The sequence below is a fragment of the Notothenia rossii genome, assembly GCF_949606895.1.
Source record: "Notothenia rossii genome assembly, chromosome: 8".
NCBI lineage: Eukaryota > Metazoa > Chordata > Actinopteri > Perciformes > Nototheniidae > Notothenia > Notothenia rossii.
This window is the reverse complement of record NC_136906.1, coordinates 55,146,646-55,218,734: the sequence shown is the minus strand read 5'-3', so window position 1 is coordinate 55,218,734 and position 72,089 is coordinate 55,146,646. Positions and strand designations below refer to the sequence as shown.

Genomic DNA, 72,089 nt, shown 5'->3' with positions numbered 1-72,089 from the left:
ACGACCTGCTATTTGCTGGCTCGCTCCAGGGAGGAAGTCGCTTTACAGACGGTACATCTCGTATCGCATCTGTCAAAGCCTGGGTTTCATAATAAATTGGAAGAAGAGCTGTCCTCTTCCCTCTCAGACAATCGTTTATCTGGGAGTGGAGTTAAACTCAGCCAGCATGAGAGCGCGACTCTCGCGGCAGCGAGGGGAAGAACTGACAGCTCTCCTCCGGCGTGTCACAACCCACACAGCCCTCTCCGTGACGCAGCTGCTCGGCGTTGGCGTCAGCTGGTCACGTGATGATCCCCCTGAGTCTCTTCCAACAGGGGGACACTCCAGAGATGGTTCATTCGCTGCAGAAGCTTGCTGTTTTAACCTATTGGTTTATAAACTGCAGAACTCGCGGCATTCCTCTGTCCCATATATGCCTCCTACACACGGTCATAATGACCACGAGCACTATAACGCCTCGTGTGGACAGCATGCACACACCTCTCATCCCCTGGGCGTGTACGCGCCTCATGAGGAGAGACAGCGTGTGGAAACTCCCTCGCAGCCCTTTTGCCTCACGGGCAGCGGCGGCGATGGCGTGGCTCGTCACCATGAAGAGAATTACGGCACTTCACAGAGAAGCCTCTCCCCCCAGCAGTTCCATGGGATACAAGAAACACTCCTGTCATCCCAGGAACAGTGTCTTGCGTGGTTTTTACCCCCGCTATTTTTCTAAATCTCCTCTGTCCGGTGCGCGCGCTGTCCTGCTATGTGGCGCGCACGGCAGCCTGGCGCCGTTCTCAGCGCCTGTTCGTGCTCTATAGAGAGAGCTCGATCGGGCAACCTCTGTCTGCACAACGGCTGTCACACTGGCTGTGTGAGGCTGTGTCACAGGCGTATGTCTCCTCTGGGGTGGAGCCCCCGGAGAACATCAAGGCGTACTCCACCAGAGGAATTTCCTCCTCCACGGCTTTGCACGGAGGAATGTCAGTGGAAGATATTTGCACGGCTGCATCTTGGTCTTCCCCCTGTTCATTTATTCATTTTTATTTGAGGGATGTCTCCCATTCCTCTCTGACACACCCTGTACTGGGTGTCCTGTCGGGGTGAGTGACGTCAGGGAGCCAGCTGTGCGCCTCTCTCCTGCCTTTTGGCACGCGGAGAGCGGCCCATTTCCCCTCTTATAGGAGGGATGTTCCTTTTTCCACTAACACACTTTGTACGGAGAGCCTGGTCAGAGTGAGTGACGTCAGGGATCCAGCTGTGCGCTCTCCTGCCTGTCTGCACGCAGAGAGCTGCTGTTCCCCCACTACGATCGCAGGACGAGGTGGGACTTTCGTCTCTACTTTCTCACAGCGGCCGGTATGTATTGTTCCCAGCCTTCACCCCGTCGGGAAGATAGGCATGTTTTGCTATGTTCCAGGTACGGTGATGAGCCATTACGCATGGCACATCAGGCAGGGGGGTGTTATTGAGCAGGTATGTCTGTGCTTCTAGTGCCGGGCGGAACCAGTGGGGCGCAGACTACATCATGCTTCGCCCTTAACCCAATAGCGATAGCCTTAGAGGGCGAAGCCATATACGAAATAGAACTGAGGTTACCTACTGTAACCCCAGCTTCTATGAGTAAATGGCGCAGCCCTCTAAGTGCGGGGCTCCACTGGCTCTACGAATAGCTGAAGAAAAGTCATGTTGTATGGGAGCAGATTGCCGGGCCACCTTCCTATTTATACCGGAAGGAGGCCCGAGGGTGGGGCCCACCTTGCGGGTGGGCGTGGACTACAAGTGTTTCAGTGCTGCGGGGGGGCGCAGGGGGATTACCCAATAGCGATAGCCTTAGAGGGCGAAGCCTACCAGGGCTATTCAACTACACATTCAGTTGGGCCAGATTTTATAACTACAAAATTGAGCTGGGCCAGACATTCAGCGGCCTGTAAAAAGCGGGTAGTGACACATTTTAAACAAACAGATATTACTGCGATGAAAAACATGCAATTTTTATTCATTGTTCATCTAACAAAAGGTAGCTCAAAAAGTGCATAAAAACAAACAAATTAGCATTAATTTAACAGAATCTGAAAAAAAAGTGCACAGTTGTAGCATTACATTTGTTTGCTTTAGAAGTCAAGTATTCAGGTTATTTTTGTTTAACCAGGCACATCACAAAGTGCATTTACTGAATACAATAATAGCAGTCTTAATAAATGTCCTCACATCCAAAAAAAACAGCTAAAGAGCTCCAATGCAACACAAAGAGGTAGTACTGTAGCAATACTATTTTTTCACTTTTCAAGTAATAACAAAAAAATCATACGTTTTGGTCACATTTGACCCATTACAAAGTGCATTTAAATGAATACAGAAAGAACTGTCAAACCCTTCAGTGCACAAACCCATAACAAGGGATACGGGTAACTATATGAATGAATACTACACTACACGTCTACTATAGTAAACTAGGTGCTTACTATCACCTCATTTGTGATTTGTCATCGCTGACTTTCTCAATGGGAGAAGGCAGGGAATTTTTTTGTTTTGAACAAAAGCAGTGATTTTTGGCTCATAGGATGTCAATGCAATCCTAAGAAATGGGTGAAGGGTGCTGTCAGTCAGGGAGCAGCGAGTGCTACTTTTGATTGAGTTCATGTGTGAAAAGCTTGATTCACATTTGTATGTTGATCCAAACATACTGAGCACACAGATCGCTACTTTTTGAACGTTAGGGAACTGCTGTTTTTTGACATCACTCCAAAACTTCGCTGGCCCGTTAGTGCACTGCATGTCAATAAGTTCCAGTGTATATTTCCCCTTGTCGATGCAGTGGACCACTTCCTTTGCTCTGGTTGATACGTCCCCCTCTATTGCAACAGTGAAGGGGTCTCTGGCTAAGCCCATCACCTCTGTGGGCAGAGCAAGTCCATCCAATCGACCGGAAAAGTTCTCTTTCAACCTCGCAATGAAATCTGTCATCACATCCGTGATTTGTGCCGGAGATGTGATGTGTTTAGGGAGCGTCGGAAAATGCAGTATCCGACCCGTGCTCAAGTCGGTCGCGAAAAGGTCCAGCTTTACTTGGATCTGCTCCACAAGATCAATGACCGTTTTGTCTCTGTTTACGCTTCAGAGTTGAGAGAGACATGTTTTAGAGTTGCTATCATAGGACCACCGTTACTAGCACCACTAGATGCACTTTCAAAAAACGTGCTGCGTTGTGGTTTGGTGGTTTCTATGCAACGCGGAGTGTTGCGTTCATGGTCTGTACTAGTGTAGGAATTTGGCTATGGGAGGCTGGGCCACTCGGGAGTTGGTTCTGGGCCGCATCTGGCCCGCGGGCCGCCAGTTGAATAGGCCTGCCATATACGAAATAGAACTGAGGTTACCTACTGTAACCCCAGCTTCTATGAGTAAATGGCGCAGCCCTCTAAGTGCGGGGCTCCACTGGCTCTACGAATAGCTGAAGAAAAGTCATGTTGTATGGGAGCAGATTGCCGGGCCACCTTCCTATTTATACCGGAAGGAGGCCCGAGGGTGGGGCCCACCTTGCGGGTGGGCGTGGACTACAAGTGTTTCAGTGCTGCGGGGGGGCGCAGGGGGATTACCCAATAGCGATAGCCTTAGAGGGCTGCGCCATTTACTCATAGAAGCTGGGGTTACAGTAGGTAACCTCAGTTATTGCGTTCGCCCCCCACCCTTTTTTTTACAACGTCTCGTGAGTAAGGTGCAGTACCGGAGTCCAACAGAGAGGCAGCAGCTGCGGGTCAGTAGACTGCTTACTGCGAAACCTTCCCTGCCTTGAAGAAGAAGTGATCCTTCGTTGTGAAGAGTCTGGTTAATGCGCTCGGCAACACAGCAGCAGCCCCGCTGCGACAGAGTCCAACAGAGAGGCTGGAGCTGCGGGACAGTAGCCTAGAAGCAGGGTTGGGTTGTAACGGAATATATGTAACGGCATTACGTAATCAGAATACAAAAATCAAGTAGGCTAACTGTATTCAGCTGGCGTTACATTTGAAAAACGAGTAACCTGATAACAGTTACTTTCGTAAACCTGAAGTGAATACATTTTGGAATACTTATTGGAATTATTGGTGGAAAAGTTTCCTCACAAAATGTAATTTTCATTACCGGCAGAACTGTGTGCACACTGCACAGCGCTGCAGCATGTCTGTGAGCGAGAGAGATGGTGTCTGTGAGGCCCCGCCCCCGCACGCAAATGAGAGAGAGATCTCTTTTAAAATATATTGAAAGTTAGAAACGGAGATGGTTAAATAAAATGTGCAAGATAACGTTTATGTAGCATATATTTATTGTCGAAATTATGACATTTCATAATGGGATAAAATCAAAGTGAATGGCCTGCGGCTGCTGAATGCATGGAGCAAGTGACTGGAAACAGTTTTAAAAGTTATTACATCGTTTCAGATAATAAATAATGATGATTCATTCTATTTAGGGGCGCCTTTCAAAGCACCCAAGAACACCTTACAATTCATAACATATTCCAAGGAAAGGTTTTAAGACAGTACAAAGAATGCAGTCCGGGTGATGTTTTTTATGTTGGGTGCAGATGAGAGAGCTGTCCAGAATGACACCAAGATGTTGTGTTTGAGTTCTTGATAAGCCATTAAAACAGTAAAATAAGTGTCTCCTGTTCACCAAAACATACCCATCTGTTATGGGAAAATAAAGCATTCCAAAAGTATTCTAAAAGTAATCTGAATACGTTTTTAAGACACGTAACTGTAACTGTATTCTGATTACTTTCAAAAATTGCTGGCCCACGAAAGTGTCTATTGGATACATTTTGGCCCTTGGACAAATGTAGTTGGTGATCCCTGATCTACAGTATGCCAAACACTTATTTGTTTTCACAGAAACTTCCACCCATAGATGAGCTGCTGCTGTTTCTCATGCACCTGTCAGTGGGCATACATCTGAGGGATCGAGCAGAACGGTTTGGCATTCACCGCACCACAGTCAGCAGAATTACTTCCACCTGGACACACTTCCTTTACCAACTGCTTGGAAGCAAACGTCTGTGGATCCCACACAAAGTTGTCAGAGCTCACCTTCCACCAGAGTTTTCAGCTTTCCCTGACACACAAGTGGTGCTTGACTGCACTGAAGTATTCCGCCAGACTCCATCATCTCTCCTGCTGCAGAGTGAGGTATTTTTAACGTACAATTCACATGCTACATTCAAGGCCATGATCGGCATGGCACCACAAGGTACCATTACATTTGTGTCTGGCCTGTATGCAGGATCTATGAGTGACCGGGAGATCTTCAAGCTGTCTGGCATCGTGAGCCTGCTCACACCAGACATGGCAATAATGGTCGACAAAGGGTTCCTTGTGGAAAATCTGGTTCAGTGCAAAGTTTACCGGCCTGCCTCTCTGTAAAAAAACCCCCAAATGAGCAGGGAGGATGTCAGGCAGACTCAATCCATTGCACGTCTGAGGGTCCATGTGGAGAGGTGCATCAGAAGGGTAAAAGAGAAGAAACTCTTTGACAAAGCCATACCACTGTCTGTGTGTGGAAGCATTGAGGAGCTTTTCAATGTGGTCACTTCCTGGTCAACTACCAGAACGGACCACTGGTAAAAGCATGGGCAAGCCTGGGCAACAACGATTAAAACATTTATTGCTCCCAAACCAATTGTGTATTTCATTGTGGTCATTACAAAATGCAGTTATACCATACTATGTTTAGGTACTAATGAATTATATCCTCAAAACAAACGCACACATAAATAACATAGGAAAAATACATAATTTAATAAATCCACAATATGATAACATTTTACAGATTACTTAATAAACTTTTACAAAACATAGGTTGATGTTATATCTGGGGGAACAAATACATATTTAAACATTTCAATTAGTCTCTGCATATTTAAGTAATGCTAGTCTGTTATATAACAGATGAACAGATGTACAATATCCAGAAAGTAGATGCAAAAAATATATATATACTGTGTGCATTTCCAACATTTCCTCTGAAAGTGTGTAATATCAATGCAAGATAAGTTAGTTAGCATCCACAACTTTTGTTAATGGATAACTATTGAGTAAGTTGAGTACTGAGCGATGTCTGCTGAGCAGTCCTTGTATGCCTCGCTGACTTTGAGGACATCTGGGTCTAGCAGCTCCCCCTGCACGGCCTTGTAACGTGTACTCCTTTGAGCATGTTTATATGATAATTAGGACTTTAAGAACAATTTTACACTCAGACAACAATCACAAAGTTATAGCTGGCTACATACAATTACTTAGGACAATAGATATTACCTTACACCGTCAGCAACTGTAAACTGCTTTGGCTTAGTGGAAATTAACACCATGTCACTCACTCTGCCTGGTTTCACACTATTAATTTCACAAAAGAATTGTCAAATTAATTGAAATGGTTGTGGATGCAATATACTAGATCAGCTCTTGGCACAAAGGAAATTAAACCGTGGATTGGTTGTGAACACATACTGTACTTAACATGGTTCTTGGCTTGTGCCATCGTTGTTCTGTTTCAGTGCAGCTGAGGACAGGGGGTACGGCAGCCGGGTTGAGTATGGAGTAGTGTGCGGTCTGGAACAACAGTGCAACATTGTTGTAGAGTGCTGTTCCAGCTACACAGGAACACTTTGCCACTGCAATCTCCACAGGTGAGCAGTTCTCGAAGACAATCTACACATTAAAACAAAATGTCAGTCATTTTACATTTAGGACACTGCTTCAATACAACACAGAAAAATGAGAAAGCTGAGAGCAGGCTGATCAGGCAAGTAGTACAGATGTAGCACTGAATTTCAGACTCCAGCTTACAGCTTCCTGCCTACGACCTGCCTAAAACCAGTAGAGAGGAATGTTAAGGCCTCCCACTATTTTCCAAGAGGGCGTTGCCAGTTTTTCAATTTCAGGTTTTAACCAGGAGATGGCGCTTCATTCACAAATACAGAAAGACAAGTTTCATGGACTTTCAGTTGTGTTTTGAAGAGCATTTGAACACATCAATATTTTCGATCAACTAAAGTATATCTAATCTTGTAATTCAATAATATATAGTCTTTATATATTAAATAATCATAATTATAATGTAAATGTTTACATTACACTTCTTTATTTGTTATGCTCATACTTTTACCTTTACATTTGTTTGCTTTAATATGCAGTATATTTGTTGCTTCCTCCTGCTCCCTTTCGGACACATACTGTATGATTTATTATTATTATTAATATGAAGATATTATTAAGATAAGATAAGATGTTACTTTATTGATTGAACATTTTAGTTTAGAATGTGCTGTCCCACGGTAATTCAGAAGGCTCACAGGTCACATTCCGACCATTATTTAAAAGAATAGGTGCTTTCACACCGTGTACAGTTTGATTTGTATAGAGGGAGCTCTGTGGCTGAATGGCCAGCGATTAGGTGTGGCGCATTTATCATAGGTGATCAGAGCTAACTGCCTGCCGTCAGATTTCATTTAAAAAACAGATCTGATTTTAAGACTACTTCAGCGCTCATAAAGAATGATAAGAATAAGAATAATGCGTATTGAACTGGTTTCATTAATTAGTGAGTTTATTTAACACTAGAACCGCCAATCGGGTCAATTTGTGTGATGTGTGTTGTGTGTGTGCAATGTAACTTTTTTTCAATAAAATATTAAAGTCTCCCAGTCCGTGACTTTTCCTGAAAGTGTGTTACCCTATGTTGTTAAAAATTGCATTCTAATAGCGGGATTTGACAGGTTTAGGTAGGCCTATACAAAAACCTCTGGCGGTTCTAGTGTTAAGGTAATTAGGTACAGTAGAAGCCCTTTTTTATCAGTAACGAATTTAGCAGTTGAACATAAAAGTCAACTGACTGAGGGTCACTTGCAATGACAGTGTTGTGTCTAACTGTAAGCTTGTCACTCAGAGTAACCTACCGTTAATTTAGCTGCTGGAGAAGAAAGATCAGGGGGGGAAGGGGGGGAGAGAGCTGTGGTTGATGGGCCATTAGTTGTGTAAATACACAGCTGAGAGCTGCCGTTTCATTCAGACTGTTTAAAAAACGGTAACAACGGACTATTTTTCGTAGCGGATGCATGTCAATTTAAATCAATACATACAACTATTTTTTAAATCAATACAACTATTTTTTAAATCAATAAAACATTTTCTAAATCCATAAAAGCATTTAAATTAATATTGGGAGTCATGTCGTTACTTTGTTGAGAATGTGGCCGTGTAATAAGCGGGATAATTTGCAGCGACTTGTTCCTTATGGGGAAAATAGCACCCGTCATGTGTGTGTAGAGGTGTGTGTGGTTAAAACACTTTCATGAAGTGAAGGAAGTTTTCCTTCTATAAAACAGCTGTGGGCAGTAGTGAGTGTCAGGGACATGAATTCATAGATCAAGGCAGACTGGTGCACACACTCTCCTGTCCTGCCAGGCGACACGCCCATTCTAAGCCGTGTCCCTCACTCCTCACATCCCAAGCTGCATCCCCACAAAGTGTATTATGTTGTTACATCGTTTCAGATGTTATGTTTCAGTTGTGCTCTGTCTATGTTCAGTGATGCAAACTTGTCACCTTTCGGCGAAATTCGCCGTTTTGAATCCAAAATAGGTCGTTTGTGTGATTCATGTAGATCTGCAATCAAAATATTTTTGGGGTATGGGGGGGTCTGGGACCCGGAGTAATCTGCGGCCGTGAGCTGTTATGTGCCATCATGACACGCATGGTGTTCTTTTTGTATATATTATAATGAAGTGCGAGCTGTGTGCTCGAGTCTTCCTGCCTGTCGGCTCTGCTCATGGATGTATAATAAGGTGTTAACTGTGTTCGTTATTCTCCCGTCCAGGAGAGAAGCTTTAAAAGGAGACTAAATGGAGTCTCTGTGAAAGTTCAATTGGGTACTTTAATTTAAAAAGGCGCGGGTTGGACACAAGCATGATATTGTTCAGTCAGACAAACAGCTGTGATCTCGCTCTCGATAGGGAAGAGAAGAGACTCGATCTCTCCTCCGGTGCTGTTATATATCCTCTGCTGGCTCCTCCCCGCCAGCCGGCTCACCTCGTCTCCAATGTCCGTTATTGCATTTAAACAGAGGATTGGTTCTTTTCACATTCAATATATGCTTAACACGCCGTTTCTCCTCATATTCTCTTTCATCACTTTTCATTTAAGACATTCTAAACGCTGTAATCAATACTCTAAACAATACTTCTCGGCTCGTTTGGTTTCCGGTCATTCCGGATGTTGTCACATGTTACTCTCGTCTGTAAACAATAATGTATTCAAATAAACTGTACCTTCATTTAATATTCAGCATGGTAGTATCTCGACATCTATAGTTGTAGTGTTAAGTCAGTAGGCTTCGGTTTGCACCACTCTCTCATTTCGCTACTAAATTCACCTCTTCAGGAAATCGTATATTAGCCACATGCTAAATGCTAACCGTAGATGAAGGATTTTCAGAATAAAAGCTTAACTGCTTGTGCACAAGAATTTCTGGTTTTTCAGTATAAAAGAGCATTAAAACTGACGGCATGTTTAAACTACATTTCCCCATTAAAACATTGATTTTAATTTCTAACAGTCCCTCCTTACACACCTAAAAGGTGTGTATAATACTGAAATCAATGAGTTCTTCATCTGAACTTTGCATATTACATATCTCATATTAACAAACATACAATCAAATGGAATGGTTTTACAGCCGGCTTTACAAAAATACAAAATAAATTCTTGTCTGTGTTCAAACATAAAAGTTTTCCCTTGTGCATAACTTCTAGTGTTTACATTCAATATCATTCTTCAAAATAGCAGCAATGGCTTGGTATCAGAACATTTCTTCCTCCCTCCTTTCACAGAAACCGTTCTCATACCACGCTCAGTGTTAAGGCACTTGTTTTTACAAAGTGAAAAGAAATAAACCATTTTAGAATAGCAATAAAATAGTAAAGTCAAATAAAATAGACCATCTTGGTATAGTATAAAATAAATTGAAAATAAAAATAGACTATCTTGGAATAGTATAAAATAAATTGAAATGGATTCACTCCATTTTAGCATTTTATTTTGCTCACTTCTTCACATGATTTCATAATGTAAAGAATCACATCAGCTGGACATTCATTGATCAATCTCATCTCCGAACATCCATATCATTTAAACTAACTCATCATTGTCATCAACATCTGTATACGGGGGTTGGTCGTCTTGTTCTGCTAGCATTTGTAATTATCTCCTCATGAGAAATGTACCCTCCCTCCTTTCATACCATTTAAGGTATGAAAGTAATATGTTCTCTAGAAGGGGCCGTCGTGATCAATCGGTACGTTCTACTCTGGGGTACGGCATTCTAGACAGTCATTTCTGGGAGAAGATTTTGGTCAGTTACAACAGTTGTAGAGTTTCATCACTTAAAAGTTCCTTCTCATTACCTTTGGGTGGTCTGTTCTAATGCAGTGATAAAGTCCCTGAAATGGTGTGAGAACCAGTGGAATATCAATAACTCATTATACTAATTTATTTTCAATTCTTGTCTACTTAAATAGCTATGCTAACCCCTTTAACAGAACCTTGGGTGCTAGAGCATGTGATAATTACTCCCTCCTTTAACAAGAACTTTAAAACAGAAGTCATTTCATTAATGGTTTGCAGTTCAATTCAGGAATTTACACCTATGGCAGATATGTTTCTCCTTTAAATAACATCTCTAAAAGTCAGGTCATCACTGATTGAATGGATGACCTTTAGGAGCTGGTGGCGCTTGTCTTTTAAAACTCATACTCCATCTGAAGCTGCAAGTAAGATTTAAAACATCTGCAGGGTGGATCGAGCGACCCCTTCTCCCTGAACGATATTTGTTGTAAAATATGCACCATCACAATGAGTGATCCAAGGCCCCCCATGTATTACTCCCAATTATATTAGTTTTTTTTAATTAAAATGTGCAATCTCTCTTTTGTCTTTTTAAAACTCTACATCTTGGACAAAAAACAAATGTTATTTCCACCTTAATCTTCCCTCCTGAGGTAATAACCATGCTACAATGGAGAAATCAATACTCTAGATTGGAATACTATCTTTGGCTTGGTACTAGCTCTACCTTTAACATTTTCCGTACAAATAAAGTAACAAATTAAATCTTACCCAAATTCACACATGAATAAAAAAAACTCTTAAAGAATAATTTGTTCATATGATGAAAAGATTGAATAATATGTTCTACCCTCAGTGTGTTTTTAGGGTTATTTAATAGTTTCCTCTTTCTTTCTTTATAAATTCACCAATTGATTAATTCATGGCTAATAAACCTTTTTCTTTACGTATTTCTCGTTGGTGAATAAGTGTGTTTATGTGTAAACTCACTCACTCCCGTTTTCCTTCTCTCCCCCTCTGGTTGTCAAGCCACGACCCCCTCACGTTCTGCCGGACCATGCCAACTCCTCCGTCCTGTCCTCTTCTCCGTCCACCTTCTCCTCAGTCCATCTGCGCTTGGATCCTTCCGCTGTAACTCTCTTCAGTGGCCCAACTGCTTTGCTTTTCATCTCCTCCTTTACAGTCTCTACTTTGTTGCATGGAGGGCGTATTCTGCTCTCATGTCCCACACTCTGCTCTTGTGTCCAAATCTTGTGGCTCAGCTTGGAACTTCATGTCCTGTGGGGGACCGATGAGAGTGTGCCTTTTTATGTCACCTGTAGTTCTGGATTCCTCAGGTGGAGATGGTTCTGGATAAAGTCTTGTCATTGTTGGTTCAGCTCTGCTTCTCTGTCTGTTCGATGGAGGAGGAGGAGTCTTCCGTGGTGAGGTCTTTTGTCTGCTTGGAAGTTGGGGTCGTAGCGTTCTGACAGGCGGAGAGATAGAGAGAGAGAGATCTCGGGACGCATTATCTATAGTTAATTCTAACACACTGAGGTAAAATAAATCCAATCTTTCCCACTCTATTTTCCTAACCATACTATCTTTCTTTGATGTTAAATGTCATCTAAGCCCAGTTAATGTTTTCTAATAATTGTAGCATATCCCTAAACATTGTTTTCACCCACTGTAACATGTTTACTCCAATTAACTCTTTCAGGAAACCACTTTCTTCCATAAATTTAAATACCTAGTTGCTTCAAGCACCACATATTTCACACACTATAAAGGAACGTCTCCATATTTTCTCCATCACTTTAAATCTCACTGTTATTTAGAACATAAGTAACTTTGGTGACTGGACATATCTGCAATGTCGCCACTGTCTGCTAGGAAATTTTGTTCATAGAGTTTGTACGTACAAAGCTATACTTTTGGGTTAGTAGCCTGTTTCAACTGTAATCATTTTCAATAATTCTACTCAGGTCACCGGTCGGTTGTTCATAAACTTAACAGGGGGTGTTTCTGGTACAGACTAAAACATGGATCCAGTGTATTTAGTGATTCCCCTAATCTGTAAATCCCCATCACTTACATATCCCGATCACTTAAACCCATCTCATCATTTGATACAAGAACTGCATATAGGGGGGTGAATCATCTTGATTATAACCGCCTCTTGTTTGGGAACGAGTATTTCTAACTCCTCCTCTTGTTGCTCAGCTGATCTTTTGGCTCTGAGGATAAGTGAAAGTCTGTGAAACTCAGCTGGAGTCTTGTTAGTGATGTGGGCATTCCCTATGAGTGAACTAATGGTTCCATGTTTTACTTGATATTGTACTCCCCATCCAACCAACAAGGTGCCAAGTGTAATGAGCACAATCAACAATGCTATTCTGACTCTTATCCCTAGGGGACCCCACAATTGGTTTGGCTTTGTTCTCGTCATCATCTCTATTTTAAACCTGGTTGTGTCCGTTACAGAATTTAAATAATGAGTCCAAAAATAACATACAAAAAATTGGACTCTTTTTCAGATGTAAAACAAAAAAAATTGGTTTTCACATTAATGTACAATCTATAAAAATCTATAGACAATTTGTCTTTTGAGCTGTTTCTATCTTTATCTTATTTCTATTTATTGTTTTGTTCCAGCTCTGCCAAATCAGTCCTAACTCCCAATAATGTTCTGGAAGTTGCCAGTGAAGGGTGACAATGTGTGAGGTGGTGTCAATTTGCTCCTTTTTCTTTACCTTTAAACCGGAGCGCGTGTGAAGTTTGTTACAACCTTTCACGCTTCCGTCCACCGGGGATGAGCCCACTGTCTTTTGTGAACCTTCACCCTCACCCAATCACCTGGCCGAACAGGAGTCTCTTCTGGTGTCTCGTCTGGTATCTCTGTAGCTTTCCTAGCCTGTGTAGACAAAACTTGCATAATATTACTCAGAGTTCTAACATATTCATCCACTTCTATTTGTCTAATATCTAAAACTGGACCACTCCCTCCTTGGAGAAGGCCCAAGCTTTGGCATACCTCTTGTTGTTTTATGACCTATTGTTGACTACATGTTATTATTTATTAACTACGTCACTGAAATCAACATATCTGTATAATCATGACACTCCCTCCTTTGAGCATAAAGTGCTCAATTAATATTGCAATGATTACCCTATTCTGAACAGGACATGTAAAACCCATAACGTTGCATTAAATAAATATAACTTCTCCGTGTACCCACAAGGCGTACAAAAATATCATATGATGTATGGCTTTCTGATGGCATAAATGCATATTCACAAAACATTTCCCATTAGCACTTCTAATAGTTTACTTGTTTCAATAATGGCTTTGTTTCAATAATGGCTTTTGTCATGGTATTATGCATCATCGTTGCTGCGAAAAACAATACCCCTGGTGTCGCTAATGCGTCTCGATAACTCTAGGATTAGAGGATTGGTTGACACTGCTGAACTAACATATGATAAAATAATCTGTCTCCAAACTGGAGGGAAAATATGAACTATTCTCACAGAGAGTGACCTGCATGAAGGGCTGGTGCCCCTCACTCAAATGAGATATTGCCTTACGCACTACACTATAAATCAGTAAAGTTACTCAAGAATAAATAAATAAAGACTGATTCTTGAAACTGTTATAAAAACCCTACAACTTCTTCATCAGTGTTATGTTATTTAATTTGCGGCTCATGCCTTAAAACAGACACTTCAGACCGATTATAAAATTGTGTTTATGAGAAAAATGTAATCTGACTCCATAAATCACATAATTGTTTGATTAAAAACTGCACTTCTGGCTAAGAATAAATGAAGTTCCCCTTTAAACACAGCCCCGGTCTTCTGACGGGGTCTATCTATGTACTGGCTGGAAAATGTTGGGCCAGTCTCTGTCGCTCCGTCACATCTTGACCTCACTAGTTGTGTGGACACAATAGTTTTCTGTGTGGGGGAACAACATCACTTGTAATCTGTATCCTTCTCATAATTACAAAAATAGTCTGCTAAATGTTCTACTCTGCTACTTCTAATTGGTGGATGCTCTGTGTAAATGCAAATTCAAAGCAAAAGGAGCAAATTGAATTTGCATTTCACGAAATGGCGATTGCCCTGTCTTTGTTTTTCCACATGTGGGGTGTAAACAAGATGGCACCCGATTATTTCGCACTCTGACCTGTAGACAAAGAGATTTGTCCATGCGGCTCTCAGGTGGGAGTTTAAACAATGGCGAGGTGATCTTTAAAGGAACCGTAACAAAGTAAACCACTGGTGTGGTATTATAAACCCTGAAATCCAAGCCAAAAAAACACTTAGTTTAAAATAACAACATTTCTAACTAGCTTACTATGAAAAAAATGGGCTTTATCTTATTGATATCATCACTTAAAGTTAGGAACCCTTACGCACTAGCTATAAACCTGTTCACGTAATATTTGACTTTATAGTCGACTATGGGCTTTATCTTATTAATATCATCACTTAAAGTTAGGAACCCTTACGCACTAGCTATAAACCTGTTCACGTAATATTTGACTTTATAGTCGACTATGGTTAACTGTTGCTATTTGGACACGCCAAACTGGGACTAATATGGAGACCTATCAGCCACTGATAATAGACCGTCGTCTTATTACTGCACTGCTGCTGTAATTCCGATTACCGTAACCCACCCGCAATATCTTTTTTTAAACAGAACAGTTTTAACCACTGATAAAGGCTTAGACCTTAACCAAGCCTTTTCTTGAAAAGGACTTTCTTTAAAGCACTGACTTCGGTCTTAACCCTTAGTTGATTCACTATGCCCCGCTGGTTTTCACTTACTCGGCCCTTAACCGATTCGCTATGTCTCCAGATCTTAACAAAAAATCGTCAAATGGGCTATATACCCTTACGTCATAGGCTAACTAACTATTAACGTAACAAGAGACACCCATGTGAAAGCAGCAAGGCACCTATCCGAAGTACAATGTCCACACACTATATATTTAAAATTCAACATCCACACGTGGTTAATAGCATGCAGGGTTAATGGAACAAAAGAAAGTGTGAACTCACCCTGCTTGTGACAAAACAACGCCTCGTGGTTTTAGAGTGATTATTTTATCAATTTGGGTTGTTTTAACATTAAAATGCACAGCTATTTTCAGGATCAGCCGGCTGCTGTCAAACACACAAATCTAACTTTGCCTAGTTTAACTAGTGAAGAATCTTTGTCATAACAGGCATCTTCTTACCGATTGATTTGAGCTCTTGTGTGTCGAATGGCTGCAAGCGTCTCCAGGAAACAGCCGGTTGGTTTTCTCTCCTCGGTCAGTGGGATCACGTCGGGGTCACCAGATTGTTAACTGTGTTCGTTATTCTCCCGTCCAGGAGAGAAGCTTTAAAATAGGAGACTAAATGGAGTCTCTGTGAAAGTTCAATTGGGTACTTTAATTTAAAAAGGCGCGGGTTGGACACAAGCATGATATTGTTCAGTCAGACAAACAGCTGTGATCTGGCTCTCCTCGATAGGGAAGAGAAGAGACTCGATCTCTCCTCCGGTGCTGTTTATATATCCTCTGCTGGCTCCTCCCCGCCAGCCGGCTCACCTCGTCTCCAATGTCCGTTATTGCATTTAAACAGAGGATAGGTTCTTTTCACATTCAATATATGCTTAACACGCCGTTTCTCCTCATATTCTCTTTCATCACTTTTCATTTAACACATTCTAAACGCTGTAATCAATACTCTAAACAATACTTCTCGGCTCGTTTGGTTTCCGGTCATTCCGGATGTTGTCACATGCTACTCTCGTCTGTAAACAATAATGTATTCAAATAAACTGTACCTTCATTTAATATTCAGCATGGTAGTATCTCGACATCTATAGTTGTAGTGTTAAGTCAGTAGGCTTCGGTTTGCACCACTCTCTCATTTCGCTACTAAATTCACCTCTTCAGGAAATCGTATATTAGCCACATGCTAAATGCTAACCGTAGATGAAGGATTTTCAGAATAAAAGCTTAACTGCTTGTGCACAAGAATTTCTGGTTTTTCAGTATAAAAGAGCATTAAAACTGACGGTATGTTTAAACTACATTTCCCCATTAAAACATTGATTTTAATTTCTAACAAAGGCTCTGCTGCTTCGAGATGATGGTCTAGCTTCAGCAGCTACATTACCTACGGGTGCGTTCGTTAATATTAACTGTGCGTCCGGAGTCACTGTGGCATAGACTGGACCGCTGGTGAACAGCTGTTAGAACGGGCCGTTCAGGTGTTCAGAGCAGAGCTCCCTGTTGGAGCGGCAGAGCGTGATGTGAACTGAAAAGTTTTTCTGTGGCAATATTATTTAAGGAATCGTTGAGCTAGCTAGCTAGCATACATTGTCACTATCTGCTAACGTTAGCTTTAGCCTTCAATTTCTAATAGTTTTTTTCATAGGCTATAAACAGAGGAGGTATAAGTATATATATATATATATATATATATATATATATTGTACTTGAGTAAAAGTAGAAGTACTCAGATCTTGTACTTGAGTAAAAGTAGAAGCACATAGATCTTGTACTTGAGTAAAAGTAGAAGCACTCAGGTCTTGTACTTGAGTAAAAGTAGAAGCACACAGATCTTGTACTTGAGTAAAAGTAGAAGTACTCGGATCTTGTACTAGAGTAAAAGTAGAAGTACTCAGATCTTGTACTTGAGTAAAAGTAATAGTCCCAGAGTGTAGGAATATTCTGTTACAGTAAAAGTCCTGCATTCAAAATGTTCCTCAAGTAAAAGTAGAAAAGTATTCTCATCAAAATATAGTGAAAGTAGCGACAGTAAAAGTAATCATTGTGCAGATTTGTCCATTTCAGAATAACATATATGATATGTTTTATAATGATTGATCATGAAAGTGTTCTCAAAGCTGCTAAAGGTGCAGCTAGTTTGAATGACTTTGTATACTGCAGGGTAGCTTGTGGATTTACTCCAGGTGGAACGAAAGTCTGATTTAACACTTGATTATATTTCACTTAATTAATCCAGATCTGTGAAGTAACTAAAGGTATTAAATACATGTAGTGGAGTAGAAGTACACCATGTACCTCTGAACTGTAGTGGGGTAGAAGAACAAAGTAGCAAAACATTGAAATACTTAAATAAAGTACAAGTATCTCAAAACTGTGCCCAAATATAGTACTTGTTGAGTTTATGAACTTAGTTACTTTACACCATGTGGCTATAAAGATAGAAAGACTAAGCCTTGCACAGAGGCATGAAAATACATTTTCAAAATGCTCAACAGTGCTGCCAAAATTATAACCTGACTGCTACACAATTTAAAATAAATGCTTTTATATATTTCTATTAGATGTGAATCTTTGGCGTTTCTGTTATAATTAACACTGCTGCTTTAGTTGTTCTGCTAATATCCTCTGTTATTCCTAATTTTAAAGCCGATATTCTGTGGGGTGGGGGAGCCGGGGGCTCGGATCCTTGTCACCTTTTTCATACCTGATGAGTTTGCATCCCTGTATGTTAAAAAGCCTCAGTCACCTTAATTCATGTAATAAAAACATCTCAGGTCAGTAACACTCAAAGCTAAATGTGCAATACCATGTTCAGCTATGTTACTATTTATAATGTTATTGTTGTTACATCAGAAGATGTACATATTGGAATGATTTCTTAACTTACAGTAGGCTATTTTTTACAATGTGTGTTGGAAGGATTTATTAAATTACTATGAATATTGTCTTTGTTGAAGGCTTTTAGAGAAGGGTGAACTATAAGCCTGAATTACATAACATTTTATACCTAAAAACATAAAAGCCACAATAAATAAATCACAATTATTCTAGTTATTTTTACCTCCCGTATTGCTTTTAACCCACCAGCTTTTATGGTGTTGTTACGTCACTAACCGTAAGCTTGTCACATACAGTCTATGGTCCCTCAGAGTAACCTACAGTTAATTTAGCTGCTGGAGAAGAAAGATCAGGGGGGGAGGGGGGGAGAGAGCTGTGGTTGATGGGCCATTAGTTGTGTAAATACACAGCTGAGAGCTGCCGTTTCATTCAGACTGTTTAAAAAACGGTAACAACGGACTATTTTTGCAGATGCATGTCAATTTAAATCAATACATACAACTATTTTTTAAATCAATAAAAACATTTTCTAAATCCATAAAAGCATTTCAGTTAATACTGGGAGTCATTTCGTTACTTTGTTGAGAATCTGGCCGTATAATAAGCGGGATAATTTGCAGCGACTTGTTCCTTATGGGGAAAATAGCACCCGTCATGCAGATCAGGATCCCTCCGCCACGCTTTAGGACCCTGATCTGCCGACGAGGCTCCATTAAAATATACATATTTTTGGTGAATTACTGAGTTTAGGCACGTTAATAATGTTTTAATGAAGTTGAATACAGTATATTCATATGTGTCAGTGATTTCATGTCAATTCGGCGAACATAAACATAAATGATCGTGGTGAAGATGATGATTAAATTAGGATTAAAAATCGAGAGCCGGGCTGCATTTCCTCCCGTTCGTTTTTTTCGACTAAACAACATTATTTTGTTAAATAACAACATGATGATGTTTTGTAAATGATTACATGTCTCTTATTTAGCAGAGTATGATATCCGTGACATATGGATCTTAACAAAGTTCCGCTGTACATCCAGCGTACTGTATCTGACTTTATTTCACATGAGCTCCAGTGTTGAACCCCACTGCACCCCCTGGTGGATCAATGATCCATTGCAGCTGGCTTCATTATAATTACATTTATCTATCACGGGGGCGGACTCAAGTCAAGCTGGAGGTTTTCCCTTGAGCGAGGGCAGATCACGTACCAATCACGGCCCTCGCGTTTCAAACTGTCTGAAATGAATCGCTACATCTGTAGGTGTGGTAAAAGGCTAAACCATGTCAGGTTACACAGTCACATCACATACACAGAAGTTCTGCTGTTTGGAATACTGTAATGTAAGGACATTCAAACAGATGAGCTTGTATAGCCTGTCTCAGCTCTCTCAATTTATTATCTTATGATATTATAACTACATAAAATAGTGTAAGTAGAACGTTGAACAGCTTAACATAGATGTAGGGTACAAAACCAGCACTTACCTAACACTGGCCAATACAAATAATTGGACCCTACATGGATTATACTAACCATACAGTAAAGAACAGCAGTCGTCAGATCCAGTTTCTGGGGTTTCTATGAAAGCAGAGATGGTTCTCAACCCCTCATTACGAATCTTTGATTAAAGCTAAGTTTGGGTTTAGCTAATGCATTTATAATTTTACACGAGAGGGTTACAAAACGAAAATAAATCTGTAGCCCCTTCATGCTACACACACATAGCTAGCTACCAGTTGATGTGAGCAAATGTATTGTTACTATGTAATCTGTTGCAAAAAGTCAGCTAGCTGGGATTATTTGAATCCTAAATCACAGGTTACCTACTCTAGCCTCATCAAAACCCCAGAACATGAACCTGATTGAGGCTTTGAACCGATGAACACTTTTTATTTTCCTCCCTACTGTCACACTCCTATGTTTATGTCACGGCTTTAGTGTTGTCTGTCTGGTTAGGGTTTTTTTAAGTCTGTTCATTCGGTGTTTTGTCTTCCTCCTTGTGTTTTGTCTGGTCCTCCTCCCTGTCGTTAGTTTCCCTGGTGTGTCTGATTGTCTCATTGTGTTCACCTGTTGCCCTTGTGTTTCTCCCACCCCTGCTCAGCTGTGTCTTGTCCTGTGATTACCCTTCTATTTAGTCTAGTCCTCCCCTGTGTTCCATGTCGGTTCATTGTTTCCCCTCCATGTTATTCCACGGTCTGTGTTCCTTGTGCTTCTCGTTTGTTTTGGGATATTTTGGATACTGCCTTTTTTGCCACAGCTTTTATTATTTAATAAAGCTCGCTTTTCGTTAAAATCTGCATTTGAGTCCTAACATGCTTCACCCAATCGTAACACCTACTCTCAGATCGTGAGGCTTTTCAGGCTCTCTCATGGACCTGTAACAGCTAGCCCTGATGCTAACTCTCCCTGAAGGTAGATCTTTGTTTGAAACTGTGGGGAATTGATCATTCATGTTATCCAAAACAACGTAATAGTACATCATTAAAATGCTTTACACTGTATCAAGACTGTCAATTTGTCAAAGTTAGCCAGTAACTACAGCTTTGTTTGTCACTTACCTTCATAATTGTCGATGTAACTGGATATGTACATCTTTAACCCCTTTTCTCTTTTGCTCCTCGGGACTGAGCCTGCTGCTTGTACCAGACAATGTACATCACTGATGTTAAATTTTGGTAGGTCTTAGAGACATCGAGTGTATGAACCGGAAATGGAAATACATCATCCCGTGCAACTAGCCTATAAACAGAGCAGTACCAAGTCGCAGCCTGGCAAGATGACGAATTTGAGGCAAGTGCAAAAAGTAGTTTTATCATGACTAAAAGTGGTATATTTACATGTCAAAAAACAAGGAAGATTCAAAAGTTTCGATTTGGACTGACAAGCCATGGAAATCCCAGTTAAAGCGTAAGCCTGCTACCTGCCAGTAGTCCACCGTTGTTTAATTTCACCTTGACCCAATCGTCAATCTCCAATGACATAGATTAATTGTTTACATTATTATATTATATAAAAACGCACATTTACTTTTTTTTTCATTAGACCTCAGGATTTGTATTTCACCCACTCAAATGACAACAGGACCTCCATTCACCTTTTTAAATATCTATGCTCCCAATATAGATGAACCAATGTTCAGGTCTGACATGGTGCTGCTCTTCAATGAAAATTGTAAAGGATTTGGACTGATGGGTGGAGATTTTTAACTGCACTCTTAACCCTACATTAGATAAATCTAACCAGTCCAAGAGCCACAATCTTAAATCCTCAAAGGTCCTTCAGGGGATTTGTGCAGAATGTGGCCTTATTGATGTATGGCGTCAACTAAATCAAGATGTCAAAGATTACACTTTCTTTTCAAATGTCCACAACTCTTATTCTAGATTAGAATAGATTATTTTTGTATTCCCTCAAAATATATGCCTAGGGTAAAAGAATGTACAATTGATTCCATTAATATTTCAGATCATGCAAGAGTTCATTTAACTACTCACTTGGAGAGTGGAGAATTTGTATCCAGGCGCTGGAAATCTGATAACTCCTTACTTAGAGACGAAAAATTCAAATTAAAAATGCAAATGTGGATAAGGTACTATATAATAGAAAACAATGACTCCTCTATAGATCCGAATATTATTTGGGAAGCTGCAAAAGCTACTTTAAGAAGACTTATTATCTCATACACATCTTTTAAAAAAACGTGAAAAAATTAAGCTCAGACAAGAACTTGAAAGAGAAGTAAACGGATGTGAAGTACTTCATAAATCTGCATCAACACATAAACTGGAAACAATTAAACACAGCCAGAGCTAAATTAAATATTGACTTAACAAATGAAATCATAACACAAATTAATCTTATCAGACAAAAGAATTATGAATTTGGCAATAGACCAAGTAAACTACTTGCCTATCAATTAAAGAAGGAGCAAGCAGAAAGGGCTATAAAGGCAATTTGTCTGAAAGACAACAAGATAACCTACCACCCAAAACAGGTTAACCAGACTTTTTATGAATTTTATAACAAATTAATACAAATCTCAATCTGATTGCTCACAAGATGAACTGGACAATTATCTCCATAATATTAATTTACCTACATTATCTGATTTAGATCAAGAGTATCTAAACTCATCAATTACAGAAGTAGAAGTTTTGGCTGCAATTAAATCTATGCCTATAAATAAAAGCCCAGGGCCAGATTGCTTCTCGGCAGAATTTTATAAAGAGTTTTGAACTGAACTTCAACCTATATTTATGTCAATGGTTAACAACTTCTCTCAGAACAGAACACTTCCTCAATCAATGAATCTTGCATATATTACTGTACTACATAAAGATGGGAAAGACCCCTTGAATTGTTCTTCATTTAGGCCTATAAGCCTCTTGGATAATGATTATAAGATTATTAGCAAAACGACTGGAAATTATTTTACCTAAACTAATTAGTCCTGATCAAACAGGTTTTGTCAAGGGCAGATATTCTTCTGATAATATAAGGAGACTTTTGAATATTAAAAACCATTTGGACACCTGTCAGAAGCCATCTCTGCTTCTTTCTTTAGATGCCGAGAAGGATTTTGACAGGGTTGAGTGGAATTTTCTTTTTGCTATCTTGAACAGATTAAATATGGGCTCTCTTGGTTCATAGAGTGGGTCAAATCAATTTATAAAAATCCTAAAGCAGCGGTTATCACTAACTGCAGTTCCTCAGATTTTTTTCCACTGGCAAGGGGGACAAGACAGGGATGTCCACTGTCACCTTTGCTTTTTGCAATTGTAATTGAACCACTGACGTCATGTGTGCGAGACAACATAAGTATTAAAGGAGTGAAGATTAACGATGAACACAAAATGTCTCTGTATGCTGAAGATATCATTCTTTACTTAACAGACCCAGAAAATTCAGTACCACATCTGCATGACATGATAGAGCAATTTGGAAGATACTCAGGATTAGGGATGCACCGAATATTCGGCCACCGAAAATTATCGGCCGAAAATGGTTAAAAAGGCCCCTTTCGGCCGAAAGGGTTTTAGCACCGAAAACATATCACCGAATGTCAGAGTACAGGGTTACGTTGATCATACTCCGCACATTTGTCCGGGTGTTTTGATTTCAAGTGGTAGAGTAATCCCGAAGTGATGAAAGTCTTTGCAGTTACACCCCCTCGAGAAATGTCAGCTGAACACGTTTTACAAATCGCAATCCGCGCCTCTTTCTCTGATATTTTGAAATATCTCCAAGCGGCAGACATGTTGGCTGTGAGCCAGCCGCGAGCATGGTCGCGCGCCGTGCTTGTCGCCGCGTTTTGATTACGTCATCACAACAACACGTTAGGTTACCAAACTTAAAGGTGCATTTGTTGTTGTTGAAGGCCTGGCTGTTACAGTCTTTATTTACACTATTTGGTTGTAGGCCTACTGGCCTAGATGTTTATGCAGTTTTAAAGCACCTTGGCTTTGTTCTAAATGCACTTTGTTGTACAGTAATTATCCTACAGAGAAAAGAAAATGCACTTGACTTGGAATTAATGTACTGTATGCATTCAAAAGTGCTGAATAAATGTTTTATGGACCCATAATAGTGATTATTATTTAAGTTACGTTTTGCCATAATCATGTCTTTTTCCATAATCAGGTAGCTGAACAACATTGGTAAAAAATGTATACATTATATACATATATATTTCTATTAATCATTTTCGGCATTCGGTTTTCGGCCAACTGTTTCCTATTTTCGGTATCGGTTTCGGCCAAGAATTTCCCATTCGGTGCACCCCTACTCAGGATATAAAATTTATTTTAAGAAATCTAATGCTTGTTTCTTATATATGACGCCAACAGCAAATTTGGAAAAGCCTTGTTCTTTTAATTTGTCACAAGGTGGCTTTAAATACTTGGGAATAAATATAACACCACACCTGGATAATCTGTTTAACCTGTTAAACCCCGAGCCTGTTTTTCAGGTTTCAGGCTCGAAAATGACATTCCCAGAACAAATGACCATATCTTCCCTTCTAAAAGGGTTAAATTAATAAGCTTTTTTCTCAAAGTAATGATAAACCTGTCAGTTGGATGTAGAAAAGTCAGATTCAATATAGATGTTTTTTATTTTAAAGAAAATTCAGATTGAACATTGTTAAAAAACTGTAAATTATAGTGTCCGTCCAAAAGATATTTTGTACTTATAGTGAAAACTAACCTTGGATGATGAGTTAGTATACTAAAAGCTTTAGGAATCCAAAGTACAACATATAATAAATACCCTGTATCAAGATTGATGCAAAACAAGTGATATTTGACATTTTTAGACAGATTTAGCAAAACAAAAACTCTTCTGGGGCCATTTGGGTGGATTTTTCATATCTCTGGCTCCCCCTGCTGGATTTTGACATGTGACCTCTCTTTCTAACCGTCAGAGCCAATGGAATCGAGGGGAACTCCCACATAGTCCTTATTTGGGCATGTGTGTGTATTATACTGCCGCATAGCCAAGACCGGAAGCAGCAGCCACTCTGGTGGCTACCTTTGGCAGCTAACTTTTGCTCTGCGATTTTTACATAAAAATTGAATTATGGATTATAAATAATTCCAATTATTGCCCAGAAACTTTATCAACCTATGGATTAACCGATTCAGCCGCGTTTTTTCTCGTTTTAATGCCATTGAACACGTCTTTTGATCAGATTAACAGCCACGATGAGACGATCTCCCTAGAAGCTACGTAAAGGTACGTGTTGTTATGTCTGTCTTTGCTTCCCCTGTCGCAAGTTCGGATCACTCAGTGATGATACTATATACCTAAATAATCTGTGGAACCTCAGCTTTAATCGGATATCTTGTATGTGCAGCTACGATAAGTAATAAGGGTACTTTTATCTTGAGTTCTGTGCCAATGTCCGTCAGCATTTTTCGCTAAGGGGTCATTTAGATGCTTCTTATGAGACTTGTGTTTTGTTTTGGTAAAAATTGTTTATATTGTCAGTTAGCTGAGATTATTTCCGTTAATCTGGTATAACACATTAATAGGTTCTTAAATATTAATATCCCCTGAGACAGTGTCCTGAAAAAAAAACCCAGGGTCCCCGCCGGCGGGGACCTTGGGGCTTAACTTAAAGAGAATTACAATCTGCTCACTGACAAAATCAAACGGGATTTATCTAAATGGTCCACATTACCAATATCACTGCTAGGAAGAATCAATGTCATAAAAATGAATATTCTACCGAGAGGTATTTTTTCTTTTTCAAATGTTACCATTGTGGTGATTGACATTATTCACCCACGGATCTATGGATTGGGGTATTGTTCCGCACGGACATTAGTGAGTTGACCGGACTTCCTGTTTCCCCCGGTCTTATCTTCCCGGGCTGAAAGCTGTTTACATGTTGTTCTGATGTTAAATAAAAGTCTAGCTTGTACCTTCGATACCCCGCCTCCGACTCCCGTCTCTCGGCACTACATTGGTGACCCCGACATAAGTCTCGTAGAAGGATCCGAGACTGAACCGAGCATGGCAAATAACGCAGTTTTTTTCAAACTGCCGGAGTTTTGGGATACATCTGCGGCTGCATGGTTCGCACAGGCGGAGGCTCAGTTCGCCCTCCGCGGAGTAACTGATGACGCATCACGCTATTTCCACGTCGTTTCGGCACTGGGAAGCTCCACTGCGACCCGGACGGTGGGCTTTATTACATCTCCCCCTGCCCAGGATAAATATGCAGCGTTCAAGGCTTTCCTGCTAAAGACTTTCGAGCTGTCTCGGTCGGAACGGGCCCGACGCCTGCTCGCTATTCATAGCCTGGGAGACAGCAAGCCTTCTGACCACATGGAAATGATGCTCAACCTGCTAGGTACGGAAGAACCCAATTTTTTGTTCATAGAACTGTTTCTTCGGCACATGCCGCCGCATGTTCAGACAGCGCTCGCTAACACGGCTATTACTGAGCCACGCGCTTTAGCCGAAGAAGCTGACCGGTTCTTCCTGGCCACCCAGCGTTTTACCCCTGAGGTGCTGGCCCCGACACGCAGCGGCTCCTTCCCTGGTAGAGGCATGCCACCTAGCAGAAGCTCCAGGGCCGACGTCAGCGACTCCAGCCCTGGCCTGTGTCAGTACCATGCACGCTATGGGGCGAAAGCGAGGATGTGCCGTCCCCCCTGCACCTACAAGGAAACGGGAAACGCCAAGGCCTGCGCTCGGTAGTGGCCGCGAGCGTGGGCACATCCAACCGGCTCCTGTTCATCAGGGACACCCTCTCTGGTCGCAGACTCCTTTGTGACACAGGAGCCCAGCGGAGCGTCCTGCCGGCTACGGTGGAGGACGCCGCCGGTGGGGGCCACGGCCCACCTTTGACGTCCGCTAACGACACCCCTATCCGCACCTATGGCACAAAGACAGTGGACCTGTGTTTCGAGGGTCAGCGGTTTAAGTGGGATTTCATCACGGCTGACATCTCCTTCCCCCTCCTTGGCGCAGACTTCCTGTGCGCTCACGGACTGCTGGTGGACGTCAAGAACAGCCGCCTGGTGGACGCATTGACGTTTGCCTCGTTCGCATGTACCCGCGGCGAGGCGTCATTCAGCGGGCTCTCCAGCTCACTCTCACAGGGTGACAAGTTCCAGCACCTTCTCAGTGAGTTTCCCGACTTGACGCAGCCCACCTTTTCCGCTGCCACTACCAAACACAGGGTAGAGCACCACATTGACACTGAAGGCCCCCTAGTCTATGCTAGGGCCCGGCGGCTCAACCCTGACATGCTGTCGGTCGCCAAGTCGGAGTTCGACAGCATGGAGCGTCTGGGCATCATCCGCCGCTCGGACAGCCCTTGGGCTTCGCCACTCCACATGGTCCCTAAATCAGCCGGTGGCTGGCGACCGTGTGGTGACTACCGCCGCCTTAACGACGCCACTACGCCAGACCGCTACCCGGTCCCTCACATCCAGGACTTCTCTTCACACCTGGCGGGCAAGCTGGTTTTCTCCAAGGTGGATCTGGTGCGGGGCTACCATCAGGTTCCGGTGCACCCCTCAGACGTCCCCAAAACTGCGGTGATTACGCCGTTCGGGCTTTTCGAGTTCCTGCGTATGCCGTTTGGACTTAAGAACGCAGCTCAGTCCTTTCAGCGGCTGATGGATTCGGCGCTCAGAGACATGCCATTCATTTTCGTCTATTTAGACGACATCCTTGTCGCCAGCTCCTCCTCTGAAGAGCACCAGGCACATCTCCGTGTCCTTTTTGCGAGGCTCAGCCAACACGGCCTGATTATCAACCCGGCAAAGTGTCAGTTCGGGTTGTCCTCCATCCACTTCCTCGGGCATCTCATCAGCAAAGATGGAGCCGCCCCCCTCCCATCGAAAGTGGAGGCCGTGTCCGCCTTTCCACGACCGTCTACAGCTCGGGCGCTCCGAGAGTTCCTCGGGATGGTGACGTTTTATCACCGGTTCATCACACCATGCGCCCGCTGTACGAGGCCCTCAAGGACAAGTCCCCCGGCCAAGCCATAGACTGGACGGCTGAAAGGGAAGCCGCTTTCGATGCCACCAAAGCCGCCCTGAGCGAAGCCGCCATGTTGGCTCACCCGTCACACAGGGCCCCCATCGCTATCACCACCGACGCGTCTGACTACGCTGTGGGCGCGGTGCATGAACAATGGGTCGACGGCGCCTGGCAACCGCTTGCCTTTTTCAGCCGCCAGTTGACTCCCAGGGAGCGCAAGTACAGCGCTTTCGACAGGGAACTCCTTGGTCTCTATTTGGCTGTTCGCCACTTCCGTTTCCTGCTGGAAGGCCGGGAGTTTGCGGCGTTCGTGGATCACAAGCCACTTACTTTCTGCATGTCCAAGGTGGCCGAGCCGTGGTCCGCCCGACAGCAACGCCAGCTTTCGTACATCTCCGAGTACACCACGGACATACGACACATCGCTGGCAAGGCTAACGTGGTCGCGGACTGCCTCTCCAGAGCGGTCATCGGAGCTGTGCAGCTGGGCCTCGATTACCTCCGCATGGGCGCTGACCAGGCCTCTGACCACGGGGTCCAGACCCTCAAGGCCTCGGTCACGGGATTGCGACTGGAGGAGGTCACGGTCGGTGACTCGGGCGCGAAGCTGTGGTGTGACATCTCCACGGGCCAGCCTCGACCGCTAGTCCCTACGGACTGGCGCCGACCCGTTTTTGAGGCGGTTCACAATCTTTCCCACCCCGGTAGGAAACCGTCCGTGAAGTTGGTGTTGCAGAAGTTCGTGTGGCAGGGGCTTAAGAAGGACGTGAAGTCCTGGGTCGACGCATGCGTGGCTTGTCAACGGGCTAAAGTCCACCGCCATACTAGGGCCCCTTTTGAACTGTTTGCGGTTCCTGAGAGGAGGTTTGACCATGTCAATGTCGACCTCGTAGGTCCGCTTCCCCCCTCTCACGGTTTCACCTACCTGTTTACGATGGTGGACAGGACGACCCGCTGGCCCGAGGCCGTTCCCCTCACCTCGACGTCAGCTTCCGACGTCGCCCGCGCTTTCATCGGCACTCAGCCCCTGTGGTCCGTACGCGCCGGGGTCGGGCGGTACTTCCTCCCAGGCGCGAGGGTTTTGACTATGGGTGAATTCTGGGGGGGCTTGTGTGGTGATTGACATTATTCACCCACGGAACTATGGGTTGGAGTATTGTTCCGCACGGACATTAGTGAGTTGACCGGACTTCCTGTTTCCCCCGGTCTTATCTTCCCGGGCTGAAAGCTGTTTACATGTTGTTCTGATGTTAAATAAAAGTCTAGCTTGTACCTTCGATACCCCGCCTCCGACTCCCGTCTCTCGGCACTACACCATGCTATTTATCCGCTGACTATTTTAAATCTCTCAATAGACACATCTCAAAATGTATCTGGTGTAATAAAATACCAAGAATCAAGTTAATTACTCTTATAAAACCAGAAACTATGGGGGGTCTTGGTCTTCCCAACTTTCAACACTACTTCTGGTCAGCTCAATTAAGAAATGTACTATCTTGGTTTCTGGGAAGAAAGGATTCACTATGGGTTCAGATTGAAACCAATATCTTTGACCCGTTGCCAGTGGAAACTCTTATATTTGTTAAAGATTTTCAATAAGGTGAAAAATATGGCCAAATGTTTTTCAGTGGTCAATATACTTTTAGCCTGGAGGGACTGTACAAAAAAAGTTCATGTTAACTCAGGTATTTAAAAATGTTCTATTTTGAACAATCCTGATCTTAGCAAATATTTGCTGTCAATCAATATAAACAAATGGGTAGAATCAGGTATAAAGCAATTGAAACATTTGTTTCACAAAGATATAACATTGAAATCATTTAATGATTTAAGAGCAGAATATGACATTTCAAATAAAGATTTTTTCAGATACCTGCAAATTAGGAACGTGATCCAATCAATTATTAAAAGCAATAAATTGAGATCGGGATTATTGGAAGAGGAGGAGATATTGATGTCATCGAGCACAATCAAAGGCAAAATTAGAGAATTTAATGCCGTTTTTTCAAAAAGAGCCCAGTCGTCCTTTCCAACTTTAAAAAAGATCTGGGAAAAGGACTTAGGGATACAGATCGATGAAACTAAAATAAAATCAAAGAAGCAAACTTTACATTTCTCAACAAATTTTACCTCACACCCATAAAGATGCATAACATTTCCAAAGAAAACTCTCCAAAATGCCCGAGATGTAAAGTAAAAGAAGGAACATTTATGCATCTGTTTTGGGACTGTGAGCTCTTGAAACATTTCTGGGATTCGATTCATGCGCTCACAAAAGCCGTTTTAGGCATCGAAATGAGCCAAAATCCATGCTTTTTCCTGTTAAATGACATGCCAAACTTTAAACTGAACCCCAAACATTACAGAATACTAATCACAATAACATATTTTGCCAAGAAATGTATACTTTTACTCTGGAAGAATGAACGTCCTCCAAAATGTAAACTTTTCATTGATCAGATAACACATTTTTTACCTCTGGAGAAAATGACATTGGAAAAATATAATCGCGGACATATCTTTCAAGCTCTGTGGTTGCCATTGTTTTCTTATTTGGAAAATATATCTGAGATATGACCAGTGATGGAATGGTGCATTCTGTGGCTATTTTTCCTGACGGCCGGAAATACTAGTTGTTTTGTCATTGTCTATATCAGGGGTCAGCAACCCGCGGCCCACGGGCCGCATGCGGCCCTTTAAGCCCCCCCCCCCTCTGGCTCCCTTGAGCTTAGACAAAAATAAGAAGGAAATAAAATAAAAGTATTTGTAGGACTATTTATATTTTGTTGCATGGTTGAAAATGTTTCTTATCTTGTATTTTGAGGTGATACTGTGACACATAAATAAAAAACAAAACGGTTTTAATTAGGTCAACTAAAATATGCGTCACATCCTGCTACGGTCCCGAGCGAGCGCCTTTTCCTGCGGATGAATAACCTGACCCCCGGCTCGATGAGCGAACTATGGATAAATCAAAGAAAAGTACAGGAGGAACACAGGAATTAAATTCTGTGTGGACAGAGTTATATGCTTTCACAGCAAACGATGCTGGTTTACCGGTATGTTTGATGTGTAGAGAGAAGTTGTCAACGGTGCTCCAGCCTTTACGTATCGAGGAACAACAAGGGAGAGGAAGACAGCTGACAATCTTCAGTCATAATTCAATGGGGTATGTAATTTATTTCAGAAAACACTTTTTGTTATAATCCATGGAATGCTCTTAACGTCCCGATAGCAATGAATATATTAAATGCTTTGACAATAAATACATACAAAAATGAATCTCTGGAAACCGTAGCGCTGTAAAAAGCACAGCATTTTAGCCGGCCCGGCTAAAATGATTGGATGGCCTACCTGCCTGTCAGCCTTCAATCTGTGCACAAACTTATCTCGTGGCCTCATTGATGATGCGCGTTCGTGTGTGTTGGAGGAGGGACTCTGTAAGAAAGTCTGAAGGAAGAGGCATGTTTTTTCCGGTTGTGTATTTTCAAATTCTAGCGCACTCGAGCTGGTTTGGCCATTCTTACCTACCCTACCTTTAACTCTTTTTAGGGTGCAGCTATATGTTTTATTTATTTCAAAGTGGGCCCATTTTAATAATATTTTTTTCCCTTCAAATGTGCAGAGGACTCCCCAAGTGCTGTTTAATTTATTTTAAAGTAGGCCTGTGTATTATTTTTAATTCTCCTTATAGGAGTTATTTGTTTCTTATTAGTTTTATATAATGTAATAAATAGCCTAATACTTGCAAAAAAAAACGTAGTTTTTGTCTGATATAGGCCTAACAATAAATACAACTTTATTAGCTATCAAGCTAAGAAATATGTTTTGCGGCTCCAGACAAAAAAATGTTTGGGAAAAAGGAGCAAAATGGCTCCTTTGGTCAAAAAGGTTGCAGACCCCTGGTCTATATTGTCGCTGTATTGTGTATTTAATTGTATAATTATTTGTTTGTTTTACTTTGATGTGGGTTTATTTATTTATTTATTTTATTTTTCATTTTCATGGCTCTGTTGTTTAAGTTATATTGATAAGCATTATTTATTTATTTTGGTTTCGCCCATGTGGGCATGTGCGGGTGGAGGGAGGGGGGAGTATAGTAAGTGTACTCTGATATTACAATATAAATGAAATGGCATTGATTACTGTACACTATAATGAAATAAAAAGACTTGTAAAAAAAAAGAAAATGAGAACGGGCATTTTCATTTAAAAAAGGGGCGTGGACATGACATAGATGGGAAGTGCTAGCATGGGTAGCTCTTGTGTATAAGAGAAGAGGGGATGAGTTAGGGTCAACCAATAAGAAATGAAAGATGGTGGTGGGCCAAACAAATGAGAGGAGAGGGCGGAGTTAAACAACAACAGCACAATTTATCAATTTGTTTACAAGTTGTTGAGGGAAGCGGAGGGAAAGGAAGAAACAGAGGAGGGATGGAGGTCAGAACAGTACAGAGTCTTTTGTGTTTTTGTGACTTATTTCAGAAATGGATTTTTCTTTTTTATTAGAAATAAATTGCAGCCTGATAGGTCCCCTATTATACTATTTTTCATCAATATATTAAAGGTCTCAGATATATACAAACATGTCTCTGAAGTGTTTGGCTCGAAATACCAAACAGATCCTGCATTGTAGCATCCCATAATCCCCTCTGTTTCAGCCCCCCGAAAAAGGAAAAAAGTGGCCCGGGGATTAATTGACAGACAGGCCCACTTAATGCGCGGCATGTATCGGCCGGCCGGCGACGAAAGTATGTTTCTTAACAAAAAACCCTATGCATTTAATGTTATTTTGGACCATTATTCATATAGTAATCACATTACCTGAGCCCTTGAGTTGCCTAGAGCAAAATAGTTACAGCATATATTTATTGATTTTAATGTTAACAGATAATTGATGCAATAACATTTGGACTCAATTTGCCTGACTTTACGCATGGAATAAAACATGGGCGTAGGAAGCATCCTCAATGTGGGTGAGACAATTTAACAGGGTGTGGGCAGGTGGTGGACATCACCTCCTCTAGGGGGGTCCGGGGGCATGCTCCCCTGGGAAACATTTTTTTTTAAATGTTGAAGTTAAATGCATCAATCTGGTGCACTTTGACAGCAAAATTAGGGACTAAATCTGATACATCTCTCAACACCCATAGGAAACAGAACTGTAAACAGATTTACTTTTTCTTTCAACATTTACCCAGGGCTCGCTACAATACTGTATACGGTATACACAAACTATAGAAAAACGCCTTTACGCTTTGGAACTTGTTTATCCATCTTTAAGCAACTGCCAGCTAGTTCTCTCAGTCACTCACTCCTGATCGTTCAATGCGCAGTGACAGCTGCAGTGACGGGCCTGATCTGTGAAAGTGAAACTATCTGATAGATAGAACATAAGTAGCCTATCAAAACGGCCCAGCCCCACACCCCTCAAGGGAGTGGCCGGAACACTTACAAATGTGGGCCGGAAGGATTTAGGCAACATTTTTTTTTTTTTTTTTTGGCCCTCCGGCCCACGCACAGCACCGGCCCACCGGGAAAACTTCCGGCCAGTCCGCCCCTGGAGGGGACACATCTTTATGTATAAAAGACATTAAAAAGTTGATTTTGCATAATAGGTGACCTTTAAATGTTGACCTTCACATTTAAATCAATGTCAAATCTCATGGTGTGGTATAAGTAGTACATTAACAAATGTTTTATTCATAGGGGATTCAAAATTAATTTCAAAGAATATAAGTATATACTTGAGGGTTCCAAACACTTAAAACTAACACGTTTTACCATGTTTAAAGGCAAACATAAACAGAAGTGTGTCAATTTGTCTTTGTCTGTAGGGAGTGTTCTTAATGTAGCTACTTAACAGATATGAGAGCGAAAGCTATAGATGAGAATATTGATTGACTCCTTGGAAATTTTAAAGCAGTAAATGTTTTAATTTTTAATGCTTCAAGGTCGGATAAAGAATAAGAGCCACACACTCACCCACCAATCCCCCCCCCCCCCCCCCCCCACACACACACACACACACACGACTTGGCAGCATAACATGGATTGATGCCATAATCTGTGGTTGCCACATTTCTCTTGGCTCTGTGACATTGCAGTAGTTTTGGCTCTAGAAGTTTCACACCCTGCTTTCACTTTCTGCTAGCTGTTCCCACACTGATACACTGGTAAGAGTAGGGTTTGAGGTGAGAGACCCATATGCTGCATTCTTACATCCATCTGATTCAGAACACAGGACAAGCTCCCTCCGATGTTGAAGTATTCATTTGTTAACATTGTATTTATGTAATATTTCAGTCTGTTTGAGAGGTGAAAATACAGCCATTGGGGGAACCAAGTGTTGTTAAGAAGGTGTGATGGCAGCATGTTCAGGTAAGTGGAACCCAGCAAAAAGACCGCGTTAAATCTACCATCTATCTTAACTTTTAAATCAGAGTTTCAAGTTGAGTGGAAGAAATCAAACACATCTCAGCCAGTTCAGTTATTTGACCATATATTTAGGGAATAATGTTTTGACTTTTCGTTTTTTATTGCAATGGATGGTCCGTTGGTTTGTTCCTCTGTTTTTCTTTTAATTTATCCCAGTACGATCTATGCACACAACGGCTTTAAAACAGGGTTGGTTGCAGATTAATTAAACATTTTTCAACATCACTATTTGCTTTTTAAAGAATTTCAGAAATATGTTGCTACGTAAGTACTTTAGACGGTTTTCTGTTAGTTCTACTTGCATGAATTTAAATCATTTATGGAGACATAACTTACCTTTGTCACAGAGAAAAGCTTTTAAATACTGCTCTGCATGAGATATTTTTTCATTAATATTTTGCACAGCCGTTTGACACATATCTTTTGGAGTTAAAGTTTGAATATGGCATAATAATATTAACAATAATAATAATGTGCACATTTTTTTCCCCAACCTGGATATGTATCATCTATGAAAGAAAAAACGCAAATCAAAGCCTTTTTTTCTGTTATAGAAAATAATTTTAAAAAACTGTTAAAAAAAAAAAAAGATAATTATTGCCAATAAAACTTTTGAGATTCATAAATTCTTGAATTGGTTTGAGAATAAAAGGCACTACAATTAAGTAGGTTTATTCGTAAAAAATACAACGAATTAATAATAATTAAAAATAACTCATATTTAATCTAATTATTTATGAAATTGTAGTCTCATATACTACACTGAAATAAGGTTGAACAATTTGGGGATTTTTGTACAGTAGATGTTGGCAGTAATCACTCTTGTACAACATTTAACAAACATCCTGTACTATTCCAGCAAGAATTATATAGAGATACCGGGTAAATACAGAACACATTTTGAAAAAAAAAGACATTTGTAAAATATAAAACACCATCAATTTCCTCACCCAACCAGGGTTTCTGCTAGGATTTTTTCTCGCCGGTCAAATGTCCGGACAGAATTTATTTTACCGGACAAATTTGAAACTTACCGGTCATGTTTCAATAATAATAATAAGAATTGTGTAGGAGAGTTCGTGTTAGCAGGTAATTACCGGAATATGGCCGGATATGCTGATGTTTAAAACTCAGTTAATGGGAGTCATTTTTATATTGCTTCAGTTTATAATCGTAACAGATCGAAAAATTCAGATTAATTTTTCAATAAATGATTCCACAAACAACAAACAACATAATTATTACATTCAAAGAAACTACTTGCAGTAGATGAAGTACATTATTCAAAAGTTTAAATTAACTTTGAATAATAACACGGGAGAAACGGATCCTCTTTTTTCCTCTCTCCATCCCTCTCTCTCCTGACAGCCCGTCAGTTTCTCATGCAGCTCGCTAAACAGTGGGCGGGGCTTCAGGTGATTAAGTAGCAGCTGATCTGATCTCTCTCTCGCGTCCGGTTACACTTCACTCGCGTTTATGTCCATATCGATCAGATCCAGCTCTCCTGATCGGCCTTTATAGAGAGCACAGATCAAACTATTAAGAGTGAATATCGGCCAAAAATGATCGGCTAACGGAAACCCTGAACCTAACCTAAAGACGAATAATAGGGTTGGGAGTTTCCCTAACAGCCCTGGGGCCTCATTTATAACGCTGTGCGTAGGATTCACGTGGGAAGGTTGCTTATACGTAGTAGAAATCCAAAAAATAGGAAGAGACATTTTCCGACATTTTCCGATTCACAAAACATTGCGTACCGGCAAGGGAAGTGCGTATGGCACTTCCTACGCCGGTTTCCCTTCATAAATCACAATCGACTCGAAATGCGGTGCAGCTTTTGCGGCCTTCACGTAACGCCCATATTTGCCTATAAATAGTCAAAGAAACGCCCATTCATTCATTTTGACTGGCTGCATGAAGAAGATCGCAGGAAATGACGACGGAACAGCTAAAAAAGACATCTCACACCGTGTCAGATTTTGGTTATTTTGGGGAGGTCGAGATAAATCATATTGTTTGGTGGATGCAGTTTGAACCAGAGTAGCAGCATGGAGGTCGGATCGTCACCAAAATAAAAAAGGTTAATGACAAAAAAGGTTAATGACAAAATAAATACACATAGCCTTCCTCAGGCAGTGTGTTTGTACCGGGGACAGGAGACACCCACTTGATGAGAAACTAAGAAATGATGGGGGAATCCCTCCGGAGTGGAGTCATGACGACTGGATCTGAATTATTTGTTTGTATTTGGTGGTTTGTGTTCCAGCTTTCGATTAGCAACTATATATCCATAATCCACGAGTTAAAGGAAATAAAACTAATGTGTTGTTTTATATTAGCTGTACAATTTACCAGAGTTGGGTGTCACGCGTTACAAAGTAACGTTACTGTAATAATATTACTTTTGTCGGTAACGGAGTAGTGTAACGCGCTACTTTTATAATTCAGTAATCACACTACAGTTACTAACATTGCCCCGACACGCGTTACTTCGTTACTTACTAAAAATCAGTCATAATCACACTGACAGACAAGAGGGGTTTCCGCCGCAGGATTATATATACGTAAGCTGCGCGTCCACATCTCCACGTGCAGTGCTGCATGGCTGAGTCAGCGATTACTTTCGAGGGGTGGAGGCAGTGGTGTAGTGGGAGTTGGACGCGGGGGTACGCTGTATTTGGAGCATAATCTTTTTTTAAATAGTCTAATAAATATAAAATTATTGTCAGTCTTATCAGTTGCAAGTGTGTATTTGTTGTAATAATGACAAAAACATCATACATTTCACAGTAATTGCCTATAATAACAAGGTATGCCCATTATTTTTGAGTTCATCCGAAGAATAGACAGGAATGTGACGGTGAGGTGCAAACTGTGTCCAGGCCAGAAGCTGTTATCCACTGCTGTAAACACCACGTCAAACCTCAACAAACACCTGCAAAGAACACATGCTAAGGTGAAGCTAACGCACACGCTATTTGTTGTTTGTTTATATCACGTAGTCTGTTCTTCTTCTCTGTGTTCCGGTTGTTGCCTGTTTTGAATGACGAATACACACTACCACCGCCTGCTGGTAAGGAGAGTTATTGCCACTCACGCATGCGCAGTTCGTACGTGCTCGGCGAGTAAAGTAACGAGTTACTTTATGTAGAGAGTAACGAAGTAGTGTAATATATTACTTTTTTTAGTAACGACCCCATCTCTGCAATTTACCACATATGGTGTTCTTAGTTTCTCCTGTGTTTTACGAGCGACTTATCAAGTCTTGGCAAACGGCATAAAACACGATTAAACATGATAGTATATAAAACCATGCTCGTATCTACAACCTATAGAAAGGCAAAACGGCGTCAGTTTAGACGTAATTATGTCCTCCTGCTTACCGCATCATTTATGAGAAAACATTTCATAACGTTAAATATGCGAATACAACTGTCAACTATGAAGATCCGATCACTCATGGGCAGTGTTAGGCAAGTTACTTGAAAAAAGTAACTAGTAATATTTATAGTTACTGCTCTCAAAAAAGTAACTAGTTACTTTATTAGTTACTAAATTATAAAAGTAACAAGTTACTTTACTTTACTTTAAAAATAATAACAATACAAATACAAGTTTTTGTGTTGTTCTGTTCTGTGGCACAAGAGAAAAGACAACTCCCCATCATTGTAGAAATTATCGTTATGAAATAGTGGAACAATAAAACACAAAAGTGTGATTTAAAAAGATAGCTTTTTGGCTGTTTAGATGGTGTAGCTCCATCTGGGTAACTGCCGGTGGTTGAGACGGTGGGGTCTTTGGCGACTAGTTTTAAAGCCCCATGTACATTACTTAGGTGCTTCAGGAGATTGGCATTGCTGTTTTTCGATGAGGACAATGCTTTCTGTCCTGCACACAGTTGACATTTTACCGTAATATTTTTTGCGTCCTGTATCCCCACAAATTGAAAATAGTGGTTATATTTCCAAGTTGCAAATGCGCTGCTGCTCTCGCTGATACGCGTGTGTGTGTGTGTGTGTGTGTGTGTGTGTGTGTGTGTGTGTGTGTGTGTGTGTGTGTGTGTGTGTGTGTGTGTGTGTGTGTGTGTGTGTGTGTGTGTGTGTGTGTGTGTGTGTGTGTGTGTGTGTGTGTGTGTGTGTGTGTGTGTGTGTATTTTCCCCATAAGGCAAGACCCGCCCAACTCTATCTCTGATTGGTTTACCCTGAAATGTTACCCCGCGTTAACCAATCATCACTCCTCTCTGGTTACTTTCACTTTTCCATGGTGCTGGGAGAGGACATCGCTGTATTCGCCTGTGAGTTACATCCGCAGGGAGATTCGATTCAGTTCCATCACATAATGTAATGCAGTAACGCACCCATTTAAATCACAGTAACTATAACGGCGTTACTGAATGGGAATAGAAAAAGTAGTTGCGTTACAGTAACGCGTTACTTTGTAACGCGTTAGTCCCAACACTGCTCATGGGACTCATCAGTACAAACAAACAAACAAGGTCCACCTTGTGTTTGGGTATGGGGAATACATCCTGGCTGCTACCCTCCAATTTCCACAGTGGTACAACCCAAGGAAGAAAACAGCCAAATCATCATGCAGGCAACACAGCAACGAGGCTGTGATAATAGCCATCTGTCTGCTTCTATCGGGGGATATTCATCAATGTCCTGGCCCCACATCAAACGAAGCAAGCTTCGCTGACAGTGCCACTTGTAACTCTACTTCCCTCCACTTATGCTCCATAAACTATCTGCAAACTCACCTCGTTCAACCTGCACCGTCCCTGAGCACCACGGAGGATCCAGCAGTCCTCCAGCTGCAACATCCAGACACCGGCCTGGGGTGGCCCAACGAGGGTGATCCAGCCGGGCGCCTACTCCCCCCGAGCAACACGGACGAGCCAGAGGTTATCCAGCGACGTCTCTTCACCATCCAGTGGCAGCAATCCAAGGAGGTCGACAGATATCCAGAGTCGAACATACATTGGCAAAAACGGGAGCATTCTACTAGTGGAATCCCTGCCCGCGGGTACGCCCGAACTGTCGCCGGGGAATTCACCGCCAGCAGTGATTTCTTCGCCAAGAAGTCTTGCAGCGAAAATGACAACACCTCCGACGGTTCCAGCAAGTAATAACAGCGTATGTACAGGTGTGGTTCCACACAACATTTCACACAGTGACAATGACTGCAGGATAACACCGCTCAAATATGTGTACTCTAACAGCAACAATATCAAGCGTGGTAGGGTAGTAAACAGAGCATCCAAATGAACTGGAAGTGGAAAGTCGTCCGAACTGTAAACAATGCAAGAATTATTTGGGATCCGAAGGTAAAACCAAAGGTTTTATTAGGTGGACACCTAAATATACGAAGCTTAAAATCTTGTCTAAAAATTGACCAGATAAAGAATATGTTATTAGAGTCTAATTTACATTACCTCGGTTTAACAGAAACTTGGCTTACGGACAACTCTCCATCTGCTGCCGTACAACTTCCGGGTTACAATAGCTACAGGAGGGACCGAATGCACACTAAAGGGGGCGGTGTTCTAATTTTCGTGAGAGACACCATCCGTTGCAATGAGATTTTATGGCAACACCCAATCGAGCTAGAATGTGTAGGCCTCAATATGATCCTGTTGCCTCAGATGTCCTTTACTTTAATAGTAATTTATCGAACACCTTCCTCAAATGTTAGCTTCTATGATCAATTCAAGAAGGTTTTATGTCAATGTGATTTTAAGAAAGAGGTGATTGTAATGGGTGACGTAAATTTGAATTGGGAAGATAAGTCATCAAGGAAGAAGCTTAAGCAAATTACTGAGTTTTAATTTGACTCAAATCGTTAAAGGCCCAACGCGAATAACAAACAGCACCAGTACCCAGCTTGACCTAATTTTAACAAATAGACCTGAAAGGATTAAAAAATCATACAATATGGTAACAGGGCTGTCAGACCACGATATGGTGCTGGTATCTAAAAAAACGGCAAACGGTTCACCGCGTATGCAGGTAATAAAGAATCCTTTGGCATCCCAAAAAACAAGCAAGAAGACTTCAGATCTACTATACAAAACTTAGATTGGGAAGATCTAGTACTTGAAAATGATTTAGAAGTCACCAGTCAAAACTCTACGGGAAAACTACAGGCCACAATCAATGAATTTTCAATCATGATAAAACATAAAAATAAGAAACAGACTCTCCCCTGGATGAACGGAGATGTCAGAAATGTAATGAAGCAGCGGGACAGTGCCTTAAAAACTGCCATAAAATCAAAGATGTCCCATGATAGACATATATTTGCAGGGCTAAGAAACAAGGGAACTGAGAAAAGCAAAAGCGGACTTCTTTATCACAATTATTGAAAATGCTCAGGGCAACTCAAAAGCTATATGGAGCCAAATAAAAAAAGTAACTGGTGAAAACACTACGACAGCCAAGCCAATTGAATTGAGGGTTGAGGGCACAACTCTGCAATAACCAGCTGATGTGGCAACTACACTCAATTATTATTTTGTTGAGTCAGTGGCTACCATAGCCAGTAGCTTCAGGAAGCCAGTAGCTTCAGGAAGTTAATGCACTCCAGAGTGTCAACACTAGCGAACCAGCAGCTGTTCTAAAGTCAGTGTCTGAGGCAAAGGTTGCAGAATTAGTTGCCAATCTGAAATCCTCAAGGGCTAAGGATATCTACGGTATGGACACATTCATGCTGAAAGACATTAACTCCTCAATTGTTAAGCCACTAACGCATATCATTAATATCGCTATCAATCAAGGGAGTTTTCCCAATCAATGGAAGCCTGCTGTTGTGGTCCCGTTATTCAAAGGTGGGGACCCTCTCATGACATCCAACTATAGGCCCATCAGTATCTTACCCATAGTATCCAAGGTATTTGAGAAATTGATTGCCAAACAAATCATCAATCATCTCAACAACAGCTCCTTTCCACTGCATCCAATGCAATTTGGATTCAGGACTAATCACTCAACAGAAACAGCGACATGCTTCTTCGTGGAGAAAGTTAAGGCATCAATGGACAGTGGTGGGGTTGTGGGGGCCGTGTTCCTTGACTTACGGAAAGCTTTTGACACTGTTAATAACAACATCTTATTGCAAACAATACTCAACTTAAATTTTTCTATAGAATTCACCAACCTCTTTAATTCGTATCTTTCATCCCGCTCCCAATGTGTTCAAATTGAGAACCATAAGTCTAGTGCACTAAGTTTGTCAACTGGAGTACCGCAGGGCTCTGTATTGGGCCCAATCCTGTTTAGTATGTACATAAATGATCTGCCTTCTGTGTGTGGAGAACGTGATGTATTAATGTATGCTGATGATACAGTTGTTTTTACTCATGGCAAAACCGCAGAAGAGGCTGCTACCAAGGTCACTGATGTGTTAGAGAATATTACATCCTGGCTTAACAATAATTGTTTGCAACCAAATATCTCAAAGACAGTGTGTATGTTCTTCTCCAAGGGCAAAAGCATTATAACAAAGCAAGACGTTTTCTTTTCTGGAAGGAGACTTCAGGTTGTCTCGGCGTACAAGTACTTAGGAGTACATGACACAAACCTCAATCTCAAAACCCATATCAAAAAGGTCTGCAATAAAGTAAAATTCAATCCATCAAATTACAGATACATTAGAAACGTCCTATCATCTGCAGCAGCTAAGCTATACCTTCACTCAATGGTCTTCTCCCACATCAACTACTGTCTGATAAGCTGGTCTAATGCACACTCTACAGCTCTAAAACCACTGGAATCACTGTATAAAGCACTCAAAACACTAGACAAAAAGCCATTCCGGTATCATCATTGTCACATTGTTAAAAAGTATAATCTGTTCAGCTGGGAAAATCTCATAGTTTACAAAAACATCTGCTTAGTTTATAAGATCACTCGTGGGTTGGCTCCACCTCCTCTGGCTGGCTTCATCAGCCTAAAGTCCACCTCAACCAGGGTTACTAGAGGTGCGGCTAGGGGAGACTGCACGATCCCATTTAGGAAAAGCGCATTCAGCCAGGCTGTCTTTTCATTCCACGCATCCCATCAATGGAATTCAATACCACAACAAATAAAAGAATCCTCATCCTACTACACATTCAAGCACAGTATTAAAAAGTGGCTCATTGAAAACCAACAGTTTCAGCACTGATGTGTGGGTGTAGGTGTGTGTATGAGTGTGTATTGTAAATGTTTTATTTATTTATTTATTATCATGACTTGCTCTTATCTGTATTCAGTGATGTCATCCATTGTAAATATGTACAATGGTATAACAATGTTGAGGTATTTTTATTATTGCTTTTAGGATGTCTATCACCATCTGGCAAAGGGACTATCGATGAAAACTAGCGTTTTGGCTAATTCGAGTACTTTTACATGCTTTTAATATGTTGATTAATGTACACTGTCCCTTGTTTTAAATAAATCAATTAAATTCAAAATTAACACAACATATTCGAGGTGGTTTTAAATAACATATCCGTATTTATTTATTTCTCCAAGTTATGTTTTTGTGTGCACTGAGGAGTCTCAAACAGGCGTTTGTTTAATCATTTTAAGATTAGCGTTAATCAATGTTTGAAAATGAATTCTTCATATATGATAAATGAGAGGTAACATTTTATTTATGGTATTATTTCTACATATTTCTCTCCATTCTTCCTTCTGCCAATGGTGTCGCAGGTTCTCGTCTCTCCCGTTTTTGTGCTTAATGTGTACGCATGGGTTAGAGTTTGCGTGGAGGACCGCACATTTTGCCGTCAAGTTAGTATTTTATAAATCACAAACATTGCATAGAAACTGGCGTACGCCATTTTTTGAGCGTATATCCCTTTATAAATGAGGCCCCTGATCTCCTGCAAAGGAGCACGCTATTTACTTCCTGTATTTTACTAGAGTCTCTTAACAAGTGAGCAATTGCATCACTCTGTCCACATCTCTCAACATCTACAGCAGGACTGCTGCAGAGGATCCTCTTATTTATAGGGCTCTGTTTCCTCTGAACGTTTATATGTTTGCTCTTAAGCCCCACGGACCCGTATCCGGGCCCGAAATCGCGTCATTTGCAGGAAACAACGTCTAAGGAACCTTCATATTTAATAAACTATGAATTTTTTATATCCATATAACAGAAAAAAAGTAATTTAACTGATTTCTTTCATTTTCTTTTAACTCAAAATGCTAACAGTGACCATCTGAATTAGCCCTGAGCGAAAAATGCTAACCTATTACTGCACCGAAAATCACTCCTAGCACCCTTATTACTAATCCTAGCTGCACATCCAACACATCGTTTATGATCGTAAGGAGACACAGAATCTATTGGTACCCACCTCAACACTCAAAGATTACGAATTTGTGGAGAAAATAACAACAACCTACATCAAAACATGTGGCGCTAGGTAGCCCAAAACGCTAACATGGCTTACCTTGGTCTTTGTCTGGTCAAAACTGGTCTTCAATGGCATTAAAACGATAAAAACGATGGTGTAGTTAATCCATAGGTTAATCCAATGTGTCTGTGTCCCCTTTGAAATGTTCTGGTAATCCATAAGCAATAAAAACTGCTTTTCCTTTTCAAGATATCAGAGCAGGGATATTCCTACGCTCTGCAACAAGATTGCATGCGCAGAGACGCCAGCTTTTTTTTTTAAACATGAGACTCTATGGGACGATTTCCCTTCGATTCTATTGGCTCTAACGGTCAGGAAGAGATGTCACATGTCAAAATTGAGGAAGGGGGGCCAGATATATGGAAAATCCACCCAAAAAGGTTTTTTTTGCTAAATCTGTCTAAAAAGTTCAAATATCACTTGTTTTGCATCAATCTTGATACAGGGTACTTATTATCTGTTGTACTTTAGATTCCTAAAGCTTTTAGTCTACTAACCCATCATCCAAGGTTAGTTTTCACCAGGGGCGGACTGGCCATCGGGACGTTCTGCACGAATCCCGATGAGCCGGTACTGAAGTTGGCCGGTCGGACGATGTGGGCCAGCCGGTAACCGGCAGGGCTCGGCATTATAAATGAAGCACTATTTAGACACCCCGGGCAAGCATAACGTACTTTCCACTTTGCCTTCACTACAGACTATCGCGCCACCTAACCATTCACCAAAATGTTTTTAATACCAGCGGTAGCCGGGCAAGCGCCGGGCAAGCGCCGGGCAAAAAACAATCTTCAAATAAAAGAAAGTCACTGGAGGAGTTAAAGGAGAGTGACAGGGAGCATGAGAAGAAGAAGGAGAGAACGTTTCAGCCAGCTTGATCTAAGCTAAAACCGTTTTATAATCTATCGATTAGATTTATGATTTGAAAATGATAAAAGTAGGGTAGACATGTGGAGATTATCCGGCTGAACAAAGCGTGCATTTATCAAACAGGTTTGTTTTCCACAGACCTTATTTCCAGCTATTTTCCATAACCCTGTGGAGAAATCACATTGCTGTTTGTCGAGGGAACCAGCGGCTTACTTCCTGGTTTTAGGACACGTCACTGGCTGCACCTCTCAATATGATGCCGATATAAACAAGGTCTTCTGTCGGCTCTGTACATCAATGCCGACCTATATGCTGACAAGTAAGTGAAGAGTAGACAAAGGTATTGGCGAAATGTCCCAGCAGTTTAGGATAATGAAGGTTCTAATCAAATCAATTGCATAGCCATTACATGTCTAACTCCTAATAACAGGAAGGCAGAAAGTGCATTATACAAATAATAATACTCATAATAATAGCAGACATTTTTTAACAATGACCACAATATCATCATTTTAATAAACCAAATATGAAAAATTGAAGAAAATGAGGAACAACTGATGATTAAAATGTTGTAGTACAAGTAGTAATGTAGTTTGTGCATACATTACTATTGCAACAAATGTGTTCATTTTCTTCATTATTAGTCGATTTTTCTTTGGACGAATGCTCCGGGCCAGTGGTTACAATGGTGGGGCCAGTGATAATATAATTCCAGTGGCATTTTACCCTTAATGTCTACCTCTGCGGTAAGTCACTAGCACCGCGGTGGGCCGGCGGTAACGAAGTGGGCCGGTCGAGAGTCCCGGGCTGATTTGTAGTCCTAGTCCGCCCCTGGTTTTCACTATAAGTACAAAATATGTTTTGGACGGACACTATAATTTACAGTTTTTTTACCATGTTCAATCTGAATTTTCTTTAAAATAAAAAATATCTATATTGATTCTGACTTTTCTACATCCAACTCACAGGTTTATCATTAGTTTGAGAAAAAAGATTATTAATTTAACCCTTTTTAGAAGGGAAGATATAGTCATTTGTTCCGGGAATGTCATTTTCGAGCCTGAAACCTGAAAAACAGGCTTGGGGCCTAACAGGTTAAAACCTGGTCATTGAAATATCAAACTAACTGCTTTCTCAATGTCAATGCAATCACAAGTGTTTCACTTTCTCTGGACCTCTCTCTAAATAATATACCTCCAACCTGCAGGGTACACCAGGATGCACTTGGCATGGTTAATGCTGATCCTATGGATGATGCAGGCTGCTGACTGCTGTCCTGATGTCTGCAAATGCTCCAGGAAGTCGGGTCCAGAAAAGTCAGAGGTCAACTGTCACAAGAGGGGGCTTCAAGCTTTTCCCTCCCAACTGCCCCCTGATGCCTGGATCCTCAAACTAGGTGAATACCATTTGGTTATTTAAATCATACCCCAATTATTTTAATTGTCAAGCACTTAGTACCTGAATTCGTCCACGCCCACCCAAGATGGCAGCATGTCTCGTTCTGTGTCCGTATGTCTGTATGACTTGTATGATTGAGTGATTACATCTAAGTTGTTTGGCGGACACTTTCAATTTTTCAACAACAACATCTCAAATCCTAATCGTAAATGTAGTACTGTGACTTAACGGTGTAAATACCCAACCCACTCTCTTCAGTCTGCGTACAAATGACATGACTTTACACATTGGAAATGCGTGCAATAGATACGCAGAAGTCCGATTTTGCGTGCATATGATACACTAACCATTCCCATTGAGTTCTGAGGCCGAGTTCTGCATGCATATGAAATGCCACGTTTCATGCCTGCACCACTTATTTTTTTCCGGTCGGGTCTTGGTAGAGCCGAAGCTATGTGGTTCATAAAAACATGTTCTTACTCAATACCCAGCCATGATAATTGTTTTTATTTTAATCGTATAATGTCAGACTTTTTTTGGCGTCTGTGAGGAAAAGAAATGGGGCTCAGAGCCTCAGAATACTGAAATCTGTATTTTTTTAAATCTTTTTTTCCTTCTAATTTGTTATTCTTTTCTAAATAACACACTTTTATTTACTCAACAATAACACACAATGATCCTTGTTTTTATTTATTCGTTTGATTCCATAATCTTGGGCTTTTTAGCTCTAAATAAAGTCATCGGAAACAGACGTAGGCCTATAAGGGACATTTCGAGCATCATTGCGATACACACCATTACATTACATTACATTGCATTTAGCTGACGCTTTTATCCAAATCGACTTACAATAAGTGCATTCGACCAGGAAGATACAACCTTGAAGAAAACAGAATCATATAAGTACATCAGATTTCATAGAGCCAAACATTTCAGGTGCTACTCAACTGGCTTTAGATAAGCCAGCCCTTTATTAGTATATAAGTGCTTTGTTAGTAATTCAATCGCTCGAAGTGGAGTCTAAAGAGATGAGTTTTCAGTCTGCGCCGGAAGATGTGTAAGCTTTCTGCTGTCCTGATTTCAATGGGGAGCTCATTCCACCATTTTGGAGCCAGGATAGCAAACCCACGAGTTGAGTAAGCGGTGAGTAAAGGTGAGTCAGAAAAAGAAGAGCGAATATCATCAACTTTTTTTTCAAAGTGGTTAACAAAGTCGCTTGACAGAAGGGAGGAGTGGGGAGGGGCTTTGGGGGGGTCCAAGAGGGTGGAGAAGATAGAAAATAGTTTTTTGGGATTGGAATAGAAAGATTGGATCTTATCTTGAAAGAAAGTGCTTTTTGCCTGAGAGATGGAAGCAGAGAAAGAGTAGAAGAGAGCCTGATAGGTTAGGAGGTCGTCATGGTTTTTAGATTTCCACCATTTCCGCTCTGCTGCCCGAAGGATGGTTCTATTAGCACGCAGTGCGTCATTTAGCCAGAGAGCAGGAGGGGACTGACGAGCCGGCCGAGATGTGAGAGGACAGAGAGAGTCCAGAGAGGATGAGAGAGTAGAGAGGAGAGTTTCTGCAGCAGAGTTTGGAGGCAGGAGTTGGAACGAATCAGAGGAAGGGAGGGCTGAGAGCACCGATGAGGCAAAGGTAGAGGGGGAGAGGGAACTAGAAGAGATTAGTTTGTTATGTTTGGAAAGGGGTAGAGAGAATGAAATGAAGAAGTGATCGGATGTGTGAAGCGGGTTTACAGAGAGGTTAGAAGTAGTGCAGTTCCTTGAGAATATGAAATCAAGGACATTGCCAGCGTTATGAGTTGGTGGGGATGGAGACAGTGAGAAAGCAAAGGTGGTTAACAGAGATGTTAGTTTGTCTATCTTCCCTGTCTGGAGGTTGAAGTCTCCGAGAAGTACAGCGGGAGGGCCAGTTTCAGGGATGTGTGAGAGGAGATTATCTAATTCCTCCAAGAAGTCCCCCAAGGCGCCTGGTGGACGGTAGAGAACAACAATGGTTAATTGTATAGGATGGGTTACTGTGACAGCATGGAATTCAAAGGTGGAAGGAGTGAAGTTAGGTAGCTTGAAGAGGGAAAAGCTCCAGTTGGGAGAGAGCAGGAGACCAGTGCCACCTCCTCTGCCAGAGGGTCTGGGTGTATGGGAGAAGGAATATGCTGTGGAGAGAGCTGCTGGGGTGGATGTGTTGGATGGAGTAATCCAGGTCTCCGTGAGAGCAAGGAAATCCAGAGACTGCAGGGAAGCGTAGCCAGAGATAAAGTCAGCCTTAGGAACAGCTGACTGGCAGTTCCACAGGCCCCCTGAAACGAGATGTTGGATCTCAGTGGAGCATGTGGGATAGACAAGAGCAGGCCGGTTAAATCGATTAGGAGATACACGGGGCCAGTGATAATTGCGAGAGGACACATGAACAAGAATGGAGAAAATACACATGATTATAGCATGAGGGGCTAGAGAACCAAAGAGAATTGAATAAAACAAAAGAAAACACCAGCGATACTTAGCTCAATCAAAGTAGGATTTGCCTCCCTTGTGACTTCGTCTGGCTGACGCTCCAGGAAAGAGCAACCTAAGATGGACACCTGATTGCTGAGTTCTCACAGCTGTGGGGGCACGCCCCTCTAATTAGTTAACTCCCTTCAGCTGGAGGGCGACAGCAGAGTGTTCCTGCCTATTGTAATGCAGGGTTAAGGCGCGTGACCCACTGAGACCTGTCTTACAGGTTGAGTTGAGCAGATCTGAGATTTAAAATCTCTCAGAAATCGCCGTTTTAGCTACAATAACTACAGAACAATTATACAGAGTAAAATAAATGAAACAGAGAAGTCTAATTAAACAAGAATATAACTTACAGTGATTGCTGAGTCAGTATAGATAGTGTCCTCACCGGGTCTGGATGCACACTGAGTTATTCTGATTTTAAATGCGCTATTTAAATGATTTTTAGCTGAGGGTTTACTAACTCACGCTGTTTTGGACTTCGCGCAATCAGCAGAGTGTTCCTGCCTATTGTAATGCAGGGTTGAGACGCGTGACCCACTGAGACCTGTCTTACAGGTTGAGTTGAGCAGATCTGAGATTTAAAATCTCTCAGAAATCGCCGTTTTAGCTACAATAACTACAGAACAATTATACAGAGTAGAATAAATGAAACAGAGAAGTCTATTTAAACAAGAATATAACTTACAGTGATTGCTGAGTCAGTATAGATAGTGTCCTCACCGGGTTTGGATGCACCACACACTCAGCTTGAAGATGTGTAGTTTTATTCATGTTTTCACATAATTTTACAGGATATTGCTATACTATTTCACATGTTTACAATCTACACATTAATATCTGATTTGTAAAACATCATGGTATAAAGGTATATCCGTCAGTTAAGGGTAAGCTATTGACATTCTGAATCCATAGATGTGTCTCCCATCACCCAAATCCCCGGACTATTCTTTCAACTCAGTACTTACATTCTTATATTCAAAGAAAATCAGTAATATCTTTAAAAACTACAAGTCCTTTTCTATAAGCTGTGTACCGTTATGCTGTAAATATAACCTATCTACCAGGGCAGGAATTTCACGAGGGCCACGAGGGCCATGGCCTTGTGCCCTTAAAAATGATATCTGCCATAAGGCCACAGTGGCCTTGATGCCCTCTCTGACTAAGTTTTGTGGTTTAGCAGTCTGCTTCTTTTCTGACACGGCTTCAACACCAGCATATTTTGAAGGAGGAAAAAAAAATCAGCGGTGCGCTTGATTTGAGCCTGGAATGCACCGCTCGAACGGTCTATGATGACAGTTGACATCAGTCTATGACCTATCTCCGCCCACCCCCTCACGCGTCCGTGTGCGTAGGACGGTCTAGGACCAAGCTAGCTGATTCTCCGCTCAAGAAAAGGCTGAGGTGAGGTAAGGTTTTGTGATGATCCTGTTTGCCGTTAAGTTTTTCATTTGTCCAGCTTTAAGTGTAATTTTATGGATAACATTACTATTTCTTGCTCGTATGGTAATGCATAATTATAATATTTTGAAGTGTTTTTGTTACTACTTGGATAAGTTATCAGGGCTCGTACGGGTGCTTGAAATCCTTGAAAATGCTTGAATTTTTACGAGGTGTTTTCATGACTTGAAAAGTGCTTGAATTTTGGGAATGGTGCTTGGATTTGAGATAAAGTGCTTGAAATTGTAAACGCTTTACTTTTACAATTAATTGCTGTCTGACTGAATAGTTCGCTTTTTAGATTAAAAGAAAATAAAGAAGTCGGAGCGCGCTTAGTTGCTTCGCTTCTACATAAAACAGCTCCGCTCCGGCCTTCCCGCGCTATGCGCGCGACCTGCAAGTGTTTTATTTGTGTGACCTGGGCATTCTAATGAGAGAATGACAGTATGCCAGGAGGTTGCTGTTTTAACGAGCGTTGGCTATCCGAAAAGAAATACAAGCTGTGGCTAAAACGAGGATCAACCCAACGATTCGCCTTCTGCACAGTTTGCCACAAAGAATTTCAATTATTCGCGATGGGAGAGTCTGCGCTGACGAGCAATATGAAAGGTAAGCCGTAGTAGAGCATTTTGGATTAGGCTAACGTTGCATGTTACGTTTGTTTAAGCTAGTAACGTTAGCGAACTCGATGTGGATTATTGCTTATGCAGGTGACAATAATAAAAAGGAGCGTACCTATGTCAGTATGTGCGACAGTCGTCATCCTGTGGTTTTCAGAGGATGAGGCACATAAAAGCAATGTATTTCTACTGGTAGTATTTTTCGTGCCTAAACTTGCTCCATCGAAATCAGTCACATTGACCCGAAGACACATTTTGAGTTATACACTGTTGGAAAGAGGATATTCCTAGCTTTCTAACGGAGGAAACATATTTTAGTTTGTATTAATGGTCTGGGGGAAGCTCGCGAGTGTGTGTTTGTGTGTTTGTGTATTTTTGCGTTTGTGTGTATTGTGTTAGTTTCCCGGGGAAAACACTCACGAGAAACACCGGCTGTTGTTATGCCTGCTTTGACGTAAAGTTACTCCGTTCTCCGCTTGTAATTATGCCGTTACAAGCTTCAAAGTTGTATTTATCATCTGAATTTGCCGAAACAAGTTTAATATTCTGAAAGCCAAGACTTTGTTTATTTGAAATCAGATGAAAACAAACTGTAACGGACCCTGCCGTGTTATCTATGATTACAATACGCCAGGGGTCGGCAACCCCTGGCACGCGTGCCAGCATTGGTATACCAGTGGCACACTAGGAATAAGTGGAATAAGTGTGCAAAATATTTAAATTAATTTTCGGATCCTGAACGCGAGACCGCCACCAGAGCTCGTCTCCCCGTTACCTGCAGAAGGAAGCCATGCACGCAACGCAGCCCCGCTCTCTTTATCTCCAGTTGACTTTCTGCCGCTTTCCTCTGTGGTGCAGTGCTGATCGTTTTACCACGGAGGAAAGCACTTCACTAATTGCAGTACCCATAAGGAGCTGTACAAATGCCGCAGTTTTTGCGTGGCTGTGTATTTAGTTGAAAGCCCAGTGGCGATCTGCTCATCTCTCATCGAAATAATATGCTACAAAAGGGCGGACTGGCTATCTGTGTGTTGAACTTTCCTGTTGGCTCCCAGACCGTAGTCGAGGAGGGCAGAAGCAACAAGCTTCAGGTTCAATAACCCACTTTAGCTTAAATGACTGGAGAGAGGCGAGCTCTTCTTGGGAGGACGTTGCATTTATTTAGCTGTTCTTCTGTTTCACAAAATACATCACAGACCTCTGTTTTTCTGCTTTCGCGTTTCACTTCCAGAAACATATACACGTTCCCTCACTGTCGCTCTACCATTCACAAACACACATGCACAAGCCGCACCCCTCTCTCTCTCTCTTAAAGGGACAGCGATCTCATCTCACTCTGCATGACCCTAATATCATAACATTTGTTCTCTGGAGAATCACAGAACGGACGATCGTCCTTATTATTATGCCGTTTAAACCAACTATTTAAATGTGTTTGTTAAATTCGGCATCATGTAAGTTGCACTGACAGGTCCACACACTGCTTCCCCGCAGCGAGGCTCCCCCGCCCTCCAGCTGATAGTTGACGAGCGTCCAGCTCCTCAACCCCCCCCCGTTGATAATTATCTATCGTTGGCACGCTGATAACATTTTTAAAATGGCACTTCATATAAAAAAGGTTGCCGACCCCTGCTATACGCCATACATTCATAATGTCAGCGGGAGGGAGGGGGGAGCATCGCTACGTAAAAGCATTAGTGCGAGGGAGAGCTGTCATCTTCCCTTTACAAGCTTCAAACATGTATTTATCGGGAGATTTTGGCAATAAAAGTTTCATATTCTGCAAAAAATTCTCTGGAAACCTCCAAAACCCTTACACAGAAAGAAGATCTCTGCTCACGCTTTTTTATATCAGCTTTGTGTTTCAATGGTTTTGTCCTAACCTTGGAGAGCCGTATGTTTACTGCCACCCTAAAAGGACCTCAAAAATGTTAAAAATGTTAATAAAGAATTTATTGAAAAGTTAGTTGGCTGATTGTTTTATATTGGCTCAGCCAGGTTATATGGGATGCCCAGTCTACTATATATGATATGGGTCACTCATTTTACAATATTAAACTTTGTTTTCTTATCTTTAATTTTTCATCCTTATGTAGAATGCTATTACGAAACACACATTTGGTTGTTTATAGCATAAAGAACATCTGATTTAATGTGAGTTAGGGAAATAATCATTTGAGTATAAATATGTGCATATAAATATGTAATTTACAACAGCTGTACGCTGCTTGAAAAGCTTGAAAATGCACCTTGAAAATGCTTGAAAAGTGCTTGAATTTGACTTTGGAAAAGGTGTAAGAACCCTGAGTTATGTTGCAGTTGTGTTCTTTTTTTATTATTATCTAGTGCTAGGCAGTTAGCGCTGTGTTGTTAGCTGTCAAAGACCTCTGTGCAGACTTATTTGACTACCGGCGATCGCAGACAGAAGTTCAAAGTTTGCTGCTCGTTTATATCGCCCAATTTTCAAAGCGCGATCAAAATACCCATTCACATGTCTTGTGGCATGCCTGAACTGTCTACATACGACATTGTGCGTCACCATAGTAGGGAAACTTTCCTCCCATTATGGTCCAGATTCTTGTTGGCGAAGGGAAGAATGTACCCCAATCTGCTGCACCTAATAAAAATAGTCCTAGTTTTTCCTGTCTCTACCTCTCAAGTTGAACGGCAGTTCTCAGTAATGAAGAGAATGCAGGGCGATTGGCGTTTAAGCCTGCACACTTCAACAATTGAAGATCTACTCCTCATCAAATCCCAGGGTTGTGCTCCTGCTGAATATCAAAGTGATGAAGCTGTGGCAAGATGGTGGGGCAGCTGGCATCAACAAAAGGAGACCCAATATTCATCCCTATGGTCAAAGGAACCCCAAAAGTCCAAATCTCCCTGACTCGTCATCATCTCCATCTTCAAGTGACTCAGAATAAGGACGCACCTTGACGTAGGCCCACTACCACAGTCTCACAGTGAGCCAAACATGTCTGTGCTATAAGAATCCTTGGTAGTTTTAATAAAGAATTTGTTTAATTGCAATTTGGTGTCCATTGAATGCTTAATAAATATATATAAAAGTATTGTAAATGCATATACAATCGTAGTCACTTCATATCGTATGTTAAATCATTGTTTTAATTTATGGCCTTGGTGCCCTGGCTTTTGGCCTTTGTGCCCTTAAAAAATTGACAACTCAAAAGGCCAAGTGGCCTTGCCCCTAAAATGACGAAATTCCAGGCCTGCTATCTACCAATTGGATCAAATATAAAAGTCAGCCAAATTAATGTTGATACTGCAAGGAGACGTATTGTGTGAAGAGAAATTGAAGATGTTGTTTAGTTGCTGATATATTTATGATCCTCTTCATGTATTCAGTTTCGGTGGCAGTTCTTCCAGTTTGTCTAGAAGTCTTCTAATCAAGGCTCTATAAATAAATAACTACGGCAGATATGTAATATTTAATGCAGCCAAACTGTGTATTACAATGCTGTTATGTGATGACTTTCAAAGAGAAAAGAAAGCACACTTGGAATAAAGTATTATTTTAAAATGTTTTTCGGATTTCATATCGCATTAACACCATATCCCATCGTGAGGATCTTGGGTAATCAGTTCAGTGGGTGTGTGGTGTGTATCGCAATGATGCTCGAAATGTCCCTTATAGGCCTACGTCTGTTTCCGGTGACTTTATTTTGAAATTCAGTTCCTGAGTTCCTGAGTTCCCGTGTTACGATCCCTACTGATCCAGTTTTTAAAAAACGTTTAGACCAGCGATGCATCGGGTCGGGCTTCCTGTTTACATGTGACATCACGACACGCATCGTCCCCAGCTGATCGGGTGGTTGAAAACTCCCGGAACGGATTTATATGGGATTGACCCTGATTTCGTTCTGCACTAACTTGTCTTGTGGCGTGGAGCTCAAGAGTCTGCTGTTTTGGTTGGGTTCTCCACGTTTTGCGGGATTTTAATTATGTCACTGCTTTTGGCTGTTATATCTCTTTTAATTTGGAGCAGCACTGGGGGTGCAGATGTTGAAACTGCCTGGACATTCTTTTATGATGGTTTTATTAAAATAGTTGATAGGCATGCCCCCTTAAGAAACTACAGAGTAAAAGGCAGAGACAATGCATGGTTCAGATCTTTCTGATTTACTACACAAACGCAATGTGGCATGGTCAAAAGCCAGGCGTATAGGTCTTGGGTCACATTGGCTGCTCTTCAGGCAGCTGCGAAATGCATTTACCGTTAAAATCCGAAAAGCCAAAGCGGATCATCTCCTAACTGAAACTTCAGACAACCTAAATAATCCCCTTAAATTCTGGAAACTATTAAATCATTAGCTGGAAACTAAAATGTTATAGAGCTTCCACATTGCATTGTGAAGGAGGACTCTGATAAGGCAGAAATGCTTGGTTGTTTTAATGAACAATTTATTTCTTCTGGTTTGCTGTTTACCTCGCAGAACATATCTCAAGGAGCCACTGATCGCTCTGACGGTGGTATCTGGGAGGGTGAACCGTTTAATTGTATTCCAGTAACAGTCTCAGAGGTGCATAAAGCCCTGAAAAGTTTGGAACCAAGACAATCAGCAGGTCCTGACAACCTGGAGCTGTACTTTTTAAAGTTAACAGCTGATTTTATAGCTTTGCCCTTGGCTTATCTTTTTAATCTGTTCTTGGAGACAAACGAAATTCCCCTTATTTGGAGATCTGCTTTTGTTCTCCCACTGTTAAAAGGGGGTGACCCCACTCTCCTAAACAACTACAGACCCATCTCCAAATTATGTGTTTTAAATAAAGTGCTGGAATCACTGGTCAATTTCCAACTGAAGGAGTTTTTATCAACAAATAATATTTTATCTGACCTTCAATCTGGTTTTAGGAAAAATACACAGCACTACAACAGCTGCCTTAAAAGTAGTAAATTATCTTATTTACTTCTTAGACAATAGAGAGCATTGCGCAGCAGTTTTTATTGACTTATCAAAGGCTTTTGATACAGTTGATCATGCCTTACTGTCACAAAGACTCGTTAGTAGGGGTGTAACGGGTTATTCGGTACGGGTCCTTCGGTTCAGTACACGTGTGTACCGAAGTGTACAGAACGAATATAACGTTAAACGTAAAAAATTGAGAACGTGAACAACTTTTTGGAAGTAATCTCAGGTGCTGTGAGACTCAAATTTCCCCTCCTCGACTCCTCGGTCCTCCGATAGGGACCCGGAAATCTCATTTCTCTAAATGCACACCGAGGACCGAGTATCGAGCGTCGAGGAGACTCTCTGGAGGAGCTATAACCGAGGATACACTGATGGTTCCTCCACGGCTCCTACGCAGATGCATATCCGGGAACAGTGGAGGCGTGACGCACGGTCGGACTTATCTCATCTTATCTGCATGCATTCCCCGGATATTATTTTAGAAACTGCTTTCATCGCGTCGCAATGTTTCCAGAGTACAGCTGTGATGTCCGTGCAGAAAGCAGAGCAGTGTGTATAATGTATATCAGAATATCACTCAGTATAACAGGCCTACTCTCTTTATTTGCTTTAGTTTAGTAGATAACTACAAACAAAGAGTCGATATTTTTCTAAGACCATTTAGTGCTTCACATAATAAAATACACAACGGCTGTAGCCTGATTATGCTTTAGGAGCTGTAGGTGTGTGTGGTACAGTGTGTAGGTGTGTGTGTTGTACAGTGCGTAGATGCGGCGGACAGACGGATCTCAGTTGGTTTGGTGTCCTCTACTTACCGTACTTTTAATACTTGTAAATACAACTTTTGGCCCGTAATTTCAATTCCCCATTTCAGCGACCAGAGAGAGTGGGGGATATATCCAGTCTCTGATTGTGTTACGTTATTATGAGAGTGCTCTCATACTTTAAATTGTATATATTTATATAAATATATTTGTGTGTATATGTCCGTATCTGTAGCCTGTTATTGTCTCATTATACCGCACTCTCAATTAATTCAACGTAAATATATAAGTCGTCATGAACACATCTGTCCATCAGACAGAGGGCTGCTGTGCCTCCTGTCATCATTAATGGACGTCTTTTTAAAATGACCGCTCAGAGGAGAGGAGTTCTCATTTCTCTAACTGCCTGCTGCTTCCCCTCCTCTCTCCTTGGTGCGCAAGTGAGCACGCAGCAGGGTTACTGTGCGGAGCGCATAAAGCAGACCCTTCACGCGATAGCAAGGGGTAGAGCGAGGGATCGCAGATGCCGTTGTGCTCACGGACGGATTAAAAAAATTAAACCTAAATGGCTTGCCAATTATACTTTGGCGGCCGTGAATATACCTGGGCGGGCCGCCCAAGTAAAGTCTATGTGTGGGAAACCCTGCTATCTTACCAGTTCTTATGCAACTCGCACATATCTCTCTCTTCTCTCTTTTCTATCTCTCTCTCTCTTCTCTCTTTTCTCTCTCTCTCTCAATATTGGTGCGCAAATGTGCCTTTTTTCAAATGATCCGGTGCTCTTTTTTGGCGGGGGGTGCGCACCTGCGCACCAGTTACAGTGGGGAAAAAGTATTTAGTCAGCCACCAATTGTGCAAGTTCTCCCACTTAAAAAGATGAGAGGCCTGTAACTTTCATCCTAGGTATACCTCAACTATGAAAGATAAAATGAGATAAAAAAAATCCAGAAAATCTCATTGTCTGATTTTTAAAGACTTTATTTGCAAATTATGGTGGAAAATAAGTATTTGGTCAATAACAAAAGTTAATCTCAATACTTTGCTATATACCCTTTGTTGGCAATGACAGTGGTCAAACGTTTTCTGTAAGTCTTCACAAGGTTTTCAGAGACTGTTGTTGGTATTTTGGCCCATTCCTCCATGCAGATCTCCTCTAGAGCAGTGATGTTTTGGGGCTGTCGCTGGGCAACACAGACTTTCAACTCCCTCCAAAGATTTTCTATGGGGTTGAGATCTGGAGACTGGCTAGGCCACTCCAGGACCTTGAAATGCTTCTTACGAAGCCACTCCTTCGTTGCCCGGGCGGTGTGTTTGGGATCATTGTCATGCTGAAAGACCCAGCCACGTTTCATCTTCAATGCCCTTGCTGATGGAAGGAGGTTGTCACTCAAAATCTCACGATACATGGCCCCATTCATTCTTTCCTTTACACGGATCAGTCGTCCTGGTCCCTTTGCAGAAAAACAGCCCCAAAGCATGATGTTTCCACCCCTATGTTTCACAGTAGGTATGGTGTTCTTTGGATGCAACTCAGCATTCTTTCTCCTCCAAACACGTCTAGTTGAGTTTTTACCAAAAAGTTCTATTTTGGTTTCATCTGACCATATGACATTCTCCCAATCCTCTGCTGGATCATCGAAATCAGGGGTCGGCAACCCCTGGCACGTGTGCCAACCAGTGGCACACTAGGAATAAGTGGAATAAGTGTGCAAAATATTTAAATTGTATTTTCGGACCCTGAACGAGACCCCCGCCAGAGCGCGTCTCCCCGTTACCTGCAGAAGGAAGCCATGCACGCAACGCAGCCCCGCTCTCTTTAACTCAAGGCGACTTTTGTTGCTTTCCTCCGTGGTGCAGTGCTGATGGTTTCACTCACCACTGAGGAAAGCACTTCACTAATTGCAGTACCCATAAGGAGCTGTACAAATGCCGCAGTTTTTGCGTGGCTGTGTTGGCTTTAGTTGAAAGCCCAGTGGCGATCTGCTCATCTCTCATCTAAATAATATGCTACAAAGGGGCGGACTGGCCATCTGTGTGTTGAACTTTCCTGTCGGCTCCCAGACCGTAGTCGAGGAGGGCAGAAGCAACAAGCTTCAGGTTCAATAAACCACTTTAGCTTAAATGACTGGAGAGAGGCGAGCTCTTCTTGGGAGGCCGTTGCATTTATTTAGCTGTTCTTCTGTTTCACAAAATACATCACAGACCTCTGTTTTTATGCTTCCTCGTTTCACTTCCAGAAACATACACACGCTCCCTCACTGTCGCTCTACCATCAACAAACACACATGCACAAGCCACACCCCTCTTTCTCTCTCTCTTAAAGGGACAGCAATCTCATCTCACTCTGCATGACCCTAATATCATAACATGTCTGTTCTGGAGAATCACAGAACGGACGATCGACCTTATTATTATGCTGTTTAAACCAATTATTTAAATGTGTTTGTTAAATTCGGCATCATAAGTTGCACTGACAGGTCCACACACTGCTTCCCCGCAGCGAGGCTCCCCCGCCCTCCTGCTGATAGTTCACAAGCGTCAAGCTCCTCAACCCCCCCCCTTGATAATTCTCGATCGTTGGCACGCTGATAACAATTTTTTTTTAAATGGCACTTCATATCAAAAAGGTTGCCGACCCCTGATCTAAATGCTCTCTAGCAAACTTCAGATGGGCCTGGACTTAAGCAGGGGGACACGTCTGGCACTGCAGGATTTGAGTCCCTGGCGGCGTAGTGTGTCACTGATGGTAGCCTTTGTTACTTTGGTCCCAGCTCTCTGCAGGTCATTGACTAGGTCCCCCCGTGTGGTTCTGGGATTTTTGCTCACCGTTCTTGTGATCATTTTGACCCCACGGGGTGAGATCTTGCGTGGAGCCCCAGATCGAGGGGGATTATCAGTGGTCTTGTATGTCTTCCATTTTCTAATAATTGCTCCCACACTTGATTTCTTCACACCAAGCTGCTTACCTATTGCAGATTCAGTCTTCCCATCCTGGTGCAGGTCTACAATTTTGTTTCTGGTGTCTTTTGACAGCTCTTTGGTCTTGGCCATAGTGGAGTTTGGAGTGTGACTGTTTGAGGTTGTGGACAGGTGTCTTTTATACTGATAATGAGTTCAAACAGGTGCCATTAATACAGTTAACAAGTGGAGGACAGGGGAGGCTCTTAAAGAAGAAGTTACAGGTCTGTGAGAGCCAGAATATTGTTTGTTTGTAGGTGACCAAATACTTGTTTTCCACCATAATTTGCAAATAAATTCTTTAAAAATCAGACAATGTGATTTTCTGGATATTTTTTTTCTCATTTTGTCTCTCATAGTTGAGGTATACCTAGAATGAAAATTACAGGCCTCTCTCATCTTTTTAATTGGGAGAACTTGCACAATTGGTGGCTGACTAAATACTTTTTTGCCTCACTGTATGTGCAGCCCTGTTAATAACAATGTTTTGAATGCAAATTTGCATTTTTATGCCGATGATACAGTCTTTTATTGTTCTGCGTCCACCCCGAAGCAGGCTCTTTGTCAGCTCCAGAATGCTTTTAACGTTGTACAATCTAATATGAGTGATTTTAAACTTTTTTTAAATGCAGCCAAGACAAAGCTAATGATGTTCTCGAAAGCAAAACTCAAGGTCTTGAACCTTCCTCCTATCACCACCTTGCAGGGGTCGGAGATCGAATCTGTGTTGCAATATAAGTATCTTGGAATTGTAATAGAAAATTTGCTTTCTTTTAAACCACACATTGGGGAACTCTTGAAAAAATTCATTATAACATTAGTTTTTTTCTTTAGAAACAAGTCCTGTTTTTCCTATGAGGCCAAAAAGAGACTAGTGTCTGCAACCTTTCTGTCTGTGCTGGATTATGGAGATGTGGTTTTTATGAATACATCTTCTCAGTGCCTCCACTCGCTGGATACCGTCTACCACGTTGCACTGAGATTCATCACACACCTCAAAACCTTGACGCACCACTGCAATCTATACACTCACGTTGGATGGTCTTCCCTGACCACGCGTAGACCGAAACATTGGCACATCCTTATAAGGCTATTCTTGGTGCTCTTCCCCCTTATCTAAGGATGTATATTAACAGAAAATGCATAGGATCCTATCGGCTTCGCTCCAAGAACTTTTTTTTTTTAACTGTACCAAAGGTCCGTACTGAACTTGGGAAAAGGGCGTTCAGTTACGCTGCCCCTCAAGCTTGGAACCTGCTTCAAACTGAGCTGAAACTCAGAGAGCTGGTCTCATTAAACACACTCAAAGCAACTTTAACTGACCTTGAAGCAGGCCGCTGTGTCTGTAAATGCTTTGGCAAAACTTGGTGTATGACTGTGTTGTGATTGTGTGTTTTCTTTTAATTGTCTGTAACTGTAAAATTGTCTGTAACTGTGCTGTTACCATTCTTGGGCCAGGACTCTCTTGAAAAAGATATTTTTTATCTCAATAAGACCTATAGGCTACTGGTTAAATAAAGGTAAAATAAAAAAATAAATAAATAAATAAAATGATGTGGGTCATAATTACTTTGGTAAAACACATTTTTATGTTTTATTATATGTTTAGTTGCTGGTTTGTAGTTTTATTCTCAGTGTTTGTGTTCTGTTTTTATTGGCAAACAGTTGTGTTTGGAGGATGTTATATAAATACATGTATTAACTATCCAACTTTCTCACTGTTGTCTAAAGGTGAGAATGGTATCACTGACCTGAAGGCTAATGCTCTGAAATTTATAAAAAATATTGAGAGTATCAACCTGGAACAAAATACCATCAAGTCCATCCACCCCAAAGCCTTCTCTGGTGCCAATCGACTGATGCTCCTCAATCTCTACGCCAACCACATCACCAAACTCCCACAGAGGGTATTCCAGGTAAAGAGTTGGAGAGGATTTGATACTATGTAAAGCGATCGCAAACCTATGATTTCATTATTGTTCCCTTTTTTTAGAACCTCCTGAACCTCCGCTTTCTCATGCTGGGACAGAACCAGATTGCCGTCCTTAAACCTGAGATGTTTGCTGGCATGAGGAACTTGTCAGAGTTAGACCTTCCTCTCAACGCGCTGACAACGCTCCCGTCCAATGCCTTCAAGCCTCTGATCGCCCTCAAGGTTCTTGACCTTTCCATGAATCGCATCCAGAAGATATCTCCCAAGGCCTTCAATGGACTCAGAAAGCTCATGTTTCTCAACCTAGACAGTAACAGGTCATTATATATGCATTTATGGATGTCACACGTTTATGATCTTTCACTCCCTTTTCTAACCATATTTTAGCCATGCTAGAATTCTGTATCAAACTATGGTTTTACAGAATCGTCAATTATTGGGGTTCTTTCTTGGTCTAAAGTTTGTTTGGATCAGTAAGTCTTCCAAACTAAACAATAACGTGTTGTTTTTGACTAACCCTTAGAACCAAACAAAGAAAGGTTGAGGCCCCTACATCCGGATGATATTGTTTTCCCTCCTGAATCGTTACAAATGCTGCTTAATGGTGTCACAACACTCTTGTTAAGGATTGGTTAGGTTTAGGGAAATATTTTGATTCGGGTTAAAATCACTACTCAGTTAAAGGTGGGGTATGTAATTTTGGAGAAACCAGCTCGAGTGCGCTAGAATTTGAAAGTACACAACCGGAAAAAATCTGCCCCTTCCTTCAGACTTCCTTACAGAGGCCCTCCTCCAACACACACGAACGCGCACATGAGTGACCAATGAGGGCACGAGATAAGTTTGTGCACAGATGGGAGGCTGACAGGCAGGTAGGCCATCCAGTTATTTTAGCCGGGCCAGCTAAAATGATTGGTCATGCTTTTTACAGCGCCACGGCTTCCACAGATAAATTTTTTGTATGTATTTATTGTCACAGCATTTAATGTATTCATTGCTATCGGGATGTTAAGAGCATTCCATGGAATATAAAAAAAAAGTGTTTCTGAAATAAATTACATACCCCACCTTTTAGTTTGGGAACGTTTATCTTAGAAACAACGAAAATAATCACTTAGCTGAGATTATGGTACGAACGTAGTTACGGTAAGAACAAACTGTGTCAACAGTCGTTAGACAATGGGAAACCAACAGTAGTTTTTTTGTTTAAAGTCTGGGGTTATCTGTCTAACTTGGGATCCTTCCGTATTTCTTTCTTTCTTTCTTTGTGTCATGATTACTACAAAAACAAGAGGTTGTCCTTTAGGCAATTGCTGATGTTGTGGTTCTTCTTGGGAGGATAGTCTGTTCAGGAATCTCTAAAAGACAGTGAGAAAATGTTGATATCCTTTCAATGCTTGGCCCAGTTTTGAAACCAGGGAACAGAAATGTAACACATTTAGATTAATTGCAAAGTGTATTGAAGTTAATTAACAAAATGTAACTCTCCCCAAATCCAGTCTGAAGATCGTTCCAAATGGAGCTTTCAGAACGCTGCCATCCCTTGAGATGCTGGTGTTGGACAACAACCTTCTGTCCACACTGAGCGCGTCAACTCTTGATGGCATGGGCAATTTGCAGGTAACTCAGTGTCTTGGGTTCATATACGGACAGAAACCAAATAGAAAAACTAAGATAGAATCTGTTTACAGTATATATATTCCTTGCTAAATACTGTATAAATAGAACATTTGGTGACATTTTGAATTCCTATACTACTTGAATATTCTTAATAAGTTCACTGTGATTGCATTACACACATTTTTCTTGCTCGTTGGTAAACTATGTGCTAAAAAAATCAAATGTGCTTTATATTTAACCAGGAACTCTACCTGAGGAACAATGAGCTGGAACAAATACCCCCTGATGTGTTCAAAAACATGGCCAAGCTCTCTCGGCTGGTTCTCAGTGGGAACCGCCTGAAGACATTGGACGCAATCATGTTCGCCCCTGTTCCTGGTACGACTACCATTCTGCCTTTTATCAGCATTTTACAGGAAATAAGTAGTGAAGTATGCCAGTAAAAATACAAATCACTTTATCATTTACCTTATTTTGTGTCAGATCTGAAGAAGCTCCATCTCCATGACAACACGTGGCAATGTGACTGTCACATCATCTCCTTGGTGCAGTGGATGGGACAGACCAAGGTCACCCTCTCGCCGCGGGACTCCGTCAGGTGCACGGGTCCTACGGAGCTCCAGAACAAAAGCCTCTCCACTCTTCAGGCTGACCAGCTGATTTGTCCTGCCTAATGCCAGAAAAGGTTCAGATGATTAACTTGAACTTTTATAACATGTACATTTAATTAGTTTATTGCGACATATATATTATTCAGCTTAAACATGCATTATCTGTTACATTGGCTAAACCATCATGTATATGTAGAATTTTTACCCATACATGAACATGGTTTAAAGCATTAAAATCACTAAACACATAAATTATTAGGTTTTCATTCAACAGGAAGAATGTGCATTAGTGTTGCGTTCTCCACCAGTAAAGTACAAGTGCTGTCTCCTATCTCCAAATCAAACACAGAGATTAATATTATAATCTCATATTGCTTTTCGTATAAACCCTGCGCAGGTTTGGAAAGTGGCGGATTACATGCAATGGGATTATATTAATCCCATTCCAAGAAAGGGTTTCTGTGATCTTTTATGGTGGATGTAAATTAAAAGCCTTTTTTGGATAGAGCAATGATACACTGCCAGGATGTGAAGAGCAAGAACAGTCAAGGATGGCTGGAAATAATGTAAATCTATTGAAATTGTAATCCCTAAATTAGATTAAAGTGAAATAAGGAAGGTGATCCAGGCTGAGGTTGCCATGCAGCCCAGCAGTAATGCCCTGCATGGACGTATCTATCTTGACACATGAACATGACTTGCAAATGTGGTCATTGAACAGGGCATTATCGCCACCCTCTTTTCTTCTACCACTTTATAACCTGGCTCCAAGAATCCACTACAATTTATTCATTAGAGCTTCAACAAGGTAAAATACTAATGTTGGGGTTATCACCCAACATAGCCGAGCTCACAGTAAGCGTTCCAGTTAATTCCAAATGTGTACGATAAGGATTCTGCTCCTACAGAGAGTTCAAGTTGAAGCTGTCATAATGCCTTTACTACTTCAGAAATGTATTCTCAATATGATTAGAATGGTTCATGAAGCCACAACTCTGTTTAGATGTATTTTTTCACACATATCTATGTTTTATCTTGAAATAAATTGTTGAGATATAAGACAATATCTACTTCTGATAGTACTTGTTTTCTTCCTTACTCTAATATCTAGAAGTACCTGGTATAGCTCAAGACCAATAGTGTCTCATTGTCCTAGGGAAGACAGAAAATTGGATCGTACGCAGTCAACTAACCTTTGACTCGTCCATGGATCACAATCGTTTTCCTGGATAATACAAAGTTGGCTGGAGAGTTAGGTAAAGTTAGCTGTCAACAGTCGGTATACAGCAGTTCCATAGACGTGAAGCATTGTGCAAGAGGTTGCTGTATTCATCAAAGGTAAACTATAAAATAATCAACAAATATATATATTATGTTCCTCTACTCGACTGTACTATGTCTCTAATGTGACCTGTCTCCATATACTTTAATGTTCAAAACGGTCTTTATTTTTCTCATACTGCCTGTGCTGCAGCACCTCTTTTCACCCTCTGTCTGAAACCAGAGCCCAGTCTGCTCTGATTGGTTAGCTGGCCGGCTCTGTTGTGTTTGGTCAACCACTTAGAGATGTGTCAGATATGGCCTGCCCCTAACCCTATCCAATAGAAGGGCGAGTGTTACATAGTGATGTCATTATGTTACAAAAGTAGACAAAGAAGTCCAATGGAGGGGTTCCAATTGGATTGGATTGTAGACTTCATAGACAATCTACATGCATAAAAACCTATATAACACACTACAGGAAAGGGAGAACCCTAAAAAGCAAAATAGGGCCTCTTTACAGACATGAAACATTGTGCATTAACGCTATATTCTGCAAAGGTAAATTATAAAACATTCATGATACTGTATGTTCAATAGTCTTGTAAAAGTGTGTTTTTGGCATGAAACTTCAATGAATAATTTTGTTAGTGGGGGGAAATTTCCAGAGCAATGTCAAATGTATATTACGATAATAAAGAGTGTACGTTAAGGTTCATGGGATCCAATGTTTGTGTTTTGTTTTTATCGTGGTACCGACATTTTAATAGGAATTCCAGTTGTATTGGAATCGACCTAAAACGCAACTTTCCTCTTCCTGAAAGAGACACTCTCTTCAGGTTCTGTTACACATCAATGAACACCCACAGGAGAGAAAGAGCAGTGACAGTTAGCTCAGTTTTGGCTGAAAACAGAGAGACATTGGGAGAATAGGAGGGGGAGTAATTTGAAGGGGTGTCTGAATGGGATGAGATGGGAGACTGGGGGGATAGCAGAGCGTGATATCCTGCCCTAAGCTTTCTGTAACTGACAAGGTGACTCCTATCGACCTCCCCACACAATAACTTTGACATGAAACACGGCATCATCTCCCACTCCGGCAGGGGAGAAAATTGCCATAATTTCCACCTGCACTGAACCTGCAATTATGGGAGCGCACCCAAGAACAATATTATAGCTAGGCTTTGTTCCCGTTGCAGCTTTTCCTGTGTCCTTTGGTAGATTGTGCAAATTTTATAGCAAAGTAAATATTGGTGTGTGTTGTATCGAATGCTAAACCGCCTATCATCGTGTATGTTTTTTGGGGGGGAAAGTGAAAGGCTTACATGGACACGAAGGGGCTTGTTTTTGGTATGTGTTGTATCGAATGCTAAACCGCCTATCATCGTGTATGTTTTTTGGGGGGGAAAGTGAAAGGCTTACATGGACACGAAGGGGCTTGTCTTTTAGCAACATTTATCGAGTTTAAAGGTTTTGTAGATAACCCAATTTGTGTTATTTGAGACTGAAGGGGATGTTGCATTGTTTTGTTGCTTTCGTTGCAGTTTTATATATATCTTATAATGTAATTTAGGTGAACTTCCTGTTTCATTTGTATGCTTTTATTTTGAAGGCGAGTTAACAAGGCTGACAGGAAGTGGTTGTAGCTTTTGAAAACAACGTGATGGAGAAAGTAATATCTTTCTATGTAACGGCAGAGAAAGAGAAGAACGGACTGTGTATTTAAAAGTTAGCACCCCCCGAAGAGGCTCAAGCTCTTACGTTGGGTCTGGAGTTTGAATAAATTCTGGTTCATCAGTAAAGCCTACGACCATTATTCGGAGGGAAATGCTACAGTAAGAGCTTCACCTTCACCAGCTACAAGCTACAAGCTACACCACGCTGCCTGTGGATTGAAGGAACGGCACGGCACACAGATCAGCGAGCTGCAGCATCTAGCGTGAACTAAGAAGGTAAAGAATACGGCTAAACTCAAAATGGATAACATAAAGGAACAGATAATTAAGCTACAAACGGAAATAAAGGAAAAGATACATTTATTACATCAGGAAGATTGTGAAGGCATGTCAAGGCAGGAATTAAAGGAGGAAATTGAATATAAAGAAAAACAACTAGCTGAGCTTCAACTCAAAATGGATGAAACTGACGGGTTAGCATTACCACGTCGTTCAGAACGCCCCACTGTGCAGACAGAGAAAATACTTGCCTACCAACAGGAGGAATTGTATAAAAAGGAGACAAGACTGCTTACGCTGTATGAACAGTGGAAATACCAAGTCAGAAAAGCCAAAGAAATATTAAAGACTGACATATCAAAACGGGAATTGGTTGAAATGCCAGAGGCAATTGAAGATGGAATGATCGGTGTGATTAGAGCTTACAGTGAAATAAGAGACCAAACCACACCATCCGCTGAACTAAGACGCAGGATTGACGCATGTGAGGCTGTAACGAAAGACATTATGAAAATTATCAATGACCGCTTAACGGAAATAGATGGCGATTTTAATGCGGAGCGTGAAAGGCACTGTCTTCGCCAGCTATCAGCCCATGACTACGCGTACTCCATTTATGGCACTGCCTCTCATTCAAGTGCTAGTCACCATTCTGAAACCTCGGTCCTACCTGCAAAAAGAGCTGATGCGGCCGCAGAGCTTGCTGCAAAGGAGGCTCAATATAAAGTCATGGAAAAAGAAAGAAAGCAAAAGGAGGAAATAAGAATGATGGAAGAGAAAATACACGTGCAGAAGTCTAAATTAGAGAGTCGACAAGCAGAAAGGGAAATGGAGGCTGCTTGTGCCAGACTGGAGATCTACGACAGAGAAATCAGACAGGAAACTGATAGACAGTCTACACAGCAGAACATGAGACATATCCCTTTCAGGCCTTCTGTAAATTGTCAAAACCGTCACATTACGGCACCAACACCCACTACTGATGTGTCCTGTTTGGCCCAAGCAATACAAGACAGCATAGCCATAAACAGACTCCCAATGCCAATGCCCACAGTCTTTAGTGGAGACCCACCCCTCTTCATTAAATGGAGAATGTCATTCATATCACTAGTGGACCGAAAGTGCATTTCTTCAGCTGATAAACTTTGCCATTTAAAGAAACATGTCAGTGGCCCTGCTCACAAATGCCTTGAAGGAACATTCTATCGAAATGATGAACAGGCATGCATAGATGCATGGAATAAGCTCAATCAACGCTTTGGGCAGCCATTTGTGATCCAAAGAGCTCTCAGGGAGAAGCTGTCAAAATGGCAGAAAATAGAACCCAAAGACGCTGAAGGGTTAAGAACATTCTCTGACTTCCTAAATGCCTGCCTGCAAAGCATGCCCCATGTGAAGGGTCTAGATATTCTAAATGACTGCGAAGAAAACCAAAAGCTAATCCAGAAAATTCCTGATTGGCTTGCAGCACGTTGGAATCGCCAGGTTACAATCGCTCTCATGGAAGGTAAAGAGTTTCCCACCTTTGAGGATTTCACTCACTTTGTGTCATTAGAGTCAGAGATAGCATGCAACCCAGTCACTTCTCTACATGCTCTCTACTCATCCAACTCATATGACAAAAGAAGCATTAAGGAAACAAGGGGAAATAAAGCAAATGTCTTCAGCACGCAAACTGCCATAAACAGTGAAAACCCAAGGCCCCCCTGCATGTGGTGCAAAGATGATAAGCATCAACTGCCCAAGTGTACAACCTTCATGGAAAGGTCCCTGGAGGATCGACGAACATATGTAAAAGATAATAAGCTGTGTTACGGCTGCTTGAAGCCAGGTCACGGTGCAAAGGGATGTCGCCACTGCCACACTTGTGATGTATGTCAGAGAAGGCACCCTACCTGTCTCCACGATGAGAACTTCAGAAGACGTGGAAATCAAGAAAGATCTGTTTTCACTGTGAACAAAGCTCTTAATAGTGAACATGAAACCAAAGCAGCTACGGTACTTAACTTCACTGGAGGCGGTCAGACAGGCAGCACTTCCATGATCATTCCTGTGTGGGTGTCCTCAGCTAAAAACCCATCCAAAGAACAGCTTGTCTATGCATTATTAGATACTCAAAGTGACAGTACCTTCATAGACCAAGAGGTAAGCAAGGAACTACAAGCTGACACCTATCCTGTGAAACTGAAACTTACCACCATGCTTGGAAAGAACATGATCACGATGAGTGAAAGAGTGTCTGGACTCCGTGTGCGAGGCTTTAATTCCTGCTTGCACATCGACCTTCCTCATTCTTACACAAGAGACTGTATTCCTGCGAATCGTGATCATATTCCCACTCATGACACAGCAAAGCCATGGTCTCACTTAACAGCAATCACAGATAACATGCCACCTCTCCTCAGCTGTGATGTCGGACTCCTAATCGGGTACAACTGTCCCAGAGCACTGACACCCAGGCAGGTGTTAACAGGAAAAGACAACGAGCCCTTTGCCATCTTGACAGATTTGGGGTGGAGCATTGTAGGCTGCTCAACACCGTCTCACGAGAAATCTGAATCCAGCCTGTGTCACAGAGTTACGGTAAAGGAACTCCCTCCAGTTACGCCGATGGATGTGATAGGCGCCCTGGAGTCAGACTTTAAGAACACAAAAGGAGATGACAAAACTGTCTCACAAGAGGATCTTGCTTTCCTTGGAAAACTCAAAGACGGCATAAGGAACAATTACAAGGGACATTATGAGATGCCTCTGCCCTTCAAGTAACGGCCACAAATACCTGATAACAAAAAACTTGCTGAAATCAGGCTCTGTCATCGACAAAAGTTTGGCAGAGATGAGAAATACAAAAAAGACTACACAACATTCATGAAAGAAATCATTGAGAAAGATGATGTCGAAGAAGTAAACGAAAACGGAACTCATGGTGAAAAATGGTACATTCCCATCATGGCATCTACCACCCTAAAAAGGCACAGGCGCTGCAAACAAAGGCCACAGAAACGATGAGTCTTGTCGTCCGTCTGTCAAAGTTTTCTCGTCATGGTCCCGAGCCATCCGCCTTCTGCGACAAGTTAAAAACATCAAGTCAGGTGGTCATGTTACAGTGAGCGAACTGGAAAATGCTGAACGTGTCATAATCCAAGATCTGAAAAGTCAAACATATGGGAAAGAAATAAGACTGTTAAAGAAAGGAAGTCAACTACAGTGTTGCAACAAATTAAACAACCTTGATGTTTTTCTGGACACAGATGGTATCCTCAAGGTGGGAGGAAGACTCCGCCATTCATCCCTCGCTGACTCATTCAAGCGCCCAAAGGTCAAAAAGGGTACCACGTGACGAAGCTGAGAATAGCTCACAACCATGAGAAAACAAAGCACCAGATAAAGACTGTCAGGAGTGTTTTGAACACTACTCTGTCACTTTGCCATAATAGATTCAATGACGCTTCACTACGGACTCTACTCTATGAAGCCATGGCCATAGTCAACAGTCGTCCCCTCACTGTGGATAACTTAAACAGTCCCGACAGCTTAGAACCACTCACCCCAAATCACCTGATCAACATGAAATCCGGCACAGCACTGCCCCCACCTGGTGAGTTCCGAAGAGAGGACTTGTACGGAGCAAAAAGATGGCGTCGTGTATAGGGCTGTGCAATTTAATCGATCCTGCGATATATATCGATATTTTGTTTCCGGAAAAAGTATCGATATTTCAGCCGCGGGTATCGATACATTAACTCCCATTCAAATCCCCCGTGTTCCGCCTGGCACTCTGCTCGCTGCCCATTCCCCCCCGTTCGCTTTGCATGAAGAGCGGTTACGTCAGCCAGCCGAGCCGCTAGTGTTGCTGTAGAGCATTTCTAGATACACAGACGCCGGCGTCTTCTTCTCGCAGTGAGTGCGAAACGGTTCAGGAGAATGGCGGCAAACATTAACCACACTGGAGAGGGTCTTCTCTACCGCCGGAGATATCGGCCCAATCCCAAACCACTCCCTCGACGGAGTGAACTCCGTCTGTAGCCACACTCGCAGCTCAACGAGGCTCCCTCCTGTCTGATGGAGGGAGTAAATACGGCAGCAAGCTTTGGGACGGCCTCCCCTCTCTCTGGCAGAAACAGGAAATGCCGTAACTGTATGTAACAACGGTTTCAAATCAACATCTCTTAGACAAAAAGTTTAAATTAATAACTCAAATAAAACTCCTAACATCTTTCATTGTGTTTCAAAGCTCTTTTAGTTTTAAACCTGATGTTTATAAGCTTCTTAGTTTTTGCAACGGTCTGTAAATATACACAACTTTATAATACAATGCACACATTTACCTTTTTCTAGACTAAACATAGGTATGATCCTAAGTTAAAACATATGAGGTTATCATGAGGTTGTTAACATCGCAGTTTATCAGTTGATGTTTGCTGGAACTACTTGTTAACAGCTTGACAGCAGCGGACACACACAGCGCGACTCCGGTCAGGTAGAGACCGGTCTCAAGTCAGCACCGCTGCAGACTCGCTGTTTGAGGGCTTGATAGCCCACTCCCCCTCCACACCGCTCCACACTCGTAGGCGGACCCTCCGCGTGAACGCGCAAACGGAGGGGTAGGGTGTAGGGGGCGGTTTGGGAATGGGCCATCGTCACTGCTCAGAGAAGTGCACTTCTCCCAGACCACGTTGATCAGATTATATTCCTGAACAAAAATCTGAAGAGAATGTAGATGCAGTTATGTAGAGAGGAGCCTTTCTGTTTAGTGTTTTTGGCTTAAATGTTACTCCTTTGGACTTGAATTATTGGCAGGTACATTTTACATTAAATGTTGTTCTTAGTGACTTGAATTATTGGCTACCTCATATTCTGTGTTAAGCTAAAAATACTGTAAAAGAATCTGTTCAGAACAGGCCACCTGCTGCACCTTTTAATTCTACATTGTCCATTGTGATACTGCACTTTATGTACTTACGTTTCAAAGGCTTGTAAACTACAGTTGGCACTGTTTCAATAAATGAAACAAATTTTCTCACCACATCTTTTGAGTCATTTTGTCCAGCATTTGCAAAAGCCATATATTGTATAATTGATGCTTTCAGTTTTCCGTTGAATTAATTCAATCCAAGTCAATGGAACACTCACAAGATGTCACCAAAATCAAACTGTCCCTTTAAAATCTTTCAGAAAATGATGTAAGTGTATCGAATTATATCGAATCGTATCGAATCGTATCGTTGGCTGAATATCGTGATATATATTGTATCGTGAGCTCAATATCGTGTATCGTATCGTATCGTGAGATTAGTGTATCGTTACAGCCCTAGTCGTGTACAGTATCTGGCAGAGCAGTTCTGGAGTCGCTGGAAACAGGAATATCTTCACAACATCACCACAAGACAGTGCTGGCACACGCCAAAGATAAATCTACTAGTCGGTGATATAGTGATGGACATGGATGAACTGTCACCAAGAGGTGAATGGAGACTAGCAAGAGTCTTAGAGACTGTCAGTGGTAAGGATGGACTTGTGAGGAGAGTGAAAATCTCAGTTGGAGATAAGAGACTGAACAAGAAGGGTGAGCGCCTTGGTAAACCTTCCATATTGGAGCGCCCAGTGCAGAAGCTGGTTCTTTTGTTAGAAGCTTCTTAAGCTGATGACGGCAAAGAGACTTTGACATTCTTAAATGGGAAAATTCTTCATAGTTCATGTTTTGAAAATGAAACATTCATAATTTTGTTGGGAGTGTAGATAACCCAATTTGTGTTATTTGAGACTGAAGGAGATGTTGCATTGTTTTTGTTGCTTTCGTTGCAGTTTTATATATAACTTATAATGTAATTTAGGTGAACTTCCTGTTTCATTTGTATGCTTTTATTTTGAAGGCGAGTTAACAAGGCTGACAGGAAGTGGTTGTAGCTTTTGAAAACA

The 72,089-nt window shown here is 41.6% G+C and overlaps 1 protein-coding gene across 3 annotated transcripts; it reads left to right on the top strand.

The window, feature by feature from the left end:
• The first annotated feature begins 30,321 nt into the window (after nt 1–30,321).
• Nucleotides 30,322–64,903, top strand: LOC307015576 (uncharacterized protein). 3 transcript variants are annotated; one of them, XM_079644271.1, is made up of 8 exons: nt 33,714–33,851; nt 45,390–45,578; nt 60,523–60,707; nt 60,785–61,041; nt 62,224–62,344; nt 62,587–62,722; nt 62,828–63,029; nt 64,112–64,903. In XM_079644271.1, exons 1-7 carry the CDS (start codon nt 33,836–33,838, stop codon nt 63,016–63,018), a joined length of 1,095 nt encoding a protein of 364 aa, XP_079500397.1. In that variant the 5' UTR covers nt 33,714–33,835; the 3' UTR covers nt 63,019–63,029; nt 64,112–64,903. The 3 variants fall into 3 exon arrangements, with proteins under 3 accessions (XP_079500398.1, XP_079500397.1, XP_079500396.1); XM_079644272.1 differs by lacking the exon at nt 33,714–33,851 and adding an exon at nt 30,322–30,639 and having other exon boundaries at nt 62,828–64,903; XM_079644270.1 differs by having other exon boundaries at nt 62,828–64,903.
• The last annotated feature ends 7,186 nt before the right edge of the window (nt 64,904–72,089 follow it).

Excerpts from the sequence above, each read along its gene's own strand:
- LOC307015576 (XM_079644271.1), top strand. Across the intron at positions 61,042-62,223 it reads CTCAACCTAGACAGTAACAG|TCTGAAGATCGTTCCAAATG; the intron begins GTCATTATATAT and ends CCCCAAATCCAG. Across the intron at positions 62,723-62,827 it reads CATGTTCGCCCCTGTTCCTG|ATCTGAAGAAGCTCCATCTC; the intron begins GTACGACTACCA and ends ATTTTGTGTCAG.